At 39.1% G+C, this 62,712-nt stretch overlaps 10 protein-coding genes, 1 non-coding gene and 1 pseudogene across 19 annotated transcripts in view; 8 read left to right on the top strand and 4 right to left on the bottom strand.

The window, feature by feature from the left end:
* Positions 1 to 3,657: 3,657 nt before the first annotated feature.
* LOC133737885 (putative 4-hydroxy-4-methyl-2-oxoglutarate aldolase 3) lies at positions 3,658 to 5,327 on the top strand (annotated as a pseudogene).
* Positions 5,328 to 8,547: 3,220 nt separating this feature from the next.
* Positions 8,548 to 10,445, top strand: LOC133740708 (glyoxylate/hydroxypyruvate reductase HPR3-like). The gene is made up of 2 exons (XM_062168655.1): positions 8,548 to 9,144; positions 9,754 to 10,445. Exons 1-2 carry the CDS (start codon positions 8,698 to 8,700, stop codon positions 10,273 to 10,275), a joined length of 969 nt encoding a protein of 322 aa, XP_062024639.1. The 5' UTR covers positions 8,548 to 8,697; the 3' UTR covers positions 10,276 to 10,445.
* Positions 10,446 to 12,846: 2,401 nt separating this feature from the next.
* LOC133740703 (probable clathrin assembly protein At4g32285) lies at positions 12,847 to 15,438 on the bottom strand. Of its 2 annotated transcripts, none has more exons than XM_062168649.1 (2): positions 15,279 to 15,438; positions 12,847 to 15,183 (listed from the first exon to the last, which is right to left on the bottom strand). In XM_062168649.1, exon 2 carries the CDS (start codon positions 15,124 to 15,126, stop codon positions 13,114 to 13,116), a length of 2,013 nt encoding a protein of 670 aa, XP_062024633.1. In that variant the 5' UTR covers positions 15,127 to 15,183; positions 15,279 to 15,438; the 3' UTR covers positions 12,847 to 13,113. The 2 variants fall into 2 exon arrangements, with proteins under 2 accessions (XP_062024633.1, XP_062024634.1); XM_062168650.1 differs by having other exon boundaries at positions 15,293 to 15,433.
* An 880-nt stretch (positions 15,439 to 16,318) lies between these two features.
* Positions 16,319 to 27,124, bottom strand: LOC133737884 (probable LRR receptor-like serine/threonine-protein kinase At1g56130). Its single transcript, XM_062165360.1, has 22 exons — positions 26,666 to 27,124; positions 26,088 to 26,359; positions 25,880 to 25,973; positions 25,551 to 25,600; positions 20,101 to 20,257; positions 19,923 to 19,994; positions 19,773 to 19,844; positions 19,566 to 19,637; positions 19,400 to 19,471; positions 19,236 to 19,307; positions 19,073 to 19,144; positions 18,920 to 18,991; positions 18,736 to 18,807; positions 18,567 to 18,638; positions 18,353 to 18,424; positions 18,163 to 18,231; positions 17,932 to 17,997; positions 17,751 to 17,795; positions 17,580 to 17,644; positions 17,116 to 17,492; positions 16,852 to 17,047; positions 16,319 to 16,768 (listed from the first exon to the last, which is right to left on the bottom strand). The coding sequence occupies exons 1-22, from the start codon at positions 26,950 to 26,952 to the stop codon at positions 16,590 to 16,592; spliced, it is 2,577 nt and encodes an 858-aa protein (XP_062021344.1). The 5' UTR covers positions 26,953 to 27,124; the 3' UTR covers positions 16,319 to 16,589.
* On the top strand, positions 16,404 to 16,476 carry TRNAR-CCG (transfer RNA arginine (anticodon CCG)). Its single transcript has one exon. It is a non-coding gene; the product is annotated as a tRNA-Arg (tRNA).
* A 4,815-nt stretch (positions 27,125 to 31,939) lies between the features above and the next one.
* On the top strand, positions 31,940 to 36,132 carry LOC133740309 (UDP-N-acetylglucosamine transporter UGNT1). Its single transcript, XM_062168237.1, has 10 exons — positions 31,940 to 32,297; positions 32,533 to 32,609; positions 33,160 to 33,324; positions 33,460 to 33,593; positions 34,291 to 34,421; positions 34,518 to 34,562; positions 34,687 to 34,784; positions 35,267 to 35,374; positions 35,511 to 35,567; positions 35,675 to 36,132. Exons 1-10 carry the CDS (start codon positions 32,114 to 32,116, stop codon positions 35,747 to 35,749), a joined length of 1,074 nt encoding a protein of 357 aa, XP_062024221.1. The 5' UTR covers positions 31,940 to 32,113; the 3' UTR covers positions 35,750 to 36,132.
* A 572-nt stretch (positions 36,133 to 36,704) lies between these two features.
* On the top strand, positions 36,705 to 39,618 carry LOC133739509 (uncharacterized). Its single transcript, XM_062167294.1, has 5 exons — positions 36,705 to 37,323; positions 37,801 to 37,900; positions 38,125 to 38,224; positions 38,961 to 39,046; positions 39,237 to 39,618. Exons 1-5 carry the CDS (start codon positions 37,119 to 37,121, stop codon positions 39,598 to 39,600), a joined length of 855 nt encoding a protein of 284 aa, XP_062023278.1. The 5' UTR covers positions 36,705 to 37,118; the 3' UTR covers positions 39,601 to 39,618.
* Positions 39,619 to 39,985: 367 nt separating this feature from the next.
* Positions 39,986 to 40,906, top strand: LOC133739511 (ATP synthase subunit b', chloroplastic). The gene has a single exon (XM_062167295.1). It carries the CDS (start codon positions 40,120 to 40,122, stop codon positions 40,753 to 40,755), a length of 636 nt encoding a protein of 211 aa, XP_062023279.1. The 5' UTR covers positions 39,986 to 40,119; the 3' UTR covers positions 40,756 to 40,906.
* Positions 40,907 to 42,051: 1,145 nt separating this feature from the next.
* LOC133739508 (protein KINASE OF THE OUTER CHLOROPLAST MEMBRANE 1) lies at positions 42,052 to 46,472 on the top strand. 3 transcript variants are annotated; one of them, XM_062167292.1, is made up of 5 exons: positions 42,052 to 42,203; positions 43,089 to 43,461; positions 43,554 to 43,645; positions 43,743 to 44,216; positions 45,279 to 46,472. In XM_062167292.1, the coding sequence occupies exons 2-5, from the start codon at positions 43,096 to 43,098 to the stop codon at positions 46,240 to 46,242; spliced, it is 1,896 nt and encodes a 631-aa protein (XP_062023276.1). In that variant the 5' UTR covers positions 42,052 to 42,203; positions 43,089 to 43,095; the 3' UTR covers positions 46,243 to 46,472. The 3 variants fall into 3 exon arrangements, with proteins under 3 accessions (XP_062023276.1, XP_062023275.1, XP_062023277.1); XM_062167291.1 differs by having other exon boundaries at positions 42,095 to 42,252; XM_062167293.1 differs by lacking the exon at positions 42,052 to 42,203 and adding an exon at positions 42,238 to 42,259.
* Positions 46,473 to 46,740: 268 nt separating this feature from the next.
* LOC133739506 (uncharacterized) lies at positions 46,741 to 49,850 on the bottom strand. The gene is made up of 2 exons (XM_062167284.1): positions 49,621 to 49,850; positions 46,741 to 49,210 (listed from the first exon to the last, which is right to left on the bottom strand). Exons 1-2 carry the CDS (start codon positions 49,681 to 49,683, stop codon positions 46,964 to 46,966), a joined length of 2,310 nt encoding a protein of 769 aa, XP_062023268.1. The 5' UTR covers positions 49,684 to 49,850; the 3' UTR covers positions 46,741 to 46,963.
* A 4,551-nt stretch (positions 49,851 to 54,401) lies between these two features.
* On the top strand, positions 54,402 to 57,774 carry LOC133739512 (adenine phosphoribosyltransferase 5-like). The gene is made up of 7 exons (XM_062167296.1): positions 54,402 to 54,718; positions 54,858 to 54,968; positions 55,851 to 55,943; positions 56,533 to 56,682; positions 56,793 to 56,851; positions 57,163 to 57,238; positions 57,536 to 57,774. The coding sequence occupies exons 1-6, from the start codon at positions 54,628 to 54,630 to the stop codon at positions 57,232 to 57,234; spliced, it is 576 nt and encodes a 191-aa protein (XP_062023280.1). The 5' UTR covers positions 54,402 to 54,627; the 3' UTR covers positions 57,235 to 57,238; positions 57,536 to 57,774.
* Positions 57,775 to 58,228: 454 nt separating this feature from the next.
* LOC133739507 (PX domain-containing protein EREL1) overlaps positions 58,229 to 62,712 on the bottom strand; it is a 5,116-nt gene continuing 632 nt past the window's right edge. The window contains exons 2-10 of one of the 6 annotated variants that reach the window (XM_062167285.1): positions 62,408 to 62,518; positions 61,808 to 61,906; positions 61,621 to 61,707; positions 61,285 to 61,393; positions 60,306 to 61,090; positions 59,575 to 59,739; positions 59,245 to 59,487; positions 58,712 to 58,927; positions 58,229 to 58,633 (exon numbers count right to left, since the gene is read on the bottom strand). In XM_062167285.1, the coding sequence (XP_062023269.1) occupies positions 58,406 to 58,633; positions 58,712 to 58,927; positions 59,245 to 59,487; positions 59,575 to 59,739; positions 60,306 to 61,090; positions 61,285 to 61,393; positions 61,621 to 61,707; positions 61,808 to 61,906; positions 62,408 to 62,518 (2,043 nt within the window). In that variant the 3' untranslated portion in view covers positions 58,229 to 58,405. Of the gene's footprint in view, positions 58,634 to 58,711; positions 58,928 to 59,244; positions 59,488 to 59,574; positions 59,740 to 60,305; positions 61,091 to 61,284; positions 61,405 to 61,620; positions 61,708 to 61,807; positions 61,907 to 62,364; positions 62,519 to 62,712 lie in introns of those variants that run through there. The other 5 variants (XM_062167286.1, XM_062167287.1, XM_062167288.1 and 2 more) reach the window with 5 other exon arrangements.

The following is a 62,712-nucleotide window of genomic DNA, read 5'->3' as shown; positions in this document are numbered from 1 at the left end:
TTTGGGGGGGGATTCTGATCAGATGGATGCTCTTAATTGGTTGAATATGTGTGTTGGGAAGTTATCAAAAACAGACTTTGATTAACTATTGCATTTTATTTGGGGAATTTGGAAAGAAAGGAATGATAGGGTATGAGAAAACAAAATCACTTTAGCTCGTGATATAGCTCTTATGTCTTCTGTCAGGGAACTAGGAAAATTTTGAAGTGGCAGTGCCCTCCTGTGGGTTGGTTGAAGGTGAATTTTGATGGAGCTTTTAGTCCGAGCTCTGGCAAAGCAGCAATTGGTTTCTTAGTCCGTGACTCTCAAGGGACTTTTTTGGGAGCAGTGGGGAAGGTAGTTACTCGAGTTCAGTCTGCTGAACATGTCGAGCTCTTGGCTTGTAAGGAAGCATTTGGTTATGTGATGGAACATGGTCTATGTCCAGTAATTTTGGAGACTGATTGTTTGGTTTTGAAGCAACAAGTGTGTCAGGAGGAGCTGCAAAATTATTCTATTCTTGGAAGGTTATATGAGGACCTCAGACAAGATTTGAAAAAGGTGAACCAAGTTAGAATTATTCATGCTAAAAGAGAGGCAAACATGGCTGCGCACAAATTGGTAGCTCATGCTGCAGATTTTGATCAAGCTTTCTTTTGGTCAAATATTCATTCCTTCATTCACGATGTAATAGAATCTGAGAAATGTATTCCTTAATCTGTTTATTAGTTATCAATAAAGTCTAACACCATTCAACTCAAAAAAAAAATGATATATATATATATATATATATATATATATATATATATATATATATATATATACAGTCCGGCTACACTAAGGACGTCATTACCTAGCCTTAGGTACGGATTTCCGGTTTTCACCCACTTTCCGATCACATTTTCACATCTTAACTGTTCAGTTTTTAGGTCCTAATGTATAGATCACCTCTGCAAATTTTCAGCTAATTTGGTGATCGTTAAGGCATCAAAAACTGCAATTTACCATTATAAATACGAACGGTTCCGGTTCGACAGATTCGGTCCGTTCGTGTAAATTGCAGTTTTGGACGCCTTAACGATCACCAATTTGGCTGAAATTTTGCAGAGATGATCTATACATTAGGACCTAAAAACTGAAAGGTTAAGATGTGAAAATGTGATCGAAAAGTGGGTGAAAACACCAAATCCGTACCTAAACCTTAGGTAAGGACATCCTTACCTGAGAAAAATCATATATATATATATGTAATTATTAGAGCTGCCTCACATGCCCAGTGGAGTCTGAACTTTTCCAATCATTTCTACCAAGGGAAAATTTCAAGAACAGTACATGAAGTATTGGTCATATTCTAACATTTCGTGAATCAACTTTTGTTAAAATCAAAACGGTACATCAAGTTCAAATTTCTACCCAATTTAAGTACATGCCGTTACGGATTCCGTTAGTGAGTGTACCTTCCGTCAAATTTTTAGGGGCAAATCAGTCACACCCTACTTTCCCTCTCTCCCTCAGTCTATCCTTCAATCCAAAATCCAGCCTTTCTCTTATTGACCGCAGTCTACCATCGTACTTTGACCACCGCAGTCAACCACCACACTTTCCAAGTCTGTGGTTGCGGCATGGAGGAAGAGAAAGGGTTGGTTCTGTGGTAGCATCGAGCAAATTCCGATTAGTCAACTCTCCAACAACAATAGTCAAACTCAATTAACACTACAATTCGCTCCCCTGATCATCTACAATCCCTAATCAAACCCCAATTTCCACAAAATTAGCAACTAGAGGTTGAACCAAACCCCTAAAATCATGCTCATACAATCCAATTCAATCCACCAAAACTCGTTGAACTCTAAAACCATAGAAATTTCAACCAAACTCACTCAATAGTGCCTGGACAAAGTCTCCGCGGCGGCTGCCTCCACCTCATCCCTTGTCTAATCAACCCCATCGTCGCTGCCCAAGCTCAGCATCGTCGCCGCACGGACCTGATCCTTCTCCGACTCCAAACTCGCCCCCACACCTACGTTCGCCAGTACCTGAAACTTTTTGACCCTATTGACGAATCCATCTTCGGCGGCCCTCTTATTCCTCTCCACCGCTCGCCAGCCGGAGCACAGCCGATGACTCGCCGATATCCTCATCCCCACTTCCATTGTCAATTTTAAGATTTCATATAAAGGAAAAAAAAAAAAAAGCAAACCCTTTTCAGATCAGAACAAGGCCCCCAAAACCCAGATAGTGGGATGATCCTGTTTGGACCAAAAATAAGCATTTTGGCCTGACAAGGCACGTCTTGGAGAAATTGAGCCAATGTCAGTGGCTCAAGCTATATATTGTCGACAAGTTCGAAATATATATTTAGAGGCTAAATAAAGCCTACTATGAAAGCATGGAAACATGAAAAGTCAACTTTAGCACATTTTCCTACTTCGGCTAGGAGAAACCGAGCTAAACAAGGAAAAAGGGGCGGCAGACTAACCAAATGAAATCGAAATGAGCTAAAACTTTCCAGATTAAATCTAGACATCCCAAAGATCATTTCTTATGAAGAGTGCCAGAGATAGTTTTGAGTGGAAGGCCTTCAAACAATCAGTCCAATTTTCTACAGAAGCAAAACTGGAAAAATGGACCTGTAAGAGGTCCAGCAGCATTTCCAGCCCAACCGTATGGAATAAAGCTCTGAAAATTTGTCAGGATGATCTACACTCATAGTGGAACATTTTTTATGAAAAAGTCGAAGGCTCATTCTGAAGTCTTGTTGGAGAAATAATTGAAGGAATAAAGGGGCAGAAACTGACCTAAAACCAGCTCAATATTCACATGTTCATGTTTCCTACCCACATGAAGAAAGCTAGATGCTTTTCTTTTTTTCCTTGGATATATTTTTCTACTACAATCTCTTTAATAGATCATCATCACTTCCATGTTTCTACACCTTCATGCTTTGCTTTCATTTCATCATTTCTCTATCTTTTCCATATTTTACAAATCACTTTCATACTCCACTTTCATTATTTTTCTTCCACTCATCATTTCACTCTTCTTTTTCTTCCCTATATAAACACCTTCTCCTCTCATTCTAATACACACATTCACAACATCAAAACATCTCTAAGATGATCTAAGTTCTCTCTAGAGCAAACCTCTCTAAGAGCAACTCATCTCCTTCTCTTTCTCTTAGCGGTGATCACACTCCTAGTCCTAGTCTTCTCAGAAGCCGACTTTCAGTGCCACCAAACCCTCTGTCAACGTACTTCGGTCCTAGTCTCCTCGGGAGCCGACGGTAGTGCCGCGACCACAACGGTTACAGAACCAGCCAAGCAAGGGTAACGCCCTAGCAACCCAGCCAAGCTAAAGTCACGCTTTAGCAAGATCTCAATACTTCCCGGTGATTTCGCTCTGCTCAATCTGCAATATTGAGTATCGACTTGTGAACAAGAAGAAACTTCAGCAAAGTCCTGACCACGAGGCACAAAGAATCCCACGACGAGGTTGGTGCTCTCCTCGTCTACAATCGCTTGATAGAAGTCAGGTCAAGGGACACCCCCGACGACCGCACCCGAACGGTGCTGGCACGCCCGCGCAAGAAAAGAGACTGTTGACCAGCTGCAACAAAATTGGAGCCAAACAGATCCGACTTTGTTTTGGGGTTGAAATTGTAAGAGAAGATGACATATAATGTCTCTTGGGAGCAAGCAAAGGGGAAAGAGAGGGTTGGGTACTTGGGTATGTGGGAGAGAGAGAGAGAACCAGAGTCAGAGAGTCGAGACAGAGATAGAGAGAAGAAATTGTAAAAATACCATATTACCCTTCAACAAATGAATAATTACACAAGGTTAACGATATTGTTGATGGCATACACCAAAATTGGGTCGAGATTTAAAAGTCATGTACCGTTTTGATTTTAACAAAAGTTGATTCACGAAAGGTTAGAACGGGTCATACTTCATGTACTGTTCTTGAATTTTCCCTTCTACCAATTAAATACATTTGCCGAGTGTAACATATATAAAACATGTTGAATTGACACGCACCGTACCCTACGTCCCTACCCAGCCAAATTATTTGCTGTCCCTTACACTTCCAGCAATTAGTCCATCCATTACTTTTTTTTTGTTCAGAGTCCATCCATTACTTTAATGTAGTAGTTACTAGTTATATAACTCTTCTTGTATTATTTTCTTGCATGACAAACATGCTAGCTTGCACAATTTTGTAGCTTTCCAAACACACTGTAACAATGATCGATTCAGTTCCGGCTCCTGAAGTCGATCATGGATATTCATACACCACTCTCACCGTAGAAAAAATATGCAGTATCGTTAATTTCAAGCTCAAGACGCGCGAGATGTACTTTTTCTGGAAAACGCTTTTTGAAGATATCTTCAAGCGTTAGTGCGTTACGAGCTCACTGGCATTGTCAACGGCAGCGAACCCTGTCCCGATCGATCCGTTCCTGATTGATAAGACCGGAAACCTCACGAATCAAGTCAATCTGGCCTTCGATGTTGGGCATGAGAAGGATCAGAGGATCATAACGTGGATCAAATCGACTCTTTCCGAAGACGTGGTGATCCCACTAGTCACAACCGGAGTCATACCTTCGAATTCGTCTTGTGAGCTTTGGCTTAGCATCGCGAAGAGATTCGCAGTCGTGGGGGTGTCAGCCGAGTACAGGAGAAGCCTGGTCGCGGCCGCCTTGGCAACCACCGACATTTGGGACGCAAATCTCGCTCGGTTGGACAGCGGGGACTTGCGTCTTTTGGAGCCAAATTTTCAAAGATTCGGAAAATGGCACGCGTTTTCCGTTTTCGGGTCGGGTGGTGACCTTGAAGGTGTTTGAGGACAACACGTTGGTGATTGAAGCTTTGTCGAGAAAAGGGAGGGGAGGGTCTTGGTTGTGGACGGCGGAGGAAGCATGAGACGTGCCGTCACCGGAGGGATGCTGGCCAAGTGTGCCGAGAGCCCGAGATTATGGGGTGGGCTGGGATTGTGGTGAATGGGTGCGTAAGAGATGTGGATGAGATCAATGAATGTGAGATCGGGGTGAGAGCTTTGGCGACTTGTCCGGTGAGACCGATTAAAGGTGAAGATGGGAGTGGCCAGAAGCATGTTGATGTCAACATTGGAGGAACATGGATTCGTGCTGGGGAATGGTTGTATGCGGATAATGATGGCATCCTCGTCTCCACGACTAAATTGTCAATTTGATTTGGTTTCAGTATGTAATTCAGTCAATCATAAGGTTGTACCAGTAAGGTTAGTCTCAGAGTGTGCACCTCGATCATTTTGTTACACCTTTAATTTTTCATGGATCTGGCTTATTGTCCAGGCCAAAATAAAGTGAAAACCCGTTGCTTCTTTGGTTTAAGATTTTGATCTTAGAATCTGATTCTGAATGAGCAAATGTTGAATATCACTATTAGAATATATATATATATAGAACTTTGCTTAGGTGCGGATATCCGCACCGAAGCAAAAAGGTACGGATTTCCCATTTTTTCCCACTTTCCGATCATATTTTCACATCTTAACCGTTCAATTTTTAGTTCCTAATGTATAGATCATCTCTACAAAATTTCAGCCAAATTGATGATCGTTAAGGCATCCAAAACTGCAATTTACATGAACGAACCGAATCTGTCGAACCGGAACCGTTCGTGTTTATAATGGTAAATTGCAGTTTTGGATGCTTTAACGATCATCAAATTGGCTGAAAATTTGCAGAAGTGATCTATACATTAGGACCTAAAAACTGAACGGCTAATATGTGAAAATATGATCGGAAAGTAGGGAAAAACTGGAAATCCGCACCCAAGAAGGGCTGTATATATATATATATATATATATATATATATATATATATACATACAACCATTCTCAGGTGCGGACGTCCGTACCTAAGCAAAAGGTACGGATTTCCATTTTTTCCCCAGTTTCCGATCACATATTTACATCTTAACCGTTCAGTTTTTAGATCCTAATGTATAGATCATCTCTGCAAAATTTCAGCCAAATTGGTGATCGTTAAAGCATTCAAAACTTCAATTTACAACAATGAATAGGAACGGTTCGCAATGTATAGATCATCTCTGCAAAATTTCAATAAAATTGATGGTCTTTAAGGTATCTAACTCGCTTAAACCAATGAACAAACTGAATCTGTCCAACCTGAACCGTACTAGCTTAAGGCAGATCAATGCCTTAACGATCATCAATTTGGCTGAAATTTTGCAGAGATGATCTATACATTAGTACCTAGAAACTAAACGGTTGAGATGTGGATATGCGACCGAAAAGTGACCCTAAACTCGCTCTGGATAGGATATATATATATATATATATATATATATATATATATATATATATATATACAGATCTTATCCAGAGTGGAGCTCCGCTTTGAAATTAACGTGTGAAGTTCGAGTTTTGGGTCACTTTTCGGTCGCACATCCACATCTCGACCGTTCAGTTTTTAGGTACTAGTGTATAGATTATCTCTGCAAATTTTCAGCCAAAAGATGATCGTTAAGGCATTGATAACTACCTTAAAGCTAGTACGGTTCACGTTGACAGATTCAGTCCGTCCATTGGTTTAAGCGAGTTGGATACCTTAACGATCATCTTTTGGCTGAAAATTTACAGAGATGATCTATACACTAGTACCTAAAAACTGAACGGTCGAGATGTGGATATGCGACCGAAAAGTGACCAAAAACTCGAACTTCACACGTTAATTTCTAAGCGGAGCTCCACTCTGGATAGGATCTGTATATATATATATATATATACAGTCCGGCTACGGTGCGGACGGTACGGATTTCCCGTTTTCCCCCACTTTCCGATCACATTTTCACATCTTAACCGTTCAGTTTTTAGGTCCTAATGTATAGATCACCTCTGCAAAATTTCAGTCAGTTTGGTGATCGTTAAGGCATCCAAAACTGCAAATTACAATAATGTACACGAACGGTTCCGGTTCGACAGATTCGGTTCGCTCGTGTAAATTGCAGTTTTGGATGCCTTAACGATCACCAAATTGGCTGAAATTTTGCAGAGATGATCTATACATTAGGACCTAAAAACTGAAAGGTTAAGATCAAAATATGTGATCGGAAAGTGGGTGAAAACCGGAAATCCGTACCGAAATTTCAGTACGGACGTCCGCACCTGAGAAAAATCCTATATATATACAGATCCTATCCAGAGCGGAGCCTATCCAGAGCGGAGCTCCGCTTTGAAAATTAACATGTGAAGTTCGAGTTTTCGGTCACTTTTCGGTCGCATATCCATATCTCGACCGTTCAGTTTTTAGGTACTAGTGTATAGATCGTCTCTGCAAATTTTCAGCCAAAATGATGATCGTTAAGGCATTGATTAGTGCCTTAAAGCTAGTACGGTTCAGGTTGACAGATTCAGTCTGTCCATTGGTTTAAATGATTTAGATGCCTTAACGATCATCAATTTGGCTGAAAATTTGCAGAGATGATCTATACAGTAGTACCTAAAAACTGAACGGTCGAGATGTGGATATGCGACCGAAAAGTGACCGAAAACTCGAACTTCACACGTTAATTTCAAAGCGGAGCTCCGCTCTGGATATATATATATATATATTTGTCCTTCCACTAAGAAATCTTTTTTTTTTTTGCCATTTTAAGAGATTGATCATTGGACCTGCTTTTTGATTACATGTTCACATCTTAACCGTTCAGTTTTTAGGTTTATATGAGTAGATCACCTCTAAAAATTTTCAGCCAAATTGATAATCATTAAGGTATTTATAACTGCGATTTACAATTATAAATATGAACGGTTCATGTTGGACAGATTCGGTTCGTCCATTGATTTAATCTAGTACGATACCTTAACAATCATCAATTTGGCTGAAAATTTGCAGAAATGATCTATACATTAGGATCTAAAAACTCAACGGTAGAGATGTTGATAGGTAATCAAAAAGTTGGTGTAATATTGTAATAATCAATCCCTCAAATTAGCTAAAGAAAATGATCCCTTAATGGAAGGGCTATATATATATAAAGCCTCAGTAGGCCAAACGTACCATTTGCGTTCCTAAGCGTTCATATAGTTCATGTAAAGTATGGAACCAAATAGGCCAAACCAGTGTGCTCTCTTAGCTTGAATTAGGCTTTAATTGCAAGTAGAGAATAAATGGGGTTATAAACAAGATGAGAATATAGATTATCTGATTACAGGTACGAGGGCACGAGGCTTTGCACTGTGTACGTGTGTAAATTGTAAAGTGTTCTCCAGCACTGTTCTTACGTACCTTTACGAAAGGTTACTTGAGATCGATAATGTTGCTTCAGGAATCACGAGTATATTAATTGGACATACTGAACTAGTTTTTATTCTTTTGTCAATCAATAAATTCAAAAGTAACCATGAACATATATGATTATATACATAGTAACATAGACCTAGAGCTGTAAGAATCAGCAATGTGTAAAAGTGCATATATCGAAGAGGAACTAAAGTGTAATTTCTCAGTGTAAAACTGTAGTTTTCTCAATGAAAATTAGATACAGAGATGTAATTCGTCCCAAAAAAAAAAAAAAAAAATAGGAGATACAGAGATATAAAAGAACTACAGCTGTAAAACCAAACTTGTATATTTGGTCTTACTGCATGTTTCCACAGTGTTTCCAATAATTTTGGAACAAAGAGCAAAACTGATATCGATCTCTCACTCTAATGGCCGAGTTGCTAGACCTGCCAGAAGTCCTGATTATCCAACCACCACCGCCCTTCACATCTTTCGAATCCGACTTCACCCAAAAGTTCAACATACTGCGAGCATGGGAATCATCTCTCCCTCTGGACCAGTTCCTCACCACCCACGCCCAATCAGTCCAGGCCCTCCTTTGCCACGTTTTCACTCCCGTCAACGGCGACCTCCTCCGGCTGCTACCGGCGCTGAAGCTCGTGGTGTCTGTCAGCACCGGCGCCAACCACGTGGACAAAGCTGAGTGCCGGAGGCGTGGGATTGCGGTGACCAATGCCGGAAATGCGTACTCGGAAGATGTTGCTGATATGGCTGTTGGGTTGTTCATCGATGTGAATCGGATAATTTCAGCAGCTGATTGGTACGTTAGACGTGGGCTTTGGTCTAGCAAGGGAGACTATCCTCTTGGTTCCAAGGTCTTTAATACTACTTCCACCCTGCGCATTCATTTTATTGATTTTTTTTATGTCTTTAACTGGGTCAGGGAATTTAAGTTAGCAACTTAGGATAATGGGATTTGACTTGTTAATTGCCAAGTACAGTGTTTGTGTTTTGTTTGGGAACATAAGATGACATATCCTTAATTAGAGATCTGCACTCAATTAGGTTGGGGGACTTGGAATTAATCCGCACCTGAGATTCAGGATCTCGAGACGCGGAATCATGGATCCCGAGTATCATACCAAATTAAATGTCATCATGCTTAGTTGGTTGAACCAAAGAAATACATTTGCAACCCAAGAAGTGTTGATCTTGTTAGAATATAGTAGTTGCAGTTTGGTAAGAGATCGATGTGTTTAGTAGAAAATCTCAAAATCCACCAAAACTCATCTCTTCTGTGAAAATCCAACAAGTGGTAATGTTATATTGTTACGTATTCCCTGATCAATCTGATGGCAAGCATTAGCCCGACCATAATAATTTTTGTCATAAGACTAGTACATATCTGAAAATGTTGTCCTCTGGATTACTCAGCTTCAACTTCTGATTTCTCATGATTCAACAACTTCCTAACTTAATTGCAGATAAGTGGAAAGCGAGTAGGTATTGTTGGATTGGGAAACATTGGCTATGAAGTTGCCAAAAGACTTGAGGGCTTTGGCTGCAAGATCTCATACAACTCAAGGAGCGAAAGGCCGTCTTTGTCATACCCCTTCTATTCCAATGTCTGTGAGCTCGCAGCTAATAGTGATGCCCTCATCATCTGTTGTGCATTGACAGACCAAACCCGCCACATGATCAACAAGGAAGTCTTATCTGCGTTGGGCAAAGATGGGGTGGTAGTTAATATAGGGCGTGGGGCAATTATTGATGAGAAAGAATTGGTCAAGTGTTTGGTGAATGGAGAGATCAGAGGTGCTGGTTTGGATGTGTTTGAGAATGAGCCTCATATACCGAAAGAGCTTGTGGCAATGGACAATGTTGTTCTGTCTCCACATAAGGCTGTTCTTACCCTAGAGTCTTTCAAGAGAGGAAGTGAAGTAATGATCGCCAATTTGGAAGCTTTCTTCTCCAACAAACCTTTGGTTACTCCAGTCATGGATTAATAGATATGATTCTATTTGAGGGTTTACTTTGCCTGTATTATTGTGGCCTTGTGGGTATTCGCATGGATACCACTTAATGTGTATGGGCTCGACCCACTTATATTCCTTGTCTAAGTTGTCTTTCAAGTTTTTGTCATCGAAGCAAATGAAGTGATGATGATGCTGATACTTATCCTTCTGTTCAACTTAACCATTCAAGATTCAAGGTTTTAGAATTGTAAAGTGTGGAGTCAGTCTTGAGGTTTGTGACCATTCAGAGAGAGAATTCTTGAAAGGTACTACTCTAGATGAAAACTATAGGAAAACTTTGTTGCTTTTATTTCTATCTTAACAGCAAAAACTGGCAACGACAATGCTTTTATTTGGACTTAAATTTAGTCTCCAGTAATCGCCTCCGTAAACTTTTGGACTCAACTGCCCCATAGGCCCATATCATTGAATAACAACTCCATCATCCATCAAATCACGGACCAAGTTTGCTCAACAAACAGAAAAAGAAAGGTACACACCACACAGAGTGGTGGGACTCCGATCCTCTTCGGAGACGCTCCCTCTCATTTTCTCATAGTTTAATTCTGGATGCTCATTTAGATCTTGTGGCCAGGAATCAAAGCACCTTTTTTCTCCCTCCTCATCTCTCTGTTGTTTATAGTATTTCAGAGTACTACTGAAATTTTTGAATCGAGAGTTACATTCGATGAACGGACTATATATAACTTGCAATCTAAAGATTTGCAACCCTGAAATTTCAATATTCTAGAGTAGTGTAAAATTTTCGATTTCTCGTAACTGTGGAACATATGTATTTACAAATCAGTAATGACCTATCTTTCCTCAGCCCCCACAGTAGCAAAGAGCTGTAGTTGACCTTTCAATGTTGATTTCATTTTCATTAGGTAAACTACAATTTTTGTGGTTGCTCTTGCATTTTGAGGTTAATTCAATTTCTTTGTTCAACCATAAAATATAAAAAATAAATCCGGTATTGCACCAATACCACTAGTCACTAGAGCTCTTGTTCTCACCAGCCAGTGTTTTCATTTTCTATTAATCGTCTCCTTTTTTCTTTTCTTTTTTTTGGTCGGAATTAATTGTCTCCTTCATTGACGTAAAAGCCAGCCACCTCCAGATTAGTTGTTAAATAACACAAGTTTTGGGTCTTATTTTTGTATATATAAAACCACTGACAGTGTCAAAAGTCATGGACTTCAAAATACCCCCAATGGTTCCGACCTACTACACAATATGACAATATAGTGCTTCGGTACTACTGCTCCCTAGAATTAAATCAAGTTTTTGATTGTTTCAGTCAAGTCTATTTTATCAAGTAGCTTTTAGTGTAGTGATATTTTTCCGGATGAAGTAAAAACAAAATGAAAGTTAAAGTAGAAGACCCATCATACTGAAGAAAAGTATTATTGCTTGAATCATAGAGGAAAAGGAAAGGATGGTGGGTCAAATTCATGAAGAAGTGGAGTAGAGGGGTACTGGAAACTGGAAAGGAACATGTGGTATGGACTCAATTTCCATAGACAGTTGTGTTCCACACACTTCTCGTGTGCCAAAACAAGACGATTCTATTCTTTTTGAGTTTTTTCTCCCTATGGACTTTATGCTCTTCAATCTTCTTACCCCACCAATCACACTTTGTTTTTCTTAACCACTAAAAAGGAATTGAAATCTTTATTACAAATCTTTCGATTAAGTTAACATGGAACCCAATGTCTTTGAGTTATGATTGATGATGAATGGCAATCACTGGTGTAGTGCGGCGAATCAAGAAGCGGAGCAAAACCCAGTAGTTTGTTTGGTTAGTGGGGATCTCACTTAAAACCTAAGACCATTGATTTGGACTAGAACAAGACTAATAAGTTGGAGCTATTTGGTTATTACTTGTTTTAGGAGAATAACAGAGTTCCTTCTGGCACAAATAGGATGGGTCATTTTCAGTTCATTCTCCTTTCTTTGACAACCTTGAACTCTTGAAGCTACTACTGCTTTGGACTATTGTCTATCTCATTCGTCCAAGGTCTTGGTTATCCACGACCTAGCTAAATCATTATCCTTGTTTATCAATTTCAAACTCAACCTTTGCCACCCTTCCACGGTTTCTAATACATGATCTGTTTTTATCTAGATTAACAAGTAATCACTCTAATTAATAACGTTTTAGTCAAAATTTTCAACAGCTGGTAAAATATAGTTGAAACAGTATCAGAAAGGGTGGGTGTGCATAGCTAATAATAACAAATTTCTTTAATATACCAATAAATTTCAACATCCGTAGTAGTAACTTGTCCCTAGCCAATGTTCTGAATCAAGATGAGTACAAATTAGCATGAAAGTAACTCTCTAACTTTGATTAATCAGTACTAAACCCTCATCCTATTTGCTACCTGCTAAAAGCAAAGCACAAACATTGCATGCCAAGCAACACAATGATGAAAGGAAATGACTAAAAGGGCTTACATATCATATACAGTTAAGAAACAAGAAACAAATCCAATGAATTAAATTTGGTGGGTTCTCAAAAAAAAAAAAAAAAGAGATTATTGTTGTGGAAGAAAAAAATTGTCAAGAAATTCTAATATTACAGAGCACGAACAGACAGTACAACAAATCGATTATGTATATCCGAGCAACAAGAAAAATCCCATCCCAGCAATGACTAATCTCTTCATTTTCGATTCCCCTCTTCCCCCACCATTTTCATGCACAAGTAGCAGCAAGAATACAGGCTTTAGAACATTTAGACAGGATTAAAACACTAGGAAAAAACAGCATACAAAAATAAACAAAGAGAAGTCATTTATAGGAAAATGAGGACGGCCGGAAAAATCAGTAAGGAGCGTAGTAATACCCGGCGGGTGGCCCCATTCCGTTCACCGGAGGCATTCCATACGGCATCATCTGCATGGGAGGTGCCCCGTAGAACCCGGCCCCGGCCCCGGCCCCGTTCATTTTGGCCAAGCTAGTCTGGCCCTGCATTCCTTCCTTGGCATATTGATTCCACACCTGCTGTTCCTGCACAAGTAAATGCTGCTTCTTCTCCATATCAGCCATTTGCACATAGGAAGGAGGTGGAATGATCAATGATGCAGCAAACGGGTCCTGATTCACTGGCATCACTGTGCCGTCAGGGGCGGGAAGAGCTAATACGGGTGTAGCGCTCTTCCCGGGCCCGGGCAATGCAACACTACTTGCACTTCCACCACTCAATTGGGCAGTGCCGACATGCTGCCTCACAATGCCCTGATCATACATACCATTCAACAACAATGGATCCAATCCACCACCCATTGCTGCTTGCTGGTGGTTTAAATTGCTTGCTGTCTCGACCAGAGCAAGTTCCCAATCGGCCTTTCCGGGTTCTGCAGCCGGATTCTGCCAAGCTGAGGTGACTTGGGGCTGCCCATCTGAAGGGAACGCTTCCCAAGAACCATTTGTATTGCCATTGGCGGCAGGACCAGCAAACAAAGCCAAAGCCATGTTATTCCCCTGATTATCAGCTGAAACCCCATTATCTCTCAAATCCACCAAGTCTTCTTGGACCACTGGTTGAGGCTTTGGCTGAGGCTCCGGCTCCGGCTCAGGTGGGGGTGGAGGAGTCCAATTCTCCGGCGCAGGCAAAGCCTTCATCTCATTCATATCAGGTTGGGGCTCCTCCTCCTGAGCCACCGGAGCCGGAAGCTCCTGTCTCCTTTCAGGACTCTTGCCTCTCTTACTTCTGTCCCTCACAAACTCCTCCAATGTCTCCAATAACTTACTCCCAATCTTCTGAATCTCTGGATACTCTGACGACCTGGCAACCCCAGTGTCCTTGCACCAACTATAGAACGCAACAAGCTCATCAATCTGCTTAGCCGCACTGGCATAAGCCTCAAACGCCTTCACACAATCGGTATACTCCATATCGAAAAACTTATCAAGCAAAACCGCCAAAACCTCGCAAATATCGGCATACAGCTGAAAGCTCTCCCTCACCACCGGGTACAAAGCAATCAGAATCATCCTATTGTTCTTGGCCAACCCCGTGGGCCGGATCGACAGAAACCGATCCAATAGCCTCTGCAAGTGCCCCATTTTGCCGAAAATCCTCTCCGGCTTCATTTCCCTCAACGGAGTCACAACTCTCTTCTCCGATTTCGCAGACTCACTCACATCTCCATAAGACCTTGACCTCCTCATTCCTCCTCCATTATCATAGTCATAAGATCTGGACCGCCTCATCCCTCCTCCATTCTCATACTCCCTGGCCTCTCCCCCATACTCATACTCATAGTTCGGCCTCGGCGGCGGAGACCGGAAATTTCCAGAACCGCCGCTGTCTCTGGAATTAGACCCCAGGTCCCTGGCCGGAGTAGTACCACTACCACCCTTCCTCTCGAAAAGAATCAAATCAAGCCTCTGGTCCAAGTACATAGCAAAAGTCCTCACAAAGGCAGAGTGATCCCATGAGCTGGAGTGAGCCTCGTCCCTGAAATCGGACAGGTTCAGCAGCCTGGTGCCCTTGCGCGTGGCGTAGAGGATCTCGTCCTGGAAGACAGGGTCGCCGTCGTTCATGAGGCGGTGCACCAGTATCAACGCCTTGAGCGCCACGATCCAGTCGCGCGTCTTCCCCAGTCGCTTCGACACCGCCGACACGCACGCGTGGACGTATCCCCGGGAGTATGACGTCAGCTGGAGGATCTCCCGGATGTACTTCTCGCCGGCCGGCTCGTCCTCGTGGCTGGTGGCCTTCACGATGGCGACCTCCAGGTCCGGCGCCATGTTGCTGGCGACCTTCGCGATTCCGATGCTCGTCTGGTCCTTGACGGCTCCGATCGCCTTCCGGATCGTGCTCGGCGCCATCTCCGCCGCTGATTCAGCTCGCCGATCTCACACGATTCAGTTTTGCTGAGCTAGCAACTGAGAGAATCAATGGGTTGCTTGATTAGGCGTTTGTTAAACAAAATTCAAAACGAAATGAAAATTCGAATTGGTCTAAAAATAGAAAGCCGTACATTTGTGTAGTTACCGGGAGGGTCTAGATCTGCGGCGTGGAAGCTCCGGCGGGTCGGATCGGAGGCCAATGGGCGTTCGAAGTTTCTATTTTCTCCGTTTCCTCTCTGGCAATGCTTTCCCAAAAGGTCGTATGAGTCGGGAGAAAATTGGGAATTTAAATAGTGGGATGGAGTCTAAGTGACGTGGAGGCATCTGAGCTGTAGAGGTCATCTGAGATCTGGCTGTAAATGGAAATTGCGGTGGTGTCGGGGGGGGCCGTGTGTGTGCGAAATGGGTTTGGATCTAGTGGAGCAGGGTTTAGTTTAGCAGCTGTGCGTACGGTTGACGGTGAATATTTGATAGCGACCTTCTAAAGGAAACTAGTAAACTCTACTCAAATCAAAATAGATTCCCTCTCCTTGTTTTCTTCTTATTCATTTAATTTTTTAAAAACATCTTTAGCAGTTTTGCCCAAATTGCTCATTCGCTTGCTATTTTAGATTTTTAGTTAACGTGATAAGCGCAACACGACAACTAAAACACGAATTTCAGTAGATTCACTGTAATCTTCATTAAAGTAGTTTTCGCTATTGGGCTCTCTAACTTTTGAAATAGAGAGACAAATTTGAGAGGCTCAAACTCGGGTGAGTTATATGCTACTAGTGACTAGTCTCTTTTTGCTCATAAAGGTGCTTAATGAGTCATTACACAAAGATATTAATGTCTGCCTAATTGTTTAGTGATCTTCCTTTTTCATGAAAGTTACAGGACATCAAACCAATGCTTTAGACAATAATAATGAGAATACTCATTTTTCATTTAAAAATCAAATTTAGAAATCTCTAGGCATATATCTATGCCACTGTATGTATGTATAAACTGTCAATTAATATTAGAGATTTTAAATTATGATAGTCTCACTAAAAAAAAAAAAGGAAAGGCGATACAATAAACGGATAAAATGCAAGCATTACCAACCAAAAAGTAGTACAAATGTTTTTTTAGTCGTTATATTACTTCAACTCTAAGTCTCTAGTTATACTTACAATTGTTCTCCTTTTGTTTTCTTGCTTTTTGGTTAATCCGACAATTTTAAACTTCCCATTGGGAGCCAAGTATTATAGAAACAGCACAACTGACAACTGGATCGCGTGGCCTAATGGATAAGGCGCTCGCCTCCGGAGCGGGAGATTGTGGGTTCGAGTCCCACCGTGATCGCGTCCTTTCTTTTCTTTTGGAATTCAAATAAGATACTTGCGCAAATTCAAAGAGTTTCGATCAATTATTTGATCCCAAATACAACATTTTGTGACACATTCTCACTTGGTTGCTCATTTCTTGCGCATCTCTCTATGTATCCTCACATGTCTGGGTTCAGCATCATCTTTAATCCACCATAGGTAGAACACTGATGACATTATGATCACAACAGCTGCACATCCAAATGACACTCCCAAAATCCTTCCCACACGCTTCCTCTCGCTTTTCGAAGAAGACCCGGCATCCGAGACTACGACAAGAACGAGCTAGTAGATTTAGCACGAATTAGTTACTTCAGGAAAAATTTGAGACCTACTATGAAAATGTAGTTACCTTGATAAACATGGATTGCTGAGACCAGAGGTCCATATGTGCCTTGATATGGAATGCAGCAAGTGCCTTTTCCAGCCCACAGGAAATGGATGTCCATAATTGTGTTTGACACGTTTGTCTCGAATGTTTTGATCAATGCCTTCTTGGATCCCCCTGCTTCCTTCTGAATGTTCAAGTCTTGGACCACTCTCTCACCCTAAAACCCCAATATCAACCAACATTTCCTAGAAGCTTGTGTAACAAGTAATCCAAGTTTATACATACCTGAATGTAGACATCAAACAAGCGCCTTCCGAGACCTTTCCAGGAATTTGTTTCCTCCATTTGCAACTCTGCAAAGTGAAGCACAACGACATATTTTCCGTTCTTCAAATCTAGGCCATAGTACCTAAGTGAGGTTGGTGAGATTCTTGCTGTCTTGTACAGCTCTGACTCTAATGTTTCGGTGATTTGAGAATCTGTGTTTGCTATGTATTGAGGTCCGTTTGAGTTGAAAAGGAAGTTTCCTGTGTTGCTCACCGCCCATTGATTTCTAGAGCTTTTGTAGGATGAAGCAGCTCCCAGGATTTCAGAATCATCATCGTATTCGATCCCAGATACAGATTTCTGGCTTGTGCATCCACATTTAATAGAAAATGAAGCTACAGAAAATTAAATTATAAATTTTCTAGTAAATTTACATTAGGAAAGAATTGTAACTTTTAAATGGCAAGTTAATATGTGCTTACATGCTGGTAGTTTATTACTGCACTTGGTGTCTCCTTGGAGACAATGCAACAATCCAGGTTCCCCACTGAGCTCCCATATGTAACATAACGTTAACGAAAGTAACAGTGACTTGTTAATTATAAGCATACAAATGAAAGTAAGAATTACAGCCTACTGTAAATACAAGTTACCTGTCTGATAAACCATTTGCATTGATGGATGTACCAATCACATTCCTGGAGAGAGGAAGCTAGACATTATGTTCTGGTGAATAATGGATTAATGGTAAAAGATGATTTACATAAAGATAGATAGCCACATGCTATCTAGTCTGGCTGTGAAATATGAAAAGAATAAGGAGGGTCAACTCACAGTGAAAATCCTTCTGTGGAGAAATTTGAAGGTAAATTGCCAGATATTGGATTGAAGGAAACATCTCTATAAAGTAATTAATCACAGACGTTAGCTCGATACATACTATCTTATGGTTAACAATGATGACAATGATCATCTAAAATTTACAAACATTATGTTTCTTCTGAGATTTATTATAAAATAGGAAGAAGGAACAAGGGAACATTTGAAGTTCAAGGTGTGACTTACAGTGCAATAAGCTGTGGACTTACGATACTTGTAGGTAGTTCTCCACTCAAGTAATTGTTTCCAAGATATCTGAGATATTGCAAAAATTAACCTTCTCATTAAACCATAATCACTGTGAAATCAACTAAGTGCTACTTAAGGACACACAAATGCACATTGTTTAAGGAGTAAAGAGTCAAAATTAGCTTACAGAAATTGCAGCACAGTAACATCTTGGAATGAGTTTGGTATTGAGCCAGTCAACTTGTTGAATCTCAAATCTCTGCATAATGAACTCATTAATTTGCATACAGAAATGGTAGATATAACATCATATTTCATAAAAGGAACTTGTAGCAGAAATAAGTGTAATAGCTTTAGAGCATCAGGAGGAACTGTGGATAATGAATGGCAAGGACACTCACAGGTATTGCAACTTGGAAAACTTTCCAATTTGTTCAGGAATTTCTCTAGATACTCGACAACTTCTCAAAGACCTACAAAAATTTTGAGAAAATTAAACCACTTACATTCTGCAGAAGAATATAGATAGCTGAAAAATAGAATAGATTTAAAGCATATAAAGCATCATACAGCATGGACAAACTTGTTAGATTTTCCAAAAAATCAAGAGAAGAATCTTCGTTGCTAAGATCACCAATTCTCCTACACAAGCACATAAGAAATCAGATATTTCAACATGCAACAGAAACTATTGTCTTGATTGATTGAGTAAGAAACAAAAACATGTAAAAGATACACATAGACCAGGCCTTACAAGATGTCTAGTTTGGTTAGAGCACCAAAATTGCTTGGAATTGGTCCATCAAGCAACGTGCCTTCAAGTCGCCTGTGAAAGAAGGACATTTATTGATAAAATTCCAAGAAAGAGTTCTCCAAGTTGAAATATGCCAGGGATATCCATACATACAAGTCTATGAGTTCTGTAAGAGTCCCTAAGAACTGTGGGAGTTTTCCGGTGAAGAGATTATCAGATGCCCAGCTGAAACAAGAAATATTAGTCCACAATGAACTTAGAGATATAATACTCATATGCTTACTATTTCAAAGCAGAAAAGAGGTCATGTAAATACAAAGTTTGAAGGGATTTTAAGTTTGAAAGCTCCTGTGGAATTGGTCCAGTTACTCCACTGCTGTCTACGTACCTGAAATGAAGATAAATATATATATTCACCTTGACATTCTAAGTAAATTAAAGAGATATACTTACAATTAATTACCGCAGTGAAAAACTTACAACTGCTGCAAGGAGGTCAGTTTTCCAAGGTCCAAGGGCAATGGTCCAGAGAACTGGTTTGAGCTAAAACTTCTGTTAAAATAAGAATATGTCAACCCCATAAACAAAAAGTAAAAGAATGAACAAGAAGTTATGTATCTGAAATATTGGAGAGACATGGACTTACAGCTCAACCAACTTGGCCAAGTTGCCAAGCTCTGATGGAACTGGACCTGACAGATTGTTTACGCCTAAGCTACTGCTCAATTAAACAAAAAGAACAAATAAAAGTTTCATGAATAGCCTGTGGAAGCTATGCTTAGATTCACCCGAATACAAATTCAATATAAACAAAGTAGCAAACAAGATTTTAAAATTTTTATGTTGCAATTACAGATACTGCATGTTGGATAACAGTCCTATTTCAGGAGGAATGCGCCCGCTTAATACATTCTGACCAAGATTCCTGCACCATAATTCAACAACTTACCATCATAGCACAGTAAGAAAGACAACTGAAGTTCAAGGATTGTTTGATGCTCACAAGTCTATTAGCTGCTTTAGCTCAAATAGTTCTCCTGGTAGATCACCAATTATGTCCAAGGCATATATCTTCCTGTATATCAAGGTAAAATAAACATATAGACATTTTTAAAAACCAGAAGTTCGTATGAGCTAGCATAGGAAGATAGTCATGATGCCTCAAGTACTAAGTCACTAACAGGTGAGTAATATGGCAGGCGCTGCCTGTACAATCGCAAGCCACACGGGGATTCGCAGTTCCAGATGCCCATGTTGCATTTTCAGTGCAGGGGTCAATGGTAAGATTCAAGTGATTTACCAAGTTCCAGTGTTCTACTACCTTGTGGAGAGCAGTAACTGGGAAGGAAAAGTAAGAAATGAGCATGACCGAAAAATCTTGTACTAATTTGAATCATAGACAAATGTCTCAACCTTCATCAGGAGAAGTGGTTGTTTGTGCAGAAACAAGCTGGAATGCAGAAAGAAGAAGCAAAGACAAAGCACTCCAGAGCTCCATTTGGCAGCAGCAACGTCATGTACACAGTACACTCACGACTACAATCACGGTTTATAGAGCAAGCTCGCTAGAAGGACTAGAAGGCCGGCTAAATTTTCAAAGAGAGACAAAGATACAAACTTGGTTATAATAATATATAGAGAATCGAATCTGTTAAGCAAATCCAACAACAAACACCAAGTCATTGATCAGGAGTCTTGCTTTGACTGTGTGAAAATGGTGACCAAACTGAAATATCCAATTTGCATATACTTGTTTTTCAGCTTTGCTAAAAGCAAACTGCCACAGAGAAGGGAACACCGATGACGACGTTTTGTCATCACTGTCTCAGTTTCCTGCACTGACATCATGTCCTTGTGGTTGATGCAGTAGGTCAAAAGGGATTGGTGAAGACAAGTGCTTATATTAGATTACACTACTAGCAAAATAACAATTCAGACAGATTTGTCTCACACAGATTATTTAAAGGGTTTTTGTCCATTTACCCCATTTCTAGGGATTTTTTTCCCACTAACCCCATTGAGTTTTTTTAATTCTCTCTTACCCAATACACTCTAAAGGAGTCTTCCCTAATACCCCATTAAGATTTTTTTTTTGTTTTTAATTTTTTTTTAATACCATTTTACCCTTCACCCCTTATTTACTTAGAGAGAAAGAGAGAGAGAGAGAATAGAAGAGAGAGAAACTATAGGAAACTTCGCCGGAGCCCGTCACCGGCCGCCGGAATCCGGTCACCGGCCGCCGGAATCCGGCCAACTTTTGCCGGATTCCGGTCACCGGTCGCCGGATTCCGGCCAACTTTCGCCGGAATCCGATCACCGGCTGCCGCCCACCGGAAATTGCTGAAAATCTCACCGGAAAGTTTTTTTGCCCCCAATAGACATCTATTGCCCCCTAATAGAGGGGCAATAGACGTCTATTGCCCCCCAATAGATGATTATCAGCCATGTATTACCCCCCAATAGAGGGACAATAGACCTCTATTGCCCCCCAATAGACGACTATCAGCCATGTATTGCCCCCCAATAGACGTCTATTGCCCTCCAATAGGACTTTCAATCGCCAGAATGAGAATTAATCTCCCTAAATTTAGACAAATAAAACTTTGATTATAGAAAAAAAAAAATTACATCAATTCAAAACGTCTATTGCCCTCCAATAGATGTCTATTGGGGGGCAATAGACGTCTATTGCCCCCCAATAGACATTCAAAACTTTTTTTTTCGTTCACTGTCCCGTTACTTTTAAAAAATAAAAAAAAAATAAAATAAAAACTGGTTGGGCACCCATAAATGATCTGGGCACCCATGTCATCTTCTCCCATCTTTTCGACTGCAGACCCGGGATCGGAAGTAGTGTTCCGGCGACGCAAAGATCGTGGATGATGTCGCTGACGTTCTCAGTGGATGATGGCCGTCTGCTTCGCCGTGACGGGATCGGCCTGGTCCAAATCAGTTCTCTCTTCGTTCTCTGTGACCTAAATTTCAATGCTGAGAGGTCAATTTCGAACAACAGTGAGTAATTGATTAACAGAGCTTGGATTACTTCACTTACTTTGAATTGAGCTTGCTTCATGTCTCTGGAGAGATCGACGATTTTTTTGTGGAGATCGGGGAGGTCCTCGAGGAGGGCGAGCCAGCCGGAGACGGTGACTGTGTTTTCGTTGAGGGATTTGCAGAGGGAGAGACAGTGGATGAGGACGAAGATTTTGCCTTTGGAGTAAGACGACATAGGGCGGCGATGCCCCTGAGGGCGGTGAGGACGGAAGGCGACACCACATGAAACAGGAAACGAAGCCGGTATATTCCTCCGGCGACGACGCAGCTGGAGGAGAGAGGGAGATGGCATGGGTCGAACGTTGGAGCTGGAGGGGAGAGAGAGAGAGGGTCGAGTCGAGGCCGGAGCCGGAGGAGAGAGAGGGCTAGGTCGATCGCCGGAGCTAGAGGAGAGAAAGTCGGAGGTCAGTTGGGAGAGATGGGGGAGAGAGGAGAGAGAGAGAGAGAGTCAGAGAGATTGATATTGAGTGGTGAAGCTGTAATTTGTTAATTGTGCTTAGGGCAAAATAGTCATTTATTGTTAAATTGTGTTGGTGGGAAGAAAAAACTGTTGCCGGGGTAAGTGAGATAATTTTTTGTTATTTTGGTGCTTTTGGTCAAGGACCCTTATTTAAAAGCCACTGATATATGTGCGAAATGTTTATACTAACAGATAACTGTGTGAAATAAGTATAATTGGATCCACAATAATTTATACAATAACAATATCAACAAAAATCCGTGTGAATAAACAACAGTAACATATGTCTGTGTAAAAGCTAAAATATTTTCACACAGATATCTGTTGAGTTGATATTCACACAGATTTTGTACGTATTATAAATTAGTTTATTTAGAAATCGTAATTTTTATGTTATGTGAATAATGGAGGAACGGATTTCCGTGACAATAAGTTTTTGGTACAGATTTCTATCTGAAATGAGTAACACACGAATATCTGTGAGCTTTTGCTATTGCTTCCTTTACCAATTTACCCTCTTTTATTTTTATTTTTTATATTTTTGTTTAGTAATTTTATCACCAATTCTTAGATTGATAGAATCATAGAATAGATGATTAATATAGAGTTAAAGAATAATAACTACAAAATGACACTATTATTTAGCACTAACAGACTCCAAAACCAATATCCCGTGCGGCCAACAATTGTAACGGGCTGTCAGCCCATTGTAAAGAAAAAACACTCTAATATTAAGAAAATTACGAAACATGTCACTGAGCCATTTCTCCCAAAATCAAAACGGTTCCAAAGTCGAAATCTCTCTAAATCAACATCTAAAGCTCCGGCCAAGCTAAGCGGCGAAGCAAGCAGGCCGCGAAGCCAAGCGGCAAAGCGAGGGCGCGACCCCGGTAGCGAGGTTTCTGCGAAGCTAGGGCTTGAAGGTCAGTAGAGAAATTTCTAGTTACTGAGGTCAGTAGTTATAGTCTGATTTTTGTGCTTTTTTGTTGAATTTTGTATAGGTGAGTATAGCAGCACGAAGTAGGGCCTCGATCACAACCATCGGTTCTCTGCCTCTATCGAAATCAACGGCTTTGCAATCAACACTGTTGAATCCTTCAGATCCTCCAATTTCCTTCAGCCTCATCTTGTCACAATCTCTCCCTCAGGTAAAGGATTTTGGTTTAGAAATTTGATTATGCTCAGTTTGGTTGTGAATTATGTTACTGTTTTTCTTAGTGTGAACTGTTTGATTCCTATTTGGAAATCCTTTGTTTGATTCCTATCTACTTAATTTGATGGTGCAATTGAGAGTTCTGCAAATTTTTGCTTGAAAATTTCTGCAAATTCTTTTTGTATCATTTGATTTCTGTAGATATGTGTCTCTATAAGTAGGGTATTAAGGGTCAGTAGCCTTAACCAATGGGCTTTTGAGTGAAGGTCATAAATATGAAGAAACCTGTTTTTGTTGCTTGCTACTCTTTATGAATGCTATGGTCTGTCTATTAATGAACTGCTTTTTCTTTACTTAGTGTACTACTTTTTGTTGGATATGCTTCTTCACAAATAATAATTACTTTCCTCCATGTTAATTATCCTTTGCCATTCTAATTTACAAATTTCATTGTTATCCAGTTCTCTTTTGCTATATTAAATGTGATTCTATGTCTATGCTTTCTTGTTCTTTTTAGTTGCTTGCATGGCTTTTTGGGTGCTCTAGTTTCTTAATTAGTTTTGACTTCTCAATCATTGCATCTTAAGTTAGGTGAATAGCTTGTACTCTTTTTAAATATAATTGGCGAAAACTGCTATTAGGCTGATAGTAACGAAACTAGTGGTTAGTAATGGAATTAGGTGAAAAATATTAGTTCTTTTTAAGCTACCACTTTCCAGTACGAAAGTCATTCTTATAAGCTATAATGGTTTATTAATCCCATTGAGTGTCAATAAACTATTGAGGGTCAGTAACCTATTGAGGATCAATATGATATTGGGGGTCAGTAACCCTATGTGTATTGCAACCTCATTTTTATGTTTATTTATGAGGATCAATAGCTTTAGCTTCATGATTGCATTCGCTTGATTGCATGAGGTATTCAACTCAACTCTATTATCGGTTCAATTGAGCTTGCATTTTTAGACAGATTTCTTAGCTTTACTTTATGGGAGGGTCATTGCAATCCTATAGACTCTGTGGATATTTAATCTTATTACTATTGTTGGTCTTTATTTTCTGCTTGAAATTATGGTCATTGATCTGCTGCAACTGTGAGGATCTTTTGATAAGTTCTTTTGCATTCTTATAAGCTATAATGGTTTCGTAATAAAATTTGGAGTCAGTAAACTATTGAGAGTCAGTACACTATTGAGGGTTAATATACTACTAAGGGTCAGTACTCATATATTTGCATTTATCATATACACATATTAATCGCAATGGCAAAGAGGAAGACTGCTGCAATAGACATATGATGGGCTTGGTTGAGCATGACGAAGTTGTGCGTCCTCAATTTTGCTGGAGCTGTCAAAAACTCTGAATTGATCTTTGAGTTAGTTAAACTATAAAAAGGGCAATTTAGTAATTACCTATTAATTGAAAGAAATTCAAAAATGAATGAATTAGGCCGCATGGGCTTGGGCGTGAAACTGAAACAATACCGCATGGGAAAGCAAGAAAACAGGCCTGTTAGTGGTAAAATGTGGGCTAAAAGTGTATTTAATGGTAATTTGCTAATTAATATACGAGTTTGCAGAATCCATTACAAAATAAAACTGGGGCTTTGATCATAAAAATAAAAAATAAAAAATAAATTAAAAAAAAAACAAAAAAAAAACTGGGGCTAACATAGAGAGATCATAATATGTACTCCACTTGCTTTTTTCTTTTACTTTTCATATTCATCGTCTTTCTTTACCGTTCGTGCGGTAGTACAAACTTGGATCATTTTGACTTATTCTAGCTGTGATGGAATCTCCAAAAGCTGATCGATGTTTTGGTTCTCCATATAAGCATTATATAATATATATATATTATATTATCATATACTTTCTACTAGTAGCTAGGCAAAGATGATCATCATCTATCAGATAACTAGTTAATAGTAGCTAGCAACCCTATCAAACCGAGTTCATGGGCTCAACCACCATTCTTTACAATCTCCAGGCGCTGCACGGAGTTGACGAAAGTTCTGCAACATCATTCCCACAACATTGTTACTATATGTCACAAAGAGTTTTGTATTATTCTCTAAAAACTTCTCATACATATATACGTACATAAAAAAAACAAAAAAAAAAAGGTACAATATGACTATAGAAAGGGTTCTGAGCTCTCATTAGTACTGTTTTCTATTTCAGCAAGAGCGGTACGAATAATTTCACATGTTTTTCTTTTTCTAATTATGTCCGTAAGAAGTAAGAACCATACAGATGGAATATGAGAAACTGAAAAGGGTAAAAGTACGTACTGCCAGGGAACATCTCCAGCAACCGACCAATCTCCATGTATGTCCTGATAAGTCACAGTAAAATCTGCAGTATCCTCATTCTCACATCCTTTGCCTGTGCATCAAATCAGAACCAAGAATATATTAAAGCACGTACATAAATTAACTTAAAGTCCATAAATTAAGCCTCATTCGGAATGTTAGGAGCGAAGTATATATAAGCACTTACATTTGGCAAACATGGCTATCAAGGAGTCTCTAAGTGTCTGATAAGAGTGATGCAGCTTTATATCTATCTTCCTCAGAATTCCCACTCCTTCCATCTTCACCTTTACGTACATGGAATTTTCTGGCCCATCATTTTCCTTTGCCACTATATTCTGATGATTCTGGAGATCGTGGTGGCCATGACCATGGTGTTGATGATCAGGAAAAAACATCTTCTTCCTCCATGATTTAATTGGTGGCCACCCAACAACTTGGTTTCCTTCTCCATCGTCACTATTTAACATTTGAGACAAGATCACAATTCAATTAAATATCCTTGATTATTTAATCTGGTTACTCCTACCAACAAAAGATGTTTCTTTGAGCTTAAAAATCATGATCATGATCAGCTAAGCAATATTTAATTTACTTCCACAAAACATAATATGTATGCAAACGAAAATGATCTCTGGGACGCTAATCCTAATTGTGTTATGTTGTTAGACTATGAATCAAATTACAGAAAAGACTATATCACAGCATCTCTAATTCTCAAGTGTGCAACGTGTGATAAGAAAACCGTATGCTGAAATTAATTACTTGGTATCGATGAGACTGCAAGAGTCTCTTTTCTTCTGCCTCTTGCCATCATCGTCTTCCTCATCCGGCAGGCCATGCCACAACAACAAAGGCAACATCTTCGACTCATCGTCACTTCCAATCTTCTCGAAAGCCGTGTCGTGACTGCGCTTCCTTTTGCTCTCCAAGCAGCATCCATAGCTCCATAAATCCAAACCCATCACCCCATGACTGGTTACATCAAACCCTTTGACAGGAGCGTTCTGATGAACCGGAAGCGACAGAGCCAAACCCAGTTGAAGCTCCATGACTCAAAACCAACAAGAACACGAAAATGTGGCAGGAGAGAAAAGACGGAAGCTAAAGCAAAGCAAAGGAAGAAAGCTTAACTTGGGTGATGAAGGTGAATTAAGGAGACTGGTTTTATATATGCTTTGTGAAATTAAGGTTGAGATGGAGATGTGGAGAAGCAATGTCTTGCGAAAGAGAGGAAGTTGGAGACAGCATGGAAGTTTGGGTCGGCTAAAAGAAGAGCAGTGATAGTGACAGCTGAGCAACACGACTACGCCAACGTGCCATGACCGCCAAGTTCAGTACTAGTCAGAAGTAGTAGGACTAGTACCCATACTCTGTTTAGTCTCAAGCTGTCTTTGTTTCATTGCCTAATGGATTCTCCTTTTTCTTTCATTGCTCACTTTTACCACCTTTTCCTCGCCTACTAAACTATATAATTTCTACTTCTTACTCGTTATAGTAGAGCATCTCAAATTCTGAATGATTGTTCCTACATAGTTGTTTACAATGTCAAAATCAATGTTTTAAAAAACGCGCCTTAAGGCGCGAATGATTGTACCTACAGAGTTGTTCATGCCAAAGCCAATGTTTTAATAAACGCGTCTCAAGTGCCAAAGCCAATGTTTTAATAAACGCGCCTCAAGCGCCTTGAGGCGCAAAAGGCTTAAAGTTCATCTCAAAATGTATCAGTTTTGATGCTAAGACGATGAGGCGTAAAAAGCACAAAGTTAAGAAAGAGAATGCTCACTAAGTGCATTGAAAATTTAATTATGCTGTTTTTTATCAATTTTTAGGGCATTGAAATTTTTGGTACTTTTTCTCAACTACTACGCTACTTACTGCTTATAGTAGTGCACTTCACCTGGATGATTTGTGCAGCTACAAAGCTTACATTGTGAGAGCTAAGATGATTGAAGAGAAATCTTCGTTGATTAAAGAGTTCTCTTTAATATGAAATTTATGTGTGTGTAAAAGCGTGGTGAATTTTTAAAATTATGTTTGCAGAGTCAAGTACTTGCGATCCAATTTATGTAATTAGCTAGATGAATTGTAGAGAAGTTGAGCTCGATAGTAATGGATTCATAAGTTTCTATCGGCAATGATATTTAATTGGAACCCATTTGAAACTTTTAGATTTGGCGAGGTTCATGCTTACATTTTCATATATTTTTGTTCCAAAATAAAAATCACACTTGAAAAACCATTTTTTTATGAACTCGTAGAAGCTAGTGAGACGATACAAGAAAGACCATGAGCGCTTTATATGACACTTTAGGCATTTCTTCAAACAGTTTGCTTCAAAGAAAATATAAGGAGAAGAAACAAGACTTCAATGGTTTATTTGATCGACTCTTACTTACGAAAGGTGTATCCCCTCAAAAACTTAATTAAATTCGGATAAGGTAATAAAAAGTGATTCAGACTTTTGAAATTGTTGAAATATTTTAAACAAAAAACATCACTGAACTAATAATTAGTTGGTAATTAGTTAGATGGTGACCAAATAGAGATGGAGATATTATATGGACGTTTCTTCATCCCATGCATGATTAACCATTGTTATATTAACCATTGTTATCCTCCTAAACATGTCCAAAATAAAAGTCGGCAAACAGCCATCAAAATCGTGATGATGCATGCATGATCTCTCTATGTGACTATGAATCATTAATCAAAACTTCCATAATAATGGGTACGTATTAATTGATTCCTGAAACATTCCCCTTGACCTCGTTGATTGCAATGATTACGATACTCTCACCAGTTAAACACCTCTTCATCTTTTCAAAAAAAAAAAAACACCTCTTCGATCATTTCCCCCATTAAACTACTAAAGGATTCTCTTTGTCGGAGTTTACATCTCTAAACCCAATAATCCTCTAGGTGATCGAAGATTGGAGAGAGAAACCAAGAAGCACAGAGGATCGGAAATGACCTCAACAATTGGACAAAACAGGATACGTTTGGTGCCGGCCGGTAACCTGTTCGACGAACTGCGTCTGTAGGCTAGGGTTTGCCCTTTGCAGAGGGAACTCAGGGCAGTAGTACCAGTACTAGTAGTGCTGCTGCTTAATTGTTCGGAGCAGGGAAAGGGTATCCCCCTTGTGAAGTCCACGTGACGATGAGCATGGGGCAGGACATGTTGGGGTCTTCACGTACAGTTCGAACCCCGCTTGTTCAATGTGGCTGAACCCACAGCCCTCAATGACCGGTCGGTAGTCCTGTCTGGACTGCGCTCGTGTGTAGTGATGGTGGAACCCTAGTGGGACTCGATAATGTAGCACAATTTAAGTCCCTGTTCAATCATGCTTTTGCTGGCTTTCATGATCTGACCGAACACATTAACCCAGTGTCAGATTTATCAAGTTTGAGTAAGTTGATGACTAGTACTGCATACGTTGATGACAAAAATATCCTAGCAATGGGTTACTTGTGACATAAGTTGATAATATTCACAACAATTTTACTCGAGTGTGGATACCTAACTAATTGATTTTCAAGTTTGGCCTTTGGCGCATATGGAGTAATATGTTGCAATGTTAGACTACTCGATTTTGAATATATTTTGTTGTTAGATTGTCATTCGGATTCTCCAGTTTTATTATTATTTACATTTAATTTGTACGTTAAACGGTTTGATTGATAATAAGGAAAAGTAAAATACCCACATGATAGACGTAGATGGAGTAGGAACCTTGACGAATTCTCATTCAATGTACCCATGGAATGACATCATATGTGAATAATTCATAGGCCAAAGTTTAATATTTGACCTAGCTTCTCCAATAGCGTCAAGGGTTTGAATAAAATGGTTCTAGACATGCCTAGCTAGAGAGGGCCAACTCCATAAAACCAGGGGACCAAATTCATGGCATTGATGGGTTTAGATATGCAGCTGTTCATGAACTTCACCAGTTTACCCGAATTACTGAATTAGCCAGACATTTGAATATCTTGGTGAAATTGGAGCCTTAATTTGTGCAATAATCTAATGGTAGCACTCAATCACTCGTCCTTAGCTAGCTAACTAAGTCTAAAGTCTGTCCAGTCCATTTTCATGTCACCCTCCCCTTAGAAAAATGCAACAATATTGCCCCACTGGCATGCGTGCTTTGAACTTTGAAGATGTTAGTGGAAGTGGGAAGCAAGTTTTGGCTCGAAGCAGCACTATTCAATGTTCGTGTTCATATTCTTATTCTTATCTTTTAGAGAGGTCCCCTCGCACTCACTACATGAAGTTTCCATGGCTGGAGATATTCGAAGATGCTTCAATTCGACCTCCTTGGATTTTGGGGCAAGAGTTGCCTCTAGTGATAGTGACTATTAATGGCCTCAACTCTCAAATCAAAGTACTTGTGTTTTTCATCATGTCCTGCATGTTCACTATCTAAATGGCATTTCCAAATCTAAGCTATATATGCAGCCTAGCAGAAGCAGTCTTTGTAATCTGGGGACATGAGAATCATCACACCACTTTGCTTGGTTTCCTTTAAGATCATGGAGAGGAACATGTCTGTCCCTTTGGATGAAAATGTAGAATCAAACTTTCCCGTACGGTTTCGCGATCAATGATCCATCAAACTCTACTCAAAGGAAGTAGCTAGGGTGTAACAACAGTTGATGGATTCATTAACTTAATTTTGTCAAATGTCGGAATGAAAACTTCATTTGTAAGAGAAATTAAGCATCAAAGACATACCTAATTACTTTGAGTTTATGAAGCATCATATTATTTATCTTTTATGTGCACCCCCCTGAAGAAAAATTAAAAAAGTTTTTATTTCTGATAGTCTATATTTGCTGTTCTGTGATAAATATTATCGAAATTGTATTGGAATTTGATATAAGAAATTCTTCTAGATCAATATATATCATGGATTATGTACATTATCTATTCTCACACGCACCTCCTCACATAATTAGCACGTAACCATTCATTTATGTCGGTGTATATAACCAAAAACATGCATTTAAGAATTTTTCAGTGACACAATAAGTGGGTATATGAAAAACTTGAACCAGATTGATACTCGATCATGTGAACTTGAACTAGATAATTAGATTCCTTACGGTAATCAGACGCAGCAGGTTGAATAACTTAACGGCCGCAAAAGGTCATTTCATTGAGGGGTAGTTGGGACACCAACAACAAACTTTTAACTATCATGTCTTGTTTTTACACACCATGGGGTAATTTACGTCCTAAGATTCTTTGCCATGTTCTAAAACTTTCTTTCAAGTTTTGTTTTCTACAATCATCATCATCAAAAGCTTTGAACTCACTACTCAAGGACGCCAAGCTTTCATCATTAGTTCCTGTTTTAAATCCTTTTCTGTTTCAACGGGGTCTGGAGGAGACTGGAGAGGAAGAAGTAACAGAAAGAGAGAGTGAATTAGTAGAAATTATTTTCAAAACGGGTCCAGATTCAAACATTTCATTACACAATTTCAAGCTTTGTATGATTGATCATGAGTTATAAAACTACAGGGAATTTGAATATCTTTAATGGAATGACATTTTATTTTTAGTCAAAAAGTTGTTCGACATTTAGAATCTCAACAAATTACTGTGAAGAGAAATATCACTAAACTAATAGCTAGTTGGTTTCATGATTTTATTACAGTAAAATGTATACAATAGAGTCAATGAACAACCAATTCATTAGGCCGAATTACTCTATATATTCCAAGTCGCCCAATCCCAATGTGATATTTCAAAAAAAAAAAAAAAAAAAAAAATAGGACCTTCGATTTAAACAAAAATGAATCCGATTTGATTATAGGGTGGTGTCACTATCCAAAGACCAATAACAGCCATACGACGACGTTTCACGAAATAGACTTTTTCCGCGGAAGAAATTTCGTGAATGCGCCACATTGCCGGGTCAACGTCGTCATATTTATCGGGTCGACCCGTATAATGCCCGACTCACATCGAACCGGATCCGCTATTTGTTAGGTTCGGGACCGATTGACCCGACTTTCTTTCTCGTCCTCAGTCCTTCACCTAAAGGTCATAAATCGGACCTGGCCATTTCGACCCGCCCCAGATGGCCTTGATAACCACCACATTTGAATTCCTTATTGAATAGAGATAGTCTCATTTCCCTCACCGTTGAACTCACTCGCCGATCACAAACGACGGAGCCAGAGAGCGACGCTGAGAGCTTAGCGATGCCTGTGAGGGCGTCGAGTTCCGGCAAGAATTTGATGCTGCCGGTATTGGATCCTCCGCGGGACCAAGAGCTAGGCCGGCTCAACGGAGACGACGACGATGAGGAGGAGGAGAAGCTCTTTAAAGGATCCGCCATGACCAGACGTGGAGCCTACGCTGCAATTTCTTACATGGCCTGTGCAGGTATACAACCGCAACGCTCTTGATTCGAGTTTCAAATTTTCAGAGGTGGAAATCAGAATCTTGAAGAGAATTGGAAGGCTTTGATTTGAATTGCTTGCTTGTTTTTGTTCTTAGCTTTTTTATTTGGAGACTCTGTGATTTTTGTTGTGAATTTTTAGATTTTCTGCATTGCTATACCTTTTTTTAAAGGTTTGATGTTGTTTAAATGCTTAATTGTTCATATTTTGTTATGTAGTGTTGTTGGTGATGTTCAACAAAGCAGCACTCTCTTCTTATCGATTCCCTAGTGCAAATGTCATCACACTCTTTCAGGTATGTCGTGCACGATTACGAAGAATAGCTTTGATCTCTTAGTCAGTATTGATGTGACTGCCTGCTTTCTTGTGCTGTTCTGATGTAAAGTATTTTGAGGCAGCTTACTTTGAAATTAAGTGTTTCACTGTTTCTTTAGGGGACATTATGCTTTTAAATTTTAATTATGTGAAGTATAACTATTCCACCAGCTTTGCGGTTCTCGATAGTTAGGTAATAAGTTAGCTAGCTTAAACAGCCACAAAAGGCATGAAAGATTCTGTTTAAGCAATCTAAAACTGTGTTTCAATTTTGCAAAGGAAACTCAAAAAGCCAATACTGACGTTACAGAAAATTTCCGGAGGGCTTGATTTTTTCTTTATAATTTTTTTATAAAGCATTGACATCTGTTTTTTGTATATAGTTATATGCTCACAGAAAGAGAAAAAAAAAAAAAAAGAGTTAGAGGGTTTTGTTACAATGTATATGTATGATAGCCAGGTATGCCTTGTGTTAGTTGTGTAAATGTAGAAAAGAAATAAAACATCTTTATATTTGATTGCAACTGCAGATGATATGTTCATGTTTCTTTCTATATACCTTGAGATGCTGGAAGATGATTACTTTCACAGCTGGGGAATCCTCGGCCTTTTCTGATATCAACACCACAACACTTGTACCGTTGAAGACTTTGAAGAAAACATTTCCTCTTGCTGGAGCCTATTTGCTATACATGGTATATATTTGTAATTTAATGTTGAACATGTTTTTTTTTTTTTTTTTTTTTTTTTTATCGTTAACTCTTAATCAGTAGTTTTCTCAGTTGTATTTGTTATTAATGTCTGCCCATCTATTTATTTCTCCTTGAAAGCTAGCCTCCATGGAGTCTGTCCGTGGAGTAAATGTTCCAATGTACACCACCCTCAGGAGGACTACAGTGGTTTTCACAATGGTGATGGAGTATTTTCTGGCTGGGCAGAGATATACATCTCCTATTGTTGGAAGGTAATTGGGCCATTTTGATGAAGTATATATTTTGTATGTTGATGTCCGTAGGTTCTTAAATTAGGTCTTCTATACGCATCTGCATACATAGCTCTTCCCTAAGGTTCGTAAATTAGGTCTTTAAATGCTGGTAGATTAGAGTTGGCAAGGTGAGAGTGGATGAGATGACAATGTTTCAGCAGTTCATAGTTGGTCACATGAGAAATATGGTCTTATTTAAGGTTCTTAGGAGATGAGAATATGTGTTATGAGAACGTCAATATCTACCTCAACACTACTTCTTTTCTTTATTTTCCTATTTGTAAATTTGATCAATCCACCATGCAGATCTAGTATCTTATATATTGCCATACAATAAATGAGGGGGAAAATGAATGAGTGACACTGCAGTATTGGATGATAGATAACATGACTCCTTAAGGATCTAGTTGGGATTCCCTAGATCGGTGCATGAGTCATAAGCTTGGAAATTGTACAGATGAAATCTGGATCCAGCTTTGTGTCCAACAGTCTGAGTTGATCTCAAATCTTTCCTTATTCTTCTTCCTTTTGCAACTTCACATGCTGGCTGCACTAAATTAGATACATGATTGGCAGAAAAATTGAGTGGTAAACTTGTGATGTTTAGTTAGATTTTACTTTATTGGCCATCTACCTGATTTCCTCATTCAACTGAAATTTTTAAGGTTGTTATCAGTGTTGGACTGATCGTTCTTGGTGCATTTATTGCTGGAGCTCGGGATTTGTCATTTGATGCCTATGGCTATGCTGTTGTCTTCTTATCCAACATCACAACAGCAATATATCTTGCAACTATAGCCCGTATTGGTAGTACATTTGGACTTTTTGGAATTCTTTTACTGCATTTCCTCTTTTCTAGCTTGACATTTTTTGAGATATTGACTGATAATTTCTCTTTGTCAGGGAAATCCAGTGGCCTCAATAGCTTTGGCCTTATGTGGTGTAATGGTATGATAAAAGATCCAAGCCCAACTAATTGGAAACTTGTGTTAATTTAGGCGTTGCGCATAATTAGAACTTAATTAATTAAATTTCCTTTCTGACATAAAGTGATACTTTTTGTCTTTGATAGGAATCATATGTGGACCAGCTTTGCTTGTTTTGACTTTTTTTCATGGTGACCTGAAGACGACGATCAATTTTCCTTATCTGCTGTCACCTGGTTTTATGGTACCTTGTTCACCAACTCCTCTCTACTAATAACTATATACTTGAATGAAATTTAATGCTGCCCTGTTGTTCAATTGAACTTGGACTTGAAGTAGATGTACCATGTTTCATGTTTCATGTAGCATTTCATTGTTCTTCCCCTTCTCCCTTCTAGCTGTCTATGTGGTTGGATTTTATACTTGGAATGTCATGGAGGGAGTGGGGTTGGACAACAGATTTATCTTGTCATGTTCGGCCAGTTCAGCTGTCTGACTGTTCAAATTCTGATCATACAGAATGAGTATTGAAATAATTTATAAAGAATTTATATAGTCACTGTAAGATTGTTGGGAACTTGGCATCAGCCGCATCACATGGATTCAACTGATATCACAGGAACAGACTAAAGTATAGCATGCCTATTTTGCGTCTTGTACTGTTTAAGTACACTCCCAAGTAACTTGAGAGGGTTTTGATTGAGATATATTGTTTCAATATGGCAGGTTGTCTTGCTCTGTTCCTGTGTACTGGCATTCTTCCTGAATTACTGTATATTTCTTAATACAACACTAAATTCAGCACTGACGCAGACAATTTGCGGTAACTTGAAGGTTTGTGTCCACTAAATTTCTGCATCTCCGGGATGTATTACAACATAGTTTAGCAGCCTGTGTACAATATTTTGTTAATTGATCTATTAGTTCTTTATTTGGGCTCTTATATTTTCTGGTTATTATACTGGTATAGGATTTCTTTACCATTGGACTTGGCTGGGTGATATTTGGTGGCCTTCCATTTGATATTGTAAGTGTCAACCGGTTCTCATCCTGACAGTGAAACAATACTGTTAGAAGAAAAGCGTTTGCTTCTTTTTTATGAATGGAAACTGATATATTTCTTTGTATGTGCAGTTGAATGTCATTGGGCAATGTCTCGGTTTTCTTGGTTCTGGATTGTACGCGTACAATAAGCTCATAGGGAAGTAGCATAATCAATGGATGGCTAGTTTTCTCCATTGAAGATGATTAGTTGCTGCCTTTGCCCTTGTTCCCGCTCCAATTTTGGGTTTGTGATTATGGATTCTTAGAAGGGAGAGGCGACTGTTAAAGATAGGAGATTTCTGCTCAGTGGATACACAACTATTAACTGGAAACAAAGCCTGCTTCTTTGGCCTTGTAGTTATTCTTCTACAGGATAGGTATTAGATTAGAAACAATGATGGCAATTTAGTATTGGCAGCTGCTTGCTGATCTAATTTGTTAGACTTGACATTGTATATGATGATTCTCTCTTCTTCCAATGTTTCCAGACACATTATATGCTCAAATTTTGAAGAGATGAAGTTTTGGATAAAAGTATATTAACCACAGATTATCGCTTCATATATAGCAAGAACTGTTTTTCCTGGGAAACTATAACACACCGGCCTTGGGCATTTGCCGGTGAGCTACATATCACCTGTGGTTTAAGCCCCCAGTTGGCCAGTTGCAGAGTCTGAAAACAACTGTTTAATTTCATTTAGCGTCAAAATTCTTGGATGCAATGACTTTAATCGTTGCACTTTCGAAAATGAATGAATTGTGTAGTCTTACAAATTTCCTGTTAAATCATCTGCCACGCTCCATATTTTTGTAAAAAGATAATAAATGAAAAAAATAATTAACGGTATACAAACTGTTAGCGATCGAATAATATTTCTTATCTACAATGTTTGATGAGGTATAAGTTCGAACCCTCTTTTCTCCGAAAATTAGAAGCCAGCAAGTACAATGCTTCGGACGGTAGACAAGTCACCAAGCCAGTATGATTCTCTTGTAATTGGTATAGTAACTTTCTATTTTTTGGAGTAGATATATATATATATTTTTTACTGTTTTACTAAAATAGAGAGGAGCGTGAAAAAGGCGAGACTTCATATAGCTAAATTCTCCATCAACTGTCGTCCCTTCCCTCTGAAACCCCACAAATAACAAAACAAAAGAAAAAAAAAAAAGAGGGAAAAGAAAGAGAGAGGACATCTCCCTCCTCTTTTTTTCATCTCTTTCCCTCTTTTTTCTTTTTCTATTCTCTCTGGAATTACCTCCGACACAAGCTCCGATACCAAAAGCCAAACCCAAACCCTAACCCAGACGCTTCTGGCTTTGCCCTCCTTCCTTCTCCTGCAATTCACCCATTTTTTCAATCGTAAATTTCACAATTGCGAAGCGTGTTCTCCTCCAATGGGAATCTCTCTCTCTCTATTTCCGGTGGCTTAATTTTTTGTTTTTGTTTGTTATAAGCTAGCTAGCTAGCTCGCTCGCTCGTATGGGTTGAGAGGGTTCTTCCTTCTTCTTCTCTCTGTGAGGTTCAGCCACTATGTCTTATAGCGCGTTGAACATCCAAGTTGACGATTTTGCCCCTAGGTTATCATCCTCGTCGGAGCGGCCTCGGCGCTCCCGCTCTATGCCCTTCTCGCCGCTGCTCATCATCGACGGCCTTTCGCGGAAGAGCTTCTCCTACTCGGCTCTCCCTCAGGAGCCGCTCAAGCTCTCCGTTCTCAAATTGGACGGCTCTAGCTTCGGTAATCTTTCTCTCTTGAATTTTTGTGGTGCATTGTGATATTTGATCCTTTTTTTTTTTTTTTTTGAGGTAAAATTTGGTTCAGTTTTACAAGAATGCAGTTAAATTTGGAAAGATTACTCCTCTGATTTTGAATTCCTGGGGTGCATTGATGAATTCTGAGTCATTTTTGTAGTTAAATTTTTGTTTCAATGCGAAAGATTGGTGGAAAGGTTTAGAAATTTTCACCCTGGTGTCATGCGAATTGTTTCCAATTTAATTGTCTAGGCATCTCTTTTGATCTCTATTTTTGTCTGTTTACTTCTTGTTCGAGATTTTGTTCTCATTGTTTCGTGTTTCATTGGTGAGAAGGAAAATAGTTGTGAGCATCTAGGATGTCAACCATATGAATGAAGATTAGGATATCAAACTTAATCTCGTTACGTTCTTTTCTTTTTCTTGAGGATTTGCATGACCTAAGATGTTCAAATTTGCACAGATATTGAGGTTCCCAAGACGGCCACTGTTTCAGAACTGAAGCGGGCGGTGGAGGCGGTTTTCAGTCACATGCCACGGAAGGGACCTGGAAAGATATCATGGTATGTTCACATCATCAATTGTATGTTTTGGAGTAATAGAAAATATTAGCACTCAAATGAATTTCAGATATCTGTTCTATGAAATGTACCTGAAGTGGTTCGCTTACCATGAAAAATTGCATTGGTTATAGTTCTTCAGTTGAGAAGTCCCATTGCACTATCAGACTCTTTCGCATGTATTTTTAACACTTGATTATTTCCTTGTTCAAATATGGTTCATGGAGGCCGCATGTGTGGGGGCATTTCTGCTTGGGATATGCTGGTCAGAAGCTACTCGTTGAAACGGACCATATCAGAGACTATGGCATCAAAGACGGCGATCAGGTTTATGGCAGGTCCCTTGAAGTTTTTAAAATTATCTTTTGTGCAGTTTGTCACTCTTATGCTGATTTGATTGAAATTTATGACTGAGACTTTAGGCTGCCCCTGCAGGCATGATGCATGTCTATAATTTAGAGGTGTAATAACATTGAATCTTCATCTTAAATAGCTCTTAGCATAAATTGTTTTCCCTTCAATTTTCCTGAACTAGGTTGATATAATGATACTTGTGGTTCATTAAGCTGAGATATACTTTATATTTGTTGATCAACTCTAGGTTCTATGGCCTGTTTATAGCTTCGTTGATCCATCTAGTACTAGACTTTCTTGCTAACAAGTGCTTTTGTCAAGTCTCCTGTGTTTTAGCCTGTTTCTATTTGATCTTCTGAAGGCAAAGGCACATTCTTAGTTGATGGTGACATATTGTCATCATTAAGAAGCTGACTCATACGCGTGTTTGACGTATAGTTACATCTTTGTTCTTCCCCATCCTTGTTTCTTTGTTTCTGGATTCATGGGAGGGAGCAAAAGTCCAGCTCTGAGCTCTTGCCATGAGTGTAGTGGTAAAGAGTTTTTACTGGAGCTATAAACCCCCACTTCTTCCCAATCCTCTAACATTTGGCATTGGCCTCCTTTGTCATTTTGACTTTAAACTTCCTTTGTGTAGTACTTCACTCTTTCTTTTCGGAAGTCCCTTCTTTTATGTCAGCTCATTTTATTTTATTTTTGGTATGTGCAGCTAGATTTTGTCCGGCATGTTTCAATCAGCTACATCCTGACAAGGAAGCAATCAAAAAGGCTCTCTGGCCCAAAACATCACAGGAGGTAAGGCTCTCTCTGTTACCATTTCTCTTTTTGTGGATCTAATTAAGTATGTTTTAGCTGAAAATCATGAGACTAGTACAATTCCCCGTTGTGTATTGGGTTCATATGTTCAAAGCATTGCTAAGAAGCAATGCCTCTGTAGTTGTCTTTCATCTGTGTAATTCATGCCGATTCAATTGGGTATATGCAGGTCATTTAGTTTTGACGAGGAAGAACAGAGTGACCTAGAGGAAGAACAGAAGGACAAAGGAGTAGAACAGGATGACGAGGTATACTACAATAGTGATGACATTGAGAATCCAAGGGTGCCAGAGTATGATGATGAACTTTGTGTTGAACACAGTGAGGCCGGGTTTCCGAGCATACTGGGAGAGTGGTTTCCATACTCCAGGTTATCACTGTCACCTGTAGGAGGAGGAAAATCTAGAAGAGGTTCTTCTTGTTCCCCAGGCATAGCCACTGGGTTGTTGCTTGGCTTTAGGAAGATTTTCGGGCTTTGCTTTGAGAAACGCGAGAAACGCTATACTCGAAGGGATATATGGAGAATAGATTAGTAGTCGGCGAAATTATCACTTCCTCAGTGTGTTGTTGTTCTTTACTGCTCTTCCAAAAAGTTATTTTTCTCAAGAATTTTGGAACCCGTTAACCCCAATTACCCGAATTGAGCGAGCTCCTGCGTATGCCCTACTAAACCCCTACAACGATTAGAGTCATTAGGAAACTTAAATTCCTTATTCCTGAGTTTGCCCAGTCTTAATCCAATTTCTCACTCACTCTCTCGTAACTTGATAAATAATCAGTTGTGCTAAATTATCGTTGAATATTTATATTAAAAGAGTTGGGTTTTAGATTTGAGTAGGCTGATCTCACGGCACGTGCGGGGAGAGTCACAGTCCCAGTCACTCACTGATCTCAACTCCTAGCTCACCTCATACCAAAATGAGTGGCAAAGGATGAGATTGGATAACCCCCCTCTCCAACATTTCCACTCACACAAATTACAGACCCTCTCAAAAATCCATAATATCAAAACAAACTAATCCCCATTGAAGAAGAAGAAGAAGAAGCTCGCCATGGCCAACATGATAATGGCCTCCTCCAAAGTCCCAATCTCCTCGGCGGCCATTGCCAAGCCCAAGCTCAAGCTCAAGCTCAAGCTCGTCCCCGTCCAAATCTCCATCATCCCCAAGCTCACCAAACCCCACCTCCTCCAATCCCTCTCCCTAATCGCCGCCACCTCCCTCACCGTCGCGCCGCCGTCCCTCGCCGCCGAGATCGAGAAGGCGGCGCTCTTCGACTTCGACCTGACCCTGCCGATCCAGGCCGTCCAGTTCCTGCTCCTCATGGTGGCCCTCGACAAGATCTACTACTCGCCGCTGGGTAAGTTCATGGACGAGCGCGACGCCGACATCAGGGAGAAGCTGGGGAGCGTGAAGGACACGTCGGCGGAGGTGAAGCAGCTGGAGGAGCAGGGCGTGGCGATCATGAGGGCGGCGAGGGCGGAGATATCGGCGGCGCTGTCGAAGATGAAGAAGGAGACGCAGGCGGAGGTGGAGGTGAAGCTGGCCGAGGGGAGGAAGAAGGTGGAGGCAGAGTTGCAGGAGGCCTTGGGGAAACTGGAGGAGCAGAAGGAGGAGACCTTGAAGTCCTTGGACGCCCAGATTGCTAATCTCAGTGACCAAATTGTCAAGAAGGTTCTTCCTCTGTGATTGCGAGAGTTCTATCTATATATAATGTAAGAATTGAATATATATATATATATATATATATAAATTTGTGTATGGTTTTGGGGACCATGTCCAGGTTAAATGAAAAATTACTCTGCTTCTTCTTATTGCTGTAATCAATAATCTTTCTTGATTTTGCTTGTTCTGGTTTTTCAACACTGGGTGTGAGTGTTTCTAATTGTGTGGAAACTCTCTGGTAAGTATGGATACTGATCAAGACTACATGTATTAGTAAACTAGTTCCGCAAGTTCTGAGCTAGGTTTATCTGTTTGTTTTGGCTAATGGTTCAAGGTGAAGTAGCCTTTGAAGATATGAATCCCTCAAATCTGAACTGGTATTTCAGACACTCCTCCGATCCTCTTCAAATAGCAACTGACTTTGTAGCTGACATGTTTATGGCAATTTTGCTTCCAATCCAAGGCAATTTTGCTTTCAGTTTTTTTTTTTTGAGGTTTAAAGGAATGAGAGGAATGGAAAATTGGTGGTAGTGTGTTGGAGTTTAGTTCAAAGTTGTTATTCGTTTGGCCTAAAGATTAAGCGGGATGATCAGTTGATTACTATATATTTCATCACAAGTTCGGTTGATAGTGATGATTGAGACAACTTAGTTCCAAGTTCTAACTAACATATAATATTCCATTCCCTTTTTATATTATATGTGTATTTTTAAAATCACACCTTATTTGTATCGGACTATCGGATATATGTATGCATTGTTTTTCTATCTCCGGCTAGAGTTTAAATAAGATCACTTCATTTGCATCCTTACGTTCATGCATTGTACATTTTGAATAGTAAAAGTTAGGGAAATTGTTCTTTCAGATAGAGAAACAAGTCTAGAATTTTTCTTTGTGCGCATGGTAGATTTCATTTTAGAACATGACCACATGTGTCTTTCAAAATCAGTAGCTTAGGTCACTCTCAATGTTTTATTTCTTTCTCTATCTCCAGACAGGAATTCCTTGTTAAGGAAGGGTAAAAAAAAAACAAAAGTAACCTCTTAATCTTTATAAGAAAGCTAGGCAATAATATTGTCAAATCCAAAACCTTCAAATTCTAGTAACCTATCCTTCCCCAATCTCTTATAAAAATGGATTATAACTAATCAAAATCCTCACAAAATTGTTTGCCCATATAGACAATCCACCACCCTCTCAATAATTCAATCCATCATTTATTGCTTCTCAAACTCTCCCACATTTGTGAATTTACGAAGAAGTTAACGCACTTGCTTGGCGTGCACACTTCTGGGAGGGACAGGCCGGTAATTTCAGCCAATTAGTAAAATGAATCAGAAAAAAGAAGAAGAAAGAGCTCCGAAATCAGAGGGGCCCAGGCCCAAGTTTCACGGTACCGGCTAACCATAAAGGACCAGAGGAGGGAGGGTAGAGAGACCACTTTCCATTATTACTCTTCTCTCGGATTCTAGGTACCCTTTTTCAGCTCAAGTCTGAATCGTCTCTCTGTTCTTTGTTTCAGTGAGTAGTACTAGTTTTCTGCTTCTGACCCATTTCTGTTATCTATTTGCTGTTTTAGTTAGTTTTTACTTTCCATTCAAGAATTTCAAAGCTAAAAACTGGGAGAAATTTTTGAACTGTGTGCTGACTTTGTACTCTGTCTGATTAAATTCTCTTGTATTGATCAAATGGGTAGAACCCAGTTGGCCTTTTTGTTAATGGGTTACTCTAAATTTCTGCTTAGTTTCTCATATGCGGATCCGTTGAAGCCAGTTTTAGCTTTTTGGATACTTCTGATTAGCTTCTCGTATATACTGATCAATTGGGTAGAGCCAAACACGGGTACCTGGAAATTATGAACTGTTTAGCTATCTGGGTTTTCTGGTTAAAATTCTAATGAAAGGTCTGTGATCTTTTATGTTTTATGCATGTGACTTTGATTTGATCAGTGTTTGGATTTCTTAGTTATGTGCAACTCTTTTTTGTGATGTAAAATGTTGATGTCAAAAGTCTTTCTGTCATATTTGTAAGGTTAGTTTCTTTGAATATGTACGCGGGTGAAGAAAAAAGTGCATGGAATCTAGGGCCTAGTCTGATTATACTGTTCTGTAGTTCATTGTTCGACTATGGCTCAGACAAAGGCATATTGAGTGTGCTACTTTGCGCTTGGCTCAGTGGCATAACTCTATTGTCTTTTTTTTTTTTTTTTTTTTTTTATCGAAACTCTATTGTCAGTTCTCTCAGATAATCTTGTAATTAGCAGATTTATAGCAATCATTTGTAATTGCATTTTCATTTTCTTATTTAGGTTTTTATTTATTTGCAAACTTTTCAATGATCAATTCAATTCACTGCAGATCAAAGATGGATAAACATGTTGTTCCTGCTCAACCGTTAGCATCATTTGAGTATGAGTACGTGGATACTAATCCTGATCGTCTAAGAACTGTTGTAGCCTCTTCAGACCAGAAAAGTGCATGGATTGAACCTGCAAAGTTGAAACTGAGACACAGGATTGGGAGGGGACCCTTTGGTGATGTCTGGTTAGCAACCCATCATCAGTCAACTGAAGATTATGATGAGTATCATGAGGTGGCTGTCAAGATGTTTCAACCAATCAAAGAGGACAACATGAAGGCTGTGTTGGATAAACTTGAAGATGTTTTTTATAAGTGTCAAGGGGTAGAAGGTCTGTGTCGGCTACATGGAACTTCAATTATCAATGGAAAGGTAAGTCACCTTTTTGTATTAAGCACTTTATGAAGATTTTCTTACCTGTATGAATTCTGGCTTGCTAAGAGCATTTTGGGCTGTCATCTCAGATATGCATTGTAATGAAATTATACGAGGGATCCATTGGTGACAAAATGGCTCATCTCAAAGGAGGGAAGCTCTCACTTCTTGATGTTTTGAGGTGATTTTTGTCTTGATGAGATAGTAAATAATGCTCCTTTTTACTAACTGTCAAAGCTTTAGTCGGTCAATCCTTACTTGTGCTATTGGTTACACAGGTATGGAATCACATTGGCTATGGGGATTTCCGAACTGCACTCTAGAGAGATCTTGGTTCTTAATCTCAAACCTTGTAATGTTCTTTTAAATGAAAATGACCAAGCAATTATTGGAGATTTTGGTATTCCTTATCTATTGCTTGGCATTCCATTGGTAAGCTCAGACATGACTCGGAGGATTGGAACTCCAAACTACATGGCACCTGAACAATGGCAACCAGAAGTAAGAGGTCCAATATCCTTTGAGACTGACTCATGGGGTTTTGGGTGCGTCATTGTAGAAATGTTGACTGGTGTGCGGCCTTGGTGTGGAAAATCTGTTGATGAAATACATTTTTCAGTTGTCAGAAAGCAAGAAAAACCAGACATACCTAGTGGCCTTCCTCCTGCAATTGAGAATATTCTTCTTGGCTGCTTTGAGTATGACTTACGGAGTCGTCCTTCAATAATGGACATATTGAATGCTTTCAAAAGGTATGAATCTGTATCTGATTTGAGTTTCTGAGACAAAAAGTACTTTTCATATAATAGGTGCCTTTCTAGGTAGTTGCAGGTGCTCCTCTAGGCTGCATTTTTCTTATGTTTCTCTTCAGGTCCTGGGTTTTTTCAGGGGTATACAGTGTCTCCTTTTAGCTTTTTGATAAGTAGAGAGAACAATTTGTATTTAGACTTGTGCTGATTGCCTAACTATTCTACTCTACTGAAGGGTTAGATTGTTGGATTAACTTATTATGCTGTGGCCATTATAGAACACCTTAGGATATGAGGCTCTCCTCATGTTGCATGCTTGCATATGTTTGTTAGTAACTTAGTATAAGATTGAAGTCTTGGTGCCATGTACTTGGTTAAGCATTAGGATTCTTAATTACCCAAATCAGAAGTTGCATGTACAATACACAGGGTTGGACAATATCTAGTATTGACTTTTAAGGTATATCTGGGAATGTCTTGTGCAGAAGAAGTCCTGTCATTGTTTCTTGTGTTCATATATTTCCTTTAAACTTGGAGAGATCTAAAATTTAGTATCTCAATTGAAGTTATGGGTACTTTTTCTTATTGTAAGCAGTGAACTCAGGTCCATGTTAAACACCATCTTCATTTAGGGAACAGACAAGTGCTTTACAAAGTACAGACAAATTTTTATTGATCTTGTGCTGGTCAAATCAACATGCCTTATGCTTAAATACGTCATTATCAGGCAAGAATATATTATTGTGGAAGCAATAATGCTGTATGAACTACTTGTATACAAAGCAGAATTTTAAAACAAGATGTGAAGATGTATGCCAACTGAAGGCAACATTTCTTGTCATCATTGAAAATAGAAAGAAAATTGCATGTATAAACTGTGCATACATTGATGTTTAAAACACAGGATTGGTAAATATTACAAAAGTAGGCAGATGCGGTCACTCTTCATATGGTGATTGCTTATTGTTTGAGTTGATATGCTAGTTATCTAATCAAAAGGTCATGTAGATTCTTTCTTGTTTACCACTTGTGGTCATATGTTATTAATTGCTACCATGTTAACAGCTTGCAGAATGCAGTCAGTGACGTAGACTGGACATATGTCGGGAATAGAGCAATCACAGAGAAATCGAGTAGCACTGGTTACACTGAGTGGTTTCTTTCAAAGGATCATCTGCTGGTGGGTGACATAGTTCGTTCCAGAAAGTCACCAAACTCCTGCAAGCCTGAAAACATGGATGTTCCGGAAGGCACAGTGGTGGGTATAGAACATGATACGGAGCAACATGGGTTTGTCTTGGTGAGGGTCCATGGCATCCATGACCCATTGAGGGTTCATGCTTCAACTCTGGAGCGGGTTACTTTTGGCTTGGCAGCTGGTGACTGGGTACGCTTGAAGAAGGAAGACAAGAAACACTCGCCAGTAGGTATTCTCCATTCCATCAATCGAGACGGTAGTGTAGCTGTTGGATTTATAGGGTTGGAAACTCTTTGGAAGGGAACTTCTTCAGAGTTTCAGATGGCAGAATCTTATTGTGTGGGTCAATTTGTTAGGCTGAAAGCCAATGTTCTGAGTCCTCGATTCGAATGGCCTCGTAAGACGGGAGGGAAATGGGCTACTGGTAAGATATGGTGGATCCTACCAAATGGGTGCCTTGTTGTGAAGTTCCCAGGAATACTGACTTTGGGGCATGAAAACTCAACATTTGTGGCTGATCCTGCAGAGGTCGAATCAGTTACATTTGAGACTTGTCCAGGAATGGTGAAGAAGTACCAACATCTTGAGGATTTTCATTGGGCAGTGAGGCCAATTCTGATTGCATTGGGCCTATTTACAGCCATGAAGACGGGTATCTGTATTGGTACAAAAATTGGGAAGTGTAAAGCGAAGAAACGATGGAGTGCAGCTATACAGGATGAGAGTCACCATTTGGATGGTCAGAATTCAGGAAATCCAGCTTGGAAGAATCCGGTGACAAAGATCCTTTTCAGAGAAGGTGGCAGTTCTGCCACAGGTCTTGCTCGGTAGCTTTATGTCCCCGTTCATCTGCCCAGAGCTAGCTAAACTTGCTATAATATGTCATCCAGATCTGGCGTAACTAGACTATTGGTTAGCATAGGGCAATTTACTCCTTAACTTAAGCTGAAGAGCAGTATAAACCAGTATCATGTCAACTTTAGGGCAAACAAGTTTCGCTCTGTTGTGTATATAATTGTATATATCTTATCAGTTTATTTGCATTGTTTAATTTAGCTCAATGCCTGCTCCTGAACTTCGGGGGAATCCAAACCCAAATTGGAGGTGAAGCGATTCTCTTTCTGTTTGTTTCCCTGGCCTGCACTAGAATATGTATATCATTTGTTTCCCTGGCCTGCACTAGAATATGTATATCATTGCTTCAGCGTTCTCCTTGGAATTTGCTTGCAAAAAAAGGATGTCTATAATGCTTGATTCAAATTTTATCTGAGAACTTGATATATAAGAGAATCTTGTTGAAAGAAATGCAAGTGTTATATACATTTGAAGGAAAAAAAAAATTGGAGAAGGCCCAAAACACCATTATACCACTCTTAAGCTGCATTGTACAACGAAGAACGAAGAGATACGGCTTATACATCATCTGGATAAAAATTTAAATGGTGAAATAATGCTACAACAGTAGAACAAAATCTATGACTCTAGCAAATCTAAGAAGATAGATCAGTTGGAAATCTATACATAAAATTAGGTCACTTGCTTTGAATTAGCTCTATTGGCATGCCGGTCCTGCAGTTACAACAATGCCAGCCTCTTTCACTAGCGTATCAGTCAAAGCTGAAATCCGAGCCACTTCTGTTGTAACCACAACTAAACATTTGTCATTCCCCACGGAACTTGTACTGGTATCACCATCAGCCTCAATGCTCAGGCTAGCTTTATTCAGAAACTCCCCACTCAACTCTGCAAGTTTCTGAAGTGCGCTGGTTGCAGCTTCAACTTCCAATTGTGCTGCCTCGAGTTGAAGCTTCTCTATTGCCAACTCTCCTATACTTTTCTCTCCTAATCTCTCTTGAACCAAAGCATATAGCTTTCTCAGATCATTAGCATCTTCCAACTCTTCTTTCATCTTCTTTACTTCTTCTTCTTTTGCTTCTAGTCTTCCAAGAACCATCTTCAGCTCCTCATCCTTCATTGTGAGAGCCCCCTGAGATGCTAGGACCTCCATTTCTTTTCTTCTTAAGCTGTCCCTAGCTGATTCCAGCTCAGTTTCGAGCTGTAAGATCTGCAACCTCAATTCATCAGTTGGTTTCTCCAGTAGTTGGTGCAGAAACTCATGGCCCATGTCATCAAATGATTTGGATGCATAGTAGTCTTCATCCTTGATAGATCTAACCAATTTATCAGTGAGCTCTGCTATCCGTTCTACCACAGTTTCGGCTTCTGAAAATTTCAGCTTTGTATCATCCAACTCATCTTGCATTGTGTGTACATGTTCATCTTTCTCCTTGAGCAAGGCAGTTGCTTGAATAAGCTGCTCCTCTTTACTAGTCAAAAGCATCTTCAGCTCTGCAACTTCATTGTTGACTTCCTCAAGCTTATTCCTTGCATTTAGAAGTTCCAAATCCTTTTCCTCCAAAATGAGCTTATGAGTAGCCAGCTCAGATTTTAAATGCTGAATTTCGAGTTTAGCCTCCACCACTTCCGACTCTTTAACCTGAAGAAGATCGCGCATTTCCCCAAATTCAGCAGTTTTCTTGTGCAGCTTCTTTTGGAGAGCAGAAATCTCATTGATGGCCTGCTGCAGAGAGTATCTCTCTTTCTTCAACACCTCCTCTAAATCTTCCATAAGCTCCTTCTCCATGGACAATTCCCTCTCAAGCTCCTTGTTTTGAGCCTCTGCAACCCTAAGCTTTGCTCTTTCACTCTCTACTTCTATGTGGGCATCTTTCAGAGTTGTTAAGTAAGACATAACACTTCTCTTCTGGTCTTCAAGTTCTTCCAATTGATTTTCCAGAAGACCCTCTCGTTCTTCCATTTTCTGTCTAGAGGAAGCAAGAGCTTTCTGGGAGGAAACCAACTCAGACTTCACATCAATGAGAAGATTCTTCACCCTTCTAAAATCCTCTAAAGTTTCATTGGCTTTTCCAGCATGTCTAGATACTTCCTCCGCTAGTTTCTTAAGCTCTTCCTGTGCCAATAACCACTCCATTGTCTGCTTCTCCAAGTTTTCTTGTGAAACTTTTAGCTTCTCCTCTTCAAGTTTCCTCTGCGTCTGAGAAACTTCCAACTCTTCTTCTTTCTCTAGTATAGCTCTCCGGAGTCCTTGAATCTCCACATCTTGTCTCTTGACAACTTCATTGGCTTCATTCAGCAACTGAGCCTTAGATCTAAGTTCAGAGTCAGTCTTGGCAGCATCTTCACTCATTTTCAACAATTCATCTCTCATTTTATCCAATTCCTCTTCTTTCAAAGAAAGTGCTGACTGCGTAGCCGCAACCTCCTGGTCTCTCTCTCGAAGCTGAAGCTTTATGTCTTCTATATAGCTGGCTTGAGAAGCTAAGTCCAGATTAGCCCGCTTCAGTTCGTCCTCCATTTTCTCATACCTAGAACAAGCTGCAGCAGTTTCTTTCTCCCGCCGCTCCAGCCCCTCCTTTGTGCGGTTCAATTCAAGGTGCTCCAGGAAAACCAGTCTTTCAGCATCCTGCAAATCTTCTTCCTTCTTCTTCAATGCTGCCAATGCCGCGTGAAGGTCATCCTCCAGGGTTTCAAGATTGAACCCGAGCTGGACATCCTGCGGATGACGAGAATTTCTGCTCATCTGTTCTTCCAGCTTCTGTGTCTGCGCAAACAATCTTTCCAGGAGAATCCTTGCAGGTTCAGACGCTCCATTGCCACTAATACTCGACCTCCTGTCATTTAAGACAGATTTACAGATTCTCAAGGAAGCGCCTCTTCGTTTCGCACTGGTTGTACACGCTACTCTACTCTGCTTCCCATTGACTCTAACAGAACACAACTGCAGAAATGTCGCAAGCGTATAAGTAACACTAACTAGCCTTCTGATTAGGAACCAATCAAGCCACAAGAAGATGCATTTTTTAGAGTCAAAACTGAATAAAGCAGCGATGTCATAAACAGAGGAATTGGTTGGACCTAGCCACATTAATTTGAATCCCTATAATTGTAAAAAAAAAAAAAAAAAAAAGCCTAAGATTTGAAAATAGCTGGATTAGACAGAAAATGTAGCTAGGTAAATTCATCGAAACTATAAACCCTAGAATTTACAGCAATTGGTACTATTCATTTGAACAGTATAAATTCCTAAATTTCTTTCTCACCACCTAATCTTCTCTGCTCTCGTTCACACACAGAACCACAATATACATAGATAGATGTAGATATAGGGGAGAGAGAGAGAGAGAGAACCTTGCAGTAGGGTTGAGAAGAGGTGGCGGCGAGATTGGAGCGGGTGGCGGCTGACAAGGCCATGATGGTTTGGTTCAACTCTGTGACTCCACCATCGCCGTTGGATCAATTTATGCCTCTGACCAATCGTCAATCACCAATTTCCGACAAATTAATCGGAGAATCTCTCCCTTCTTTGTGTAGCAGTAGCAGCACAAAAGAAAAGAAAAGAAAATAGCCAAAAAAACAAAGAGTCCTACGTGATCTTTTTCCCAAAAAAAAAAAAAGAGTTCCTACGTGGCAAGAGGAGTGATTCTGTGTTTGCCGGACTCAGGAGTGTTGGGCGGTGCCTACCTCCCACTTGGCGTTATTCTGCTGATCCCCCCGCTCGCACGAAAGTGAGATTTGAAAAGCTTCTGCTTTTCCAGTGACACGTGGCCAGACCAGGCTAGAACTAATTTGGAAATTTTATCGACTCAAGAATTGAAAATTTGGACTTATATTCATTATGGATCATGTTTAGGATTCGAGGTTTAGTTGTCCAAATATGGGGCTGCTGCTTTTCTTGCTCCGCCTTGGGCCCCCATGCAGTGAAAAAATACGAAGCCCATGACAGCTCCATTGCCAACACAGACTACGAAGCCCATATAAAGTTTCTTGTTACTTGCACTACTTGGTCAGAAGACTCGGAACTCAGAACTAGATGAGTTTATCTTTAATAATTAGTCATGGACTGCGAAATCTAAACATCCATTATTGTAAATAAGTACAAATTCTATAAGCAGTCTAAACTATACATATTTAATTATAAGAATCTAGGGTCATCCCTTCAAAAATAAAAAATAAAACAAGATAATAGAATTTGGCATCTTCTATAGTGATCGTGATTTTTTATTATCTTTACTCGTTTTATTGTTGTCTAATGTGAAACTCTAAGCATCCACTATCGTGAATGAGTGCAAACTCTAAACAGTTTAAACTAAACATGTATTTAATTATAAAAAAATATACACCGCTTGATTACATCCGTCATCCGCAACAACTAATAAATAAAATAATAAAATTTGGCATCTATAGTATCCCTTACTAATGTGATCATACTAAGTTGTCTTGTTGTAATCTAGTGCAAACTCTAAACACTCATATAATCTAACAATAATAGATTTTCCAATCTCCAAGTTGTAAATTATGTCTCCAACTTTTCCCAAAAACAATTACTTCTTAACTAATCTCCATATCAACATGGCTATAATATAATACCCAACTAGGAACTCCAAGCCACATGATTGTTGGAAAGGTGATCTACTTATCCAAAAAAAAAAAAAACAAGCCTAACCCACAGATCTACCAGTTGGCACATTGAGTCGTGAATAGACAAATCATAACCATGCTTGATTATTTGATAAAGCACACCAATAAATCCACAATCCAATAATGAAATCTCAAAGGAGATCACTTTGTTATTTTGGAACATCTCAAAAGAGATAGCTACACGACCCAATAGCCACCTAACGAAGTAGTCACCTTTTCCTAATTTGTAACCGGATGATAAGAAATGACATGAATGAATCAATCTATTCAGATTTGGTGGATAAAACCCATATATTTAGTTGCCGCAGAAAGAAGGGCTGGCCAACCAAGTTGGATCTATCTAATTTGATTTGATTAGATTAGATTGAGTAGCTACGTAGTATATAAATGGACCCAAATAATCACTTTTCTAAGTAGCTATTAGCTAGGAGTGTCACTTATTAATCAAAACACATAAATTTGTTTGTGATATGGTGGATAATCATCATAAAGTGAAAGGAACAGGTAGCAACTGTATCTTGTAGCTGGTTTGTTATTATATGCTTGGAGATTTGGTTGAGGTTAGGTATTTAAGGGGATGTGACATTATAAAGATAAGCATCATCATAACCTCATCGTACGAGGTCCATGACCGATGGATTAACTAGTAGTAAACCTATATCATGCGCTAAATATTAGTGGGTCCCCAATCTCAAAATTCCTAAAAGGATTTGAGATGAACTCAAGTTCTCAACCACGAAATTTCAAAAAAGATAAGAAGAAGATCTTGGGTCAAGTCGTCGAATCATAATAGTTAAATGACAGACTAAAAGTAGAGAAAACTAAAAATACAAGAAGTACTTTTTTTTTTTTTGAAAGGAGAAAATACAAGAAGTACTTAGGTATGGAGTTTTGTTTGTTTATTTGTTTTTTTTTTGTTTAATTGTGGTTGGTGGATGCAACTCTCAACCAAGTCTTTTATGAGAAAACGGTATAGGCTACTTTATATGTACTCGATATCTAAATCTTTTATGCTACAACACTTAATTCACTCAAATTTTATAGAGTCGGCTGCTCACCGTTTGCCTTTATTGTGCTTAACTAGCAAGGGAATAATTTCATGCACTTAATGAAACTGACAATTTGGAAAACGCACGCCCCAATTAGCTAGGTACATACATTAGATCAACATAATGCGTGGGGCTCATAATATTGTACAATTTGGTATTTGGACTAATTAAAATTTGTGCGTCTGAGTTTATTTTTGAAAACTCAGTGATATGCTGTCTGATTCCTTTTTCTTTTGTTCTTTTTCTAGAATAGGGCTACGCAAAGGTAAGAGTTTCGTAGATAGGGGGACCTTCTCTTCACCTTCACATTTTGACTTTAAGTGTAAATAGTATGTAGCAAAAAAAAAAAAAAAAAAAAAAACATACGAAATTTGTAATGTAGTAATGTAAAAAGAAGAGAGATATGATGGTGGTGACTTTGGAGATGATGGAGATCGTGGTCCGTCCAAAATATCTAAAGACCTTAATGATCATCTTATCATGTTCTTCCGATTGGTACACCCGCGTGCATATGAACAGAGAAATCCTGTACGCTGATTTTAATTTTGTAGGACCCAAAACTCTCCGTACCACTCCCTCTCCCCGCGCGTCACGCCCACTCGCTCCTTCCCCATCACGGGCGCTTCCCCACCACGCGCTCTGCCGAGTTGTGTCAGGTTTTGACCGGTCCGAAACCACGACGTCACGCGTATCCACTACCGGGGCCCACCGAAATTAAAAAGTAACAATATGTTGTCAAGAGAGGGAAAAGAGACAAAACTGATGGGTCAGGGATCTGCGGGGACGTGGCACTTTCGAGGGGGCGAGTTGGTGGTTGAGCCTCTCATCATGACACGTGTACGGCGCACGGGGGGCTGGGTTAGATTGGATAAAAGCCACGTAAGGAGGGGGAGGACCACCGTGCGGGAGGGACCACAGCAAAATCTGCCGAAATCTCCTGCGGCTGGATTCTCTGCCTATAGTTAGCCGTCAATTTTGTTGGAATGACGGGAATGCCCCTATACCTCGTTATTCACAAAAGTGAAAGTGGGGAAGAGGGAAGAGGCCGTGGGCAAAAAGTTACAGTGGGTGGCGTCTTGTATTCAAAACGGAGAGTGGATCGTGGCCGTCGGATGGGCGAGTGGAATTAAAATTAGGATTTTTTTTTTTTTGGGGGGTGTGGAGAGCATAAAATCTTTCTTTTCTCGGATTTGGAAAGCGTAGGTGAAGTAGCTAGATACACTCAACAGTGAAAAACATCGAGGAGTCAGAAGGATCTCTGCTTTTCCTACTTCCAATTCAGGCGCGTGACACACCTTTTTTTATTTTTTATTTTTTTCAGTTGGTTAGGCCATTTTTATTTCCTAACGAATCTTTCAAAACAATTTTTTAGTAGATTCTCTCAAGCATAATAGTTTATTTTTCTTAAAAAAAATTAAATAGTTTATGCTTTATTTGTCAAATTCCAACAACTTACCATGACGAGAGCATATGAAAAGACTAATGTGGAATTGTGCAGGATAGATTTATTTTTTTAATGATTAAATTTGAACTCTAAAATTTATTAAACACTAAAGTAATATATGACCAAAATTATAATAAAGTCAGAGATCATTAGTAAAATACGAGCATGTTCACCTCGTTAATAACTGATTAAGAAAAATATGCTCAACCATATTTGGCGATGTAAATCAAATGATGGAAAAAATTATTTTTAAGTCGAGCTGCTTTGTTGTTAACCGTTGAATTTATACCAAAAAGTGATTGAACATAGTTTATTTGGCCAGTAACTCACCAGGTGAACACCCCACTATAGTAAAACATGTGTTGTACTATCAAATTTTCATTTTAATATATAAGATTATTCTAATAGAAAAACATACAAGTGATCATTATTAGTAAGAGTCGATTATTCAAATTTTAAACAGCCATATCTACTTAACATTAATAACTTTGGGTAGGTCAAATAGACACATGAATAACATGTTATGCAACTGTTGAGGTCCATTTTACAGCCATGATAAGAAACACAGAAAAAAGCGACACACCGCCCTGAAAAAACAGAGTTAGGGAGATAATATGTGGTGTTTGGACTTGAAGGGTAAAGAGATGTGACATGACCTAAAGTCATGAAGCCTTATGTTTTTGCAGTACACTTGCTATTAATGTATGGAGGCATCTTAGTTGCATGGCATTTCAAATTTTGAATAGTTTGCATTTGTTGGTTTGTGTGGGTAAAGGCTTAAAAAAAAAAAAAAAAAAAAAAAAAAAAAACTCTCTCAAAAGAAGTAAATGCAAGGGGAAGGGGGTAGGTGTCCTTCATTCCTAGGGGTCCATGACTTCAAATCCATGAGCGTGCGGAACACGTGCCATTAAATAGCGCGTCGCGATCAGTATCTCCTACGTATCTTCCAAAGTGCTGTGGTTTGGCGAACACAATAAATGAGGACACAAAAAACCACTAGCCAGCAATTACTCTCTGCTTAGCTTACAAAAACAGAGCAACCACAGAAGAGAAGAGAGAAGAAGAAGAAGAAGAAGATTTAAGCTTTCAGGTCAGTTTTGGGAGGGAAAGAAACCCACCAAATTCCCAAAACCCCAAGTTCAATCTCTGCAAACAAAGCTAAAAGAAAAAAAAAACCATTGAAGAGAGTGAGTGAGGGGGAAAACCAGAGGAAAAGAGAAGAAAATGTTTGCTTCAGAAAATGGACTGAAAGGAGACCCGAGGCTTCAGGCCATATCTGAAGCCATCAGGGTTGTGCCTCACTTTCCAAAACCAGGTTCTTCCATTCATTCATTCATTTTTTTTTTTGGTTGTTGTTGTTGGGTATTTGTTTTTAATTAGCTGTCAGTGTTGGTTCTTTGCGGATTTTGTTGAAACAAGGCTGTGTTTGGGATTTGTTTATTGTGTTTTTGCAGGAATAATGTTTCAGGACATTACAACATTGTTGCTTGATCACAAGGCCTTCAAGCACACTGTCGACATTTTTGTTGATCGCTACAGAGACATGGACATCTCTGTTGTTGCCGGTACGGTACTTTCTATATATATATATATATATATATACACGAATAAATATTTTAATCCTACTTCTTCTTCTTCTTCTTTTTCAAGTTTAATAGTGGATACTAAAATGTGGTATTAAGTTATGGGATTCTTATAGTTTTGTGTACAGAGAATGGTGGTTAAATAAATCTTTGCCTCTTTGGTTTTGGGATTTGCCGCTCCTTTTCCCCTACTAACTGGTTTTTGCCTTTCTGGAATTTGGAGCTTCAGTGCTTTCCAATTCTATGAACATTTTTAAGGGTTCTGATTCATCAAGTATAGGAGGGTTTTCCAGGACTTGTTTATATTCTGTATACTTGTATACTACTCTTTGTCTTTGGCATCATTCATCCTAGCAAACTAATTTCTTTTTTCCATTTTTCTTTCCAGAACTGTGATTCTCAAATATGACCAATTTTCTGAATTTTGGAACTTGATCTCAAATTATTCCCTTAAAAATTATTTTGAAGCTCGAGATTTTCTTTTCTGAAATGCATTGTAGTGACAATTACAGAACAGAGAAGATTAGACCCTCAAGTTCTTTCCAGGATTCAATCCTTCTTATCCTTGACAATTTCTATTGTTCACCTTTCTTGTAACTGTGTGGAGGAAGCTAGCTATGATGTTGACTGTTAACTCCCAAGATATCGCTGCTTCCCTCAAAACACATGAACAGGCACACGAGTGTCACTGTTAGAACAGGCACATGAGGATTGTCTCAATTATTGGCCTTAATCATAATTTGTTGATAATTTATACGGTTTACTGAATAGTACTATGAAAATGACCTGGATTGGAGATCTATTATATTGATTCTTTTTGTGGTTTGCTTGAATATTTTTTCATCTGTTGAATAATATATGCAGGAGTGGAAGCCAGAGGGTTCATGTTTGGTCCTGCAATTGCCTTAGCTATTGGTGCCAAGTTTGTTCCTTTACGTAAACCCAGAAAGTTGCCGGGTATGCTACTTTAATTTTTGGTACCTTTTTGAAGTCAAGGAGCTAATGGATTCTGGTCCACCCAGTCCAGCTCAATCAATTACTGAAAATAGATGTTAAAGTTGGTTTCCTTTGAAAGGCTGATTAGGCCTACACAAATTAAGCTGTAGGCTACTATAACAAGTTGAGCTACGTGATAATATCACTTTATCTATTGCTCACTTTCATTTAAGTCTTTAGAAGGGTCATGCCTGAGCAAGCTAATCTATGATAGATCAACTAAAGGCAATCTGGATATGAAAACAAGCTATTCCTTCATTTCTATTAAATTCAAGAGTTTTAGTGTAACATACATTCAAGAGTTTTAGGTCTACTGTTGTTACCATCTTAAGAAAAGTTTTTCCTTTTAAGAAAATTCCTTCAAAAGTTACAAGTAGGCATATATGTGGTGTGAGGTTTTTTACAAAATAATTAAATCAAGCTAAATTAAAATTGTAAACTCTTTCTCTCTGGATTCCTCATTGCTATGTTTGAGAGTTGTCTTGGTTTAACCAGAGTGCCTATATTTAAGTTTCCGCTCAACATGAATCTTCTGATACTCCTTATGCAGGAGAAGTAATTTCAGAAGCATACGAACTCGAATATGGAACTGATTGCTTGGAGATGCATGTTGGTGCTGTTCAGCCTGGAGAACGTGCATTGGTTATTGATGATTTAATAGCTACAGGTGGGACATTGTCGGCAGCAATAAGCCTTTTAGGTAAGTGGTTGCTCTTGATACGTCCCATTTAGTTTCTTTTTTCTTCTACTAGTTTACCTACTTCAAAATTAACTTGTGTCATCCAAAAAAAAAAAAAATTGTTTTCCTAGAGCGCGTGGGAGCTGAAGTGGTCGAATGTGCATGTGTTATTGGGTTGCCTGAGGTTAAGGTAATGTTTGAACCTTTTATGAACTTATTGGCTGGTGAACTGTAAAACTGGTATTAAGGGTCTTTTCAAAATACAAGCTCTTGATGTAGGTCAGTTAGAAAACTAACTGCTACAATAAAATTCTATCATGAGCCCAGATTTAATGGTAATCATTATGTAAAAGCATTGTATATTGAGTGCATCGAGTATCAAATCATTTTGTTTCATATTGTAAGCATTGTGTATCGAGTGCAAACCACTATGCTCTTGTACTCTTTTTCATCTGAAGTGCTGTTGCAGTTAATCTGCTCTTGATGATTGTGACCTTTCAGGGACAGTGCAGGCTTAATGGAAAGCCACTTTATATCCTTGTGGAGCCGCGAGAGCTAGATAACTGTTGCTGAGGAGGTACTACCCATTGTCCTCAATCACAATCAAAGCTTTAGCAATCGAAATATCATTGAATTCTGAGAACTAGACACACTTCATTATTTAGAAGATTTCAGTCCCTTTTTGTGACATGTCATGAATCTCATTTTTGAACATGATCTCAAAACCTGAATTTCACATTTCATGGAGCATATTAATTAGGTCCACTATCCATTTTATCTTACTAAATCACATAGATTAACGGATTCCTCACCTCCTCTGTACCATGCTTACAATTTCGCCAAATGATTTCTTTATTTTTATCATGTCATGCAGATCTGTTTCAATTCTGCTTGGGCTGACTACAGAAACATTTATGCTGACCTGTGCCAGAGGCCGTGATGTATTGGGTTACTTAACTCTGCTGCACAAGGCTCATTGCGGATTAACTTTTCTTTCTGTGAGGTCTGCATCCCTTGTAGGTTTTCATGTAACATTAGTAGTTTCGAACAAAGCATGAACAGATGTTCCGAGCTATTGGTTTATTCTTGAAATCTGAAACCTTTATTGTTGCATAGTGCAGCTTTTTTCAAATTTTATCTCTGCTCTATCATCTTTTGGCTGATTAAGAAACCAAATCTAACTGGAGTACTCAAAGGGACTAAACATAAATCCTACAGCTGCACATCTTTTCTTTTGCCTAGTTGAGTTGTTAAATTTGGCTGATTGTAAAAATATGCCTTTGTTTGGGCGTGACATGACGTTTGGATTCAACTCTTTCATGTCTAAAATCGCCTCAAGAAATAGTTAGCAGTTTTAGCATGAACTTGACATTTGTCCAAAGATCTGCAAAGCTCATTTGCCATGTGTTATGATACACTTTTTTCTTTTTTGGCTCAGGGGCCAATCTTCTTCTAAATCCCCGTACAAAATACACTGCCACTATTGACGGGAAGTTGACAAGAAAATAAAAATAGCTTTCAAAATTATCTACTATACAAGTCACATTGAAGAAGAGGATTATACAAGTAATACAATGCGGTAAAACAGAGATTCCATAAATTTTTCAGAACTTGTATATGTGTAACAAGCTTACATGGTCGTGTGTAATGAGAACTATATGAAACAGCAGATGATCAACTGGGCCGAATTATTCTTTAGAAAATGAAAATTTACAAAATTCATCCCTACATCTCTCTACTTACACTAGTGAAGTTTGTTGTTGGGGACATCGTCTTTCTTACACTGGATGTCCACTTTGAGAGCGTGTCGTATAACAGAGTTCACCTGTTTCCGCAAGCTCGCATTCTCAGTAAAAATGTCTACGAGCATCTTCCTCAACTCATCGTCTGCTGTCCTTGTATCATCTGTAACATCGTCAGCTTCACCAACGTCAGAAACATCATCTCTGTTGTCTTGTTCCAAGAGTTGTGCCTGAACAATGTGTTGAATGATGAGAGCAGAAGGCAAAAAATAAGAGGTCACAGGCACAAGGAAAGAAACAAAACGTACCTCTGAAAGTAGTTGGTTAATTCGGTTGTCTGATGTTGTCAACAAATCTGAAGCCTCTTGTATCGATGAACCCAAAATGAAGTTATCTTCACCTTCAGAAGGAAAATTGGTATTGCACTCCTGAAGCTGTTTGTGAAGAATCTTGCATTCCTGCAACAATTTCTCTCTAGCAGTTTCTGCATGTTTGCTCCTCTGTTGTTCCCGTTGGAGAAGCTTCTGAAAAGAAAAGAACCAACTTAAAGAAGATTATGCAACATTTCAATTAAATGAACTTAAAGAAGATTATGGAAAGAAGTTATTGCGTTTTAGACTGCAAAAGCATAATCCGTTTCCTTTTTTTCTGATTAGAATAACACGTCTTAGCACAAAAACATAAAGCTTTGGGGGGAGTATAACTAGGAACAGAACAAAAATGGAAGGAAAACCCTAGAACAAAAAAGAAAAGAAAACAAATGACCTAACATAGAGAACAATACTAAACAATACTAGTTTGAAATAGTACGAATAGAGCACATATTTTAATAACACATTACCTCAGATTCAGATTTCTCCTTCAGAGATTTACTAAGCTCATGCCTGAGTTCTGCTTGGGAACTACGCAAGGATTTAACTTCTTTAACGAGAACTTTAATATCTGCTTTTGATTTTGCTTCTAGCTCTTCATATCGCTTTGACAAATTCTCAAGCTGCTCCTTAGAAGAATCTAACTCTGGTGGAGATATGTCCTTCTCTTGAATAGTGGAATCATTTTTTGCCTCTGGGCATGACGTGTTATCCTAATACCATTTCATGCAAATTCAATCATTATGAATTGCAGATGCAATGAGATAACACAAGACAAGAAAACTTCAAGGAAATATAACCTGTTCAGACTTCATCTTCAACTCCATTTCCAATGACTTCCGACGAAGTTCCTCCATATCCCACTGCATTTTGGTAAACCTTTCCCTTTCAACCAAAATAGCTTGCTGAAGGTTTTCCTTACTCTTCTGTCTAGTAGTTTCAAGTTCCACTTCCAAATCCTTGACCTGCAAAGACCCAAATAATTATGGCCATGAAATCCTTCAGCGAAAGCACAAGGTCAGCATTTATTATTTCATAATACGACCAGCAGCTACTGCCTTTCTGGACAAAAATATCATTGCACTTAGTTATTCGCAGATCTTAAGATCTTAACAGCTTATCATATGGAGACCCACATAGGTCCATGGAAGTTTTACATGAACTCCACACGGACCTCATGCCCGTCAACAATGGGAATTGGTTTCCAACAATCTGTATATGAGATCATGTTCTTCCTATGGGTAATGAAACCTTGAGAGTCCACAATTAAGTATTAAATATATACTCTTTCCAAGTCAAGAGGGTCAAAAATGAATTTACAAAGCTAATGCACCTGGCACACGTTACAGAACAAACAATCATTTTCTTTCAAGTTATTCATATACCGTTTTACTAAAGCATCCATTATATTGAAAGTTACAGTTCTGAATAATCAACATAAACACAATCAAGGATTGATCTATAAATGAAACTAATATGACCCTATAATCATTGAAATCAAGAATAACACAATTGATAAAATTTGACATACCTTTGTTGAGAGGTAATCTTTGACTGCTATTTCTTGATTTAATCTCGCTATAAGATCTTCCATGTCTGTTTTAGCTGTGACTAGTCTTTGCTGCATGGTCAACATAACCCTATTCAGTTTAGGACGCTGATCCAATGGAAGAACTACTTGAGTGCTGCCTGAAGTTTGTAATTCTGTACTTCCGAGCATTTCCATGATCCTTGAAACATCAGCACCTCCAAGAAGGTCGAGGGTGCCATCACCAATTGAATTTGGAACCCCAGAGTTAGACATATCACTACCTCTTAGAGAACTTACATCACTTCCCACACTTTCATCTGAGAGCTTGCGAGCATGACTAAAAACTTTACTATGCTCTGGCTGAGAGAAAAGTTCCATTCCATTACGAGCTAGTATTGAAGGTTTAGAAGCACTTCCATTATACAGGTCCTTCCCTGTAACATTATTGACATGTCTCCCATGCATTTTATGTTTCGGAAGGCCTTCCAGTTGCTCTAGTATAGTCTGCCCCATAAACAGTCCCTCATCAATATTGGTCATGCCAAACTTCACAAGCTTTTCTATTGGACTTGTTAGATCTTCATCCAATGCCAGATCTTCGATACCCAGTTCTGAACTATCATCCCTTCCTAGCCTTGGTGTTCCCAGGTCAGATGTCTCATAAGCAGTATCACTTCCATAATCTGATGTAATGGACGAGCTACCAAGAATGGCAGGTAAGGTAGGATGGGAAGGCGACTGAAGTGAATTCGCTTCTGAACTGTGTTGACTTGTGTCTTGGAATGCTGAAATGTATTATGACAAGGAATTACTACATTAAACTCTACTCCAAGTTTGTAATTTCCAAAAATTGTTCAAGAGGAAAAAGATATCTGGATACACTAGGGATCCGATATTACGGGATCCGATATTACAAAATTGAGCATGTCCAACAAAAAATAAGATGCATAACATCACTTAGTACAAGAGAATGACATACAGGACCTAGCTGCAGATTCTAATTCAAGAAAGGATGCCACTGCAACGCTTCTTGATATATCTGTATCAGATAGCAGCTTTATCATCCAGGCCTCCAAAGAGCACCTTCTCTGCAACAAAACTGAAACTTCTTAGAAATATTAGCCACCCCCACACAAGTGCATGGGTCTGGCATGCAGCACATGTTTGAGTCATGGAAAACATTCTGTCTAATAAATTTTACTTTTTGGTTAGTAGGAATCCCTTATATGAACATGAGCAACACTCATCGGAGTTTCTTCTTTCCATATGATGACACTCATGTTTACACTACTATATTAAAAATCACATTATCTACCTCTTCCAACAATTCTTGACTCTTCATCCGCAGAAGTCCCTTGGGTGGAGTTGGTGGGAGATTTTTCTTGGGAAATGCCTTTTTAAGCTGCAAATGACAGAAAATAAATAAGAATGTCCTTTTATTAGTTCAAAATATATAAAACTCAAGATTGGTTTTCGTCAAAACAGTCGTAAGTATTACTTACGTCATTAAATAACTTCAGAAAATCATTAAATCTTCTTAGCACTCCACTTGTAGTTGTAATACCTTCTGGTGATTGCAGTCCCACCTGAACCCTGTAGAACTGTCCCTTAAAATGTTATAATAGAACTTGAAAGAGACTGGTATGCTGTAAATGTAACACTCTAAGAAACGGATCCGGTTGAAGTAGAGCGTGCAGGTAGTGTAACTGTTTACTTGAGTAAAGTATTATATCTATTTATGTTTATACCTATTGAACTACAGCAGTTGGACTTATCCCAATAAGAATCTGAATATTGACTGGAAAGCTGATTATCTACATATATCAAAATTGGTCCATGAAGAATCACAATGCATATTGTTTTATGGGATCACCTTTAACTTGGCTCATCAAACTGAAAGTAATACCAACGACGGCAATTCTATAAAAAGCAATTAAACATCCGATTGTCGACTGAAGCAACAGCAGACATGTGAAAACTTGAAGCTCAAAAAAGATCAGCCATGGATGTTGGTTTCCTAATTTTATCTCCCAAAAGATGAAATAAAACAACATCTAACCCTGAGCATGCATAAAGACTGGAGAGTCATTCAATTTGAGTACCACAACGGGGTCTGAATTTCTTGATTTGGGAAGAACAACCCAGGAAGGAATGGTGACACAATAACTCCATCCTGTGTGAGGATCGTGCGGCCAAACTGTGTCCCTCCCGTTCTGCAAAAAGAATGTGAAGCTTTTGGATCAGGGAGATGATACTTGTTTCCCGATATACAACAAATAGTTAAATACTGAAATAGTAGAAAAAAGTTTATGCACATTAAGAAATGGGAATTGTAGAGAAAGCAATCTTTTCTCCTGTGTTTGTAATACATTATCCGCAATGTAGCTCTACCTCAAGATAATCTTAA

This window comes from Rosa rugosa, chromosome 3 (genome assembly GCF_958449725.1).
Source record: "Rosa rugosa chromosome 3, drRosRugo1.1, whole genome shotgun sequence".
Taxonomy (NCBI): Eukaryota; Viridiplantae; Streptophyta; class Magnoliopsida; order Rosales; family Rosaceae; genus Rosa; species Rosa rugosa.
The sequence above is the reverse complement of the archived record's forward strand: the minus strand, read 5'-3'. Positions and strand labels throughout refer to the sequence as shown.

Excerpts from the sequence above, each read along its gene's own strand:
- LOC133739506 (XM_062167284.1), bottom strand. The coding sequence starts at position 49,683 with ATGGCCTTGTCAGCCGCCACCCGCTCCAATCTCGCCGCCACCTCTTCT. Across the intron at positions 49,211-49,620 it reads CTTCTCAACCCTACTGCAAG|TTGTGTTCTGTTAGAGTCAA; the intron begins GTTCTCTCTCTC and ends ACATTTCTGCAG.
- LOC133740309 (XM_062168237.1), top strand. The coding sequence starts at position 32,114 with ATGCCTGTGAGGGCGTCGAGTTCCGGCAAGAATTTGATGCTGCCGGTA. Across the intron at positions 32,610-33,159 it reads ATGTCATCACACTCTTTCAG|ATGATATGTTCATGTTTCTT; the intron begins GTATGTCGTGCA and ends TTGCAACTGCAG. Across the intron at positions 34,422-34,517 it reads TGCAACTATAGCCCGTATTG|GGAAATCCAGTGGCCTCAAT; the intron begins GTAGTACATTTG and ends TCTCTTTGTCAG.
- LOC133740708 (XM_062168655.1), top strand. The coding sequence starts at position 8,698 with ATGGCCGAGTTGCTAGACCTGCCAGAAGTCCTGATTATCCAACCACCA. Across the intron at positions 9,145-9,753 it reads ACTATCCTCTTGGTTCCAAG|ATAAGTGGAAAGCGAGTAGG; the intron begins GTCTTTAATACT and ends ACTTAATTGCAG.
- LOC133739509 (XM_062167294.1), top strand. The coding sequence starts at position 37,119 with ATGTCTTATAGCGCGTTGAACATCCAAGTTGACGATTTTGCCCCTAGG. Across the intron at positions 38,225-38,960 it reads GCATCAAAGACGGCGATCAG|CTAGATTTTGTCCGGCATGT; the intron begins GTTTATGGCAGG and ends TGGTATGTGCAG. Across the intron at positions 39,047-39,236 it reads GGCCCAAAACATCACAGGAG|GTCATTTAGTTTTGACGAGG; the intron begins GTAAGGCTCTCT and ends GGGTATATGCAG.
- LOC133739508 (XM_062167292.1), top strand. The coding sequence starts at position 43,096 with ATGGATAAACATGTTGTTCCTGCTCAACCGTTAGCATCATTTGAGTAT. Across the intron at positions 43,462-43,553 it reads CTTCAATTATCAATGGAAAG|ATATGCATTGTAATGAAATT; the intron begins GTAAGTCACCTT and ends CTGTCATCTCAG. Across the intron at positions 43,646-43,742 it reads TCACTTCTTGATGTTTTGAG|GTATGGAATCACATTGGCTA; the intron begins GTGATTTTTGTC and ends TTGGTTACACAG.
- LOC133739512 (XM_062167296.1), top strand. The coding sequence starts at position 54,628 with ATGTTTGCTTCAGAAAATGGACTGAAAGGAGACCCGAGGCTTCAGGCC. Across the intron at positions 54,719-54,857 it reads GCCTCACTTTCCAAAACCAG|GAATAATGTTTCAGGACATT; the intron begins GTTCTTCCATTC and ends GTGTTTTTGCAG. Across the intron at positions 56,683-56,792 it reads GGCAGCAATAAGCCTTTTAG|AGCGCGTGGGAGCTGAAGTG; the intron begins GTAAGTGGTTGC and ends TTGTTTTCCTAG.
- LOC133737884 (XM_062165360.1), bottom strand. The coding sequence starts at position 26,952 with ATGGAGCTTCAACTGGGTTTGGCTCTGTCGCTTCCGGTTCATCAGAAC. Across the intron at positions 20,258-25,550 it reads GATTGTAAAGAATGGTGGTT|TTACTGCTCTCCACAAGGTA; the intron begins GAGCCCATGAAC and ends TTTCCTTCCCAG. Across the intron at positions 19,145-19,235 it reads TTAAAATCCCTTCAAACTTT|CTGGGCATCTGATAATCTCT; the intron begins GTATTTACATGA and ends TTCTTGTTTCAG.
- LOC133739511 (XM_062167295.1), top strand. The coding sequence starts at position 40,120 with ATGGCCAACATGATAATGGCCTCCTCCAAAGTCCCAATCTCCTCGGCG.
- LOC133740703 (XM_062168649.1), bottom strand. The coding sequence starts at position 15,126 with ATGGCGCCGAGCACGATCCGGAAGGCGATCGGAGCCGTCAAGGACCAG.